This window comes from Emydura macquarii, unplaced genomic scaffold, assembly GCF_026122565.2.
Source record: "Emydura macquarii macquarii isolate MOO-44397 ecotype Brisbane River unplaced genomic scaffold, CSIRO-AGI_Emac_v2 contig_1043, whole genome shotgun sequence".
Lineage (NCBI taxonomy): Eukaryota > Metazoa > Chordata > Testudines > Chelidae > Emydura > Emydura macquarii.
In genome coordinates this window covers 6,912,001-6,976,677 of record NW_027131180.1, presented here as the reverse complement: position 1 = coordinate 6,976,677, position 64,677 = coordinate 6,912,001, and the positions used below count along the sequence as shown (strand labels likewise).

Genomic DNA, 64,677 nt, shown 5'->3' with positions numbered 1-64,677 from the left:
TACATGATCTAGGCACCCAGCACAGTTGCACAGAGAAAGGATGGAGCATTAACTGTCTGATTCAGGTACTCAGTAATGGGATTGGGGAGCTGAGAACTGACAGGCTTGGTGCACATCACAGGAACAGGAAGGTGAGGCCTGGGTAGCTGGGAACTGGGAATGGGCATGTGTTCTTGTATGCTACAAACAAACACAGCTATGACTGGAATTGGGAAGTAAGAAGGGGTTTATTTGGTCCATGCTACAGATGCACAGAGAGGGACAGGCAGGCGCTGTGAACAGGCTGACTTGGTGCATGACATGCTCATCCAGAACTACTATCTGGTGCAGAAGAGGCGAAAGGGTGTACAAATTTTCCTGTACCAGGGGTAGGTCCAGGGCCCACATTCAGAGCAGCGTGACCCTCACATGTGCCACTTACTGCCAGCTGGGCCTGTTTGTAAACGAACAAAAGTCCATGTTAAATCCAGTGCAGCGCATAGAGTTCATTGGTGCAACCCTGGATGCTTCCCAGGCCAGAGCCTTCCTGCCCCAATCACGCTTCGAGGCAATGGTCTCCATTATCACCCATCTGCATCAATGCCCCACGACAATAGCCAGGCATTGCCTGCAGCTGTTAGGTCACATGGTGGCCTGCACCTATGTGGTGAGACTCGCATGCCTGAAGCTCAGACCACTTCAAGCATGACTGGCCTCACTGTTTGTCCCAAGCAAACACCTCCCTGGACTGGGTGGTCACAGTTCCCCCGCCTGTCTTAGCCTCCCTAAACTGGTGGTGGACCCCATCTAGGCAGTGTTAAAGGGTGTTCCTTTTGAGGAATTAATCCCCTCGATTACCCTAATATTGGATGCCTCAGACATGGGGGGGGGGGGGAGGTATCAGTGCCAACCTCAGCACACAAGGGATTTGGTCGAAAGAGGAGAGGCGCCTGCACTTCAATGTGAAGGAGCTGAGGGCCATTTGTCTAGTGTGCAGAGTGTTCTTCCGCTTTCTTGCAGGCAGGTAGCACAGGTGCTGACAGACAACACTGCAGCCATGTACTACATCAACAGGAAGAGAAGCTATCTACCTGTGGGACTTTGCGGTGAGGCACGATTTCCACATGACGGCCTTTCACCTCCCAAGAGTGAGGAACGACACGGCGGCTCGCCTCAGCAGGTCGTTTCTACCCCACCACGACTGGTCGCTACACCCAGAGGTAGCGTCTATGATCTTCCGGAGGTGGGGCTCTCCCCAGGTGGACCTGTTTGTGTCTGCCTGGAACAAGTGCTCACAGTTCTGTTCTCTCTGTGGTCAAGAGACCAGGTCGATTTCCGATGCCTTCCTCCTGGACTGGTCAGGAAGCCTCACGTTCCCACCCAGTCCCCTCCTGCTCAGAGTCCTGCTAAAGATCAAGAGGGACAGAGTGAATGTTATCTTGATCACTCCAGCCTGGCCACGCCAGCACTGGTTCAGCATGCTGCTAGACCTCTCGATTGCCCCCCATCTGGAACTCCCAAGACAGCACAATCCCGGACCTGGACTCCTTGCACCTCACGGCCTGTGGCTGATGGAAGGCGAGCGAACCTTTTCGGTGCAGGTCTAGCAAGTCCTGCTTGGCAGCAGGAAGCCTTCTATGCAGGCCGTGTATCAGGCTAAATGGAGACGGTTTACCTGTTGGGCAGAGTCCCGGGGTAACCCGCCCAGCCTCTTGCCTATACGTGATCCTGGAATACCTGCTCCAGCTAAAGTTCCAGAGTCTGGCGCTGGCCTCGTTGAAGGATCTCCTAGCGGCTATTTCAGCCTTCCATCAGCCGCAGAGGGGAGATCTCAGTTCTCCCATCGCATGCTGGTCAGGTTCCTCAAAGGGGTGGAGAGGCTCTATCCTCAAGCAGTGACCCGGTGCCACCTGGGATCTCAACCTGGTCCTCTTGCAACTCACAGGGCCCCCCTTCAAACCCATGGCTTCATGCCATCTGCTCCTGCTTTCCTGAAAGTTGGCCTTCCTGGTGGCCATTGCCAAAGCTTCAGTTGAGGCTGCACCTGGCCTTTCTGCCCAAGGTGGTTTCCCAATTTCATTGTAACAAGGATATTTTTCTCCCCGTGTTTTTTTCCCAAACCGCATGGCTTGGAGGAGGAGAGGAGATGGCACTCACTGGACATGAGATGGGCCTTGGCCTTCTACATTGAGTGCACAAAGCCGTTCCAGAGATCAATGTAGCTCTTCGTTGCAGTGGCTGACCAGATGAAAGGCTCACCTGTCTCCACCCAACGCATCTCCTCGTGGATAATGTCGTGCATCAAGTTCTGCTACAAGCAGGCGAGGGCGCCGCTGCTGGGAGCCATCACAGCGCACTCAACCAGAGCGCAAGCTTTGTCTACAGCCTTCCTGGCCAGAGTACCCGTGCAAGACATCAGCAGAGCTGCCACCTGGTCGGCGGTGCATACCTTCACATCCCACTACGCCATCACCCAGTAGGCACAGGAGAACGTGGGTTTCAGCAGAGCGGTGCTGCGGGCAGCTCATCGGTAACTCCAACCCACCTCTAAGGTATTGCTTGTTAGTCACCTATAATGGAATGGACATGAGCAAGCACTCGAAGAAGAAAACAGGGTTACTTACCAGCAACTGCTGTTTTGAGATGTGTTGCTCATGTCCATTCCACAACCCATCCCCCATCCCCACTGCCAGAGTTGGCAGAAAGAAGGGACTGAGGGGGCGTAGGGCTGGCAGCGCCGCATATACCGCGGCATGTGCGTGGGGCTCCAGGGGGCGCTGGAGACAGGCCTACGGGATCTGCTAAGGGGAAAGAAGTTCCAGTACCGTGCACGGAGGCGTGCACACACACCTATAGTGGAATGGACATGAGCAACACATCTCGAAGAACAGCAGTTACTGGTACGTAACCCTTTTTTTCCCAATTTTAATATATCCTTTCTGAGCTGCTGCAACTAGAACTATACAGTATTTAAGGTGTGGGCATACCGCAGATTTATGTAGTGGCATGATATTGTCTGTCTTAGCTCTCCCTAACAAACATTCTGTTAGCTTTTTGACTGCTGGTGCACACTGAGCAGCTATTTTTCAAAGAACTATGCACAATGAGAACCTGCTGGGACTGGCCTGTGTAGCTGAGAATGGGCCAGTTCAGTGCATACCACAGCTGCTCAAAGCTGATATACACTGGGGCGCTGAGCAGGTCAAAGCTGAAGGCCTGGTACTGACGACCAGCTCTGGCTGAGGCTGAGATGAGGCAGACTCAGTGTATGCCACAGACCCTCATTGTTGAGACAGGGGAGGGGAACTGTCACTGGCCAGGCTCAGTGAATGTCACAGGCACCCAGCACTGTACCCAGCATGGGAGCAGAGAACAGTCACACACAACATGCAGGCGCAGCGCTCTAAGACTGGGACAGGAAGCTGACAACAAGCAGGCTCAATGCATGGCACAGACACACAGTGATGAGGTCTGAGCATGGGAGTCTCAGAACAGACGGACTTGCTGCATGTCCCAGGCACACAGTTTCAACTGGGGCTGTTAGTTAAGAACAACTCGATTTGTTCCAGGCTATGACCACACTACACGGAGCTTGAACTGTATAGCTGACAATGGGCTGGGTAGGTGCATGAAGTGTTATAAACTGGGGTGTAGAAAACAGACAGGCGTGGTGCATATCACAGGACCAGGGAGCTGGGACCAGAGCCGGCTGCACAGAGCAACCCATGCTACAGACTGTGACTTGGAGGGACTTGGCTCTGCTAGCTGGGTCTGGAGCTGCAAATGGACAAGCTTAGTGCAAGCCCCAGGCACGCAGGGCTGATGCGCAGCAGGGACTGAGGACAGTTCAATGCCTGGTGCAGGCAAACAGTAAGGGCTGACACCCCCCATCTGAGTGCTGAGTTGAGGCAAGCTCAGAATATGCCACCCACACATCACCAGGCACGTCTACACTGCAGAAGTCTATAGCAGCAAGTCTCAGAGCGCAGGGCTGCAGACTTGGGCTCATGTGGTTCGTGCTACAGCACCCAAAATAGCTGTGACCCAATCCCCTCACTGGATTTCAGAGCCTGAGCAGGACTGTTTACACTGCTATGTTTAGCACCGTAGAGCGATACCAAGTCTGCAAACCCAGACTCGAAAAGTGGCGGCCGCAAGTGTTTTTTAGTTGTGTTTTGAAATGTAGATGTAACACCAGAACCCAGGGTCAGGGGCTAAGAACAGGAAGGCTTGGGTGAATGGCAGAAACACATACGCTGTTAGAACCAGGCAGGATGCAGATTGGGAACCAAGAACAGGCATGCTTGCCCCGCACCACAGGCACACAGCACTGGGACCACCATGGGGAGCTGAGGATGGCAGGGACTTGGTGCACAGCATTGGCTCAAAGAGATATGCGCGGGGCATGGAGGCCAAGAATGGGCAGACCCTGCGTAAGAAGCAGGCACCCAGCACTTGGGTTGTACTGTGCACTGAGAGCGCTGAACCTGGGAAATTGTGAGGCTGAGCAAGCTTGGGCCACAAACTCTGTGCCTCCGTTTCCTAAGCGGTAGGTGATGTTAGCTCCTCAGGGGCATGACTGACCTACTCATGTTCCTTGTTTTGGCTAGTTTGGTGCCTTCTAAGGTTCTTAGAGGATCCCCCATCCACACTCCTCCTGTTTTGGGGGGAGGGATTTTTGGAGGATGAGACACGGGCTGGTTGGGGATACTGTAGGCCCGGCAAAAGCCAGTGTTGTGCTTGGTGAAACATATTTTTAGAGTGCCTAACAAGGAGCAATAGGGCCCTGTCAGAATTCCTTTTCTTTCCGTCAGGTCATGCCTGAAGTGCACTAGCACAGCTGTGTGCCTCTTACCATGCACAGCTGGCATACTCCTGAAGGTTCACTAGCACAGCTCCTAAAGTCTGCAACAAAGTTTCTGTTTAAAAGCAGAAGTTGAAACAAAGCTGTAATAAATCCTACTTTTCTAGTTAATAATCACACATGGTAGAATTGCAGCAAACTGATTGTGTGTAATAAATGTGGCTGGAAGAAAAAGAGAGAATTCTGTAGCAACAGCAATGGCCTGAAAGCCAGCAAAAGGTCTGGCTAACGGAAGGGAGTTATCTTGTTGTTAGGAAAGAAATAAGTGGCCATAAACATGGTTGTAGCAAGGCACTGTGGCCTTCCTCCGAGCCAGGGTCGCGATGCCCCTGCTGGGCAGAACAGGGCCCTACAGGCCAAATTGCCCAGCAACAGAGGGGCGGAGCCAAGGCAGGAAGTATAAAAGGCCGGCATAGGTGCTCACTAGGGAGGAAGCAGCTTCTGCTGCTGGAGGCAGATGTGTCTTCCCGGAGACTGTGGCTTAGCCCCAGCAGCTGTTTGGAGCAACCGCCCCACCGAGCGAAGCATCCAAAACCTGTCCGGATTGCTGGGCACAAGTGACTGGATAGGGCCACCAAGCCCTGGTAGCTGGAATGAGCCACCTGAGACTCCTGGGTGGGAAATACCCCTCTGAGACTGGCCCTGATGTGGAGGAGCTGCCTGACAGCAGTGGACCCCGGGAGCTGACTGAACCCTGGGACCTGGAGGAGCTGCCCTCTGCTAATGACGCAGAGGCATTCCCGGACTTGCCGCCAATCAAGAGGTAGGAACTTATGGGCCTGCTGCTAGCAGTGTACCCCAGCAACCCAGAGGGAAACTGATACTCGGGGAATGGGTGGGAGGAAGTGGCTGAGGGACAGCCGACTAGCCAGTGGCTAAGCCCTGTCACCGTGTTGCGGCTGGAGCCCCGCTCAGTGGCAAATAGCTTTGCCACTGACAGGGCCCTGGGCTGGGATGCAGTGGAGTTGGGTGGGCCTGTGTCTCCCTCCCTCCTTCCCTAACCAGAGAGTGCTACCCTCTGTGTTTGACAGAGGATCCCGAGCTGTACCAGCCCCGCCTGCCTGCAAGGCCGGGGGCCCAGACTATTTTACTAGCCCTGCCTGTGGGAAAGCCAGGGGCTATTGCCTGCCCCATTGGCTCTGCCCAGCTTGCGAGCCAGGGGCCGTACTCTGCTTGCTTGCCCTGCCCTGCTTGAGGGCCAGGAGCACCAGACCATTTGTCAGCCCGCCCTTCTGGGGGCCGGGGCTAAAAACGGACACTGCTTATTCCCCTAAAGCAGTGTTTCTCAATTGGTGTTCGGGAACACCGTTAGGATTCTGCGATCAGCTGTCCTCCCGCAGAGAGCAGCTGTTCTCCGCGCCGCTGATCAGCTGTTCTCTGCCGGGATGAGGTCCCGGATTTTTCGGCGGAGAGTATCGAGGGTAAGGAAAATGGAATGCAGACCTAGTTGTTTGAAATTTGTTATATAATTTGCTTATTTCGACTTTTTTTTGGCCCCATATGTAAAAATACTGTTAAGAGTTTGGGGGGGGTTCCGCAATTATTTATGGAGTTCAAAAGGGTTCCGTGGCCAAATTTAATTGAGAAACACTGCCCTAAAGGAAGGGTTGCGATGCCCTGGCTGGACCATGCCACCAGCTTACAATGGTCTATACTATATACTCTACTATATATACACCCCATTCCCTTTACTGATAGGAGCTGTAATGGTCATCAAAGAGCAAAGGATTACAGCTACACACTCAAAAATGGTAACTGTCACATAATCACAGCCAATTGACCTGTCTGTCTGCTTGAGAATCGTATCTTTTTACTGTCCTATCCCCCTTTCTCCACCACAAACAGAACTAGATGAATAATTTATTATAGACTGGACAGGTAGCAGTGCATAATTAGGTTCTTATAATGGAAAGTGTCAGACAACCTTTTTAAATTGCTTATAATTTTACCAAACTTTAACCATTTGAGGTGAAGTTTTCTATGTTGGTTTTCTCCTTCACACCAAATTTGTTTTGGAAATATTCAGCCAAACTGATTCAGCTATTTCTGAGACAAAGGCCAGGGGCAAATATGTTTCCTATTAAAAAAATGCTAGCAATCTTTTATTTCAGGGAGGATAGGTCCATCAATGGCTATTAGCCAGGATGGGCAGGGTTGCAAAACTATGATCTGAAGTATCCCTAGCCTCTGTTTGCTAGAAGCTGGGAATGGGTGACGGGATGGATCACTTGATAATTACCTGTTCTGTTTCCCTCTGAAGCATCTGCCATTGGCCACTGTCAGAACATAGGATACAGGCCATTGGTATGACGCAGTATGGCCATTCTTATGTTGGAGAAACTAGCACCTTCATATTTTGCGGTAGGGACTTTAAACTTGACAGAGGTGATGTTTAGGTCAGGGATGTGCAAGATGGTGGTCTTGTGAAAATGTGCACAAATTTGATAAAGGTATAAGCCTTTTTAAAAAAAAAAAAATCGAGTTGATACATGCTGAGTAGATACTTAGAATCTTCAGAGATCTTAGTGGCTAAACTATTGTCAGTGTGCATACTCAAGCCTCTGATAAGATGCTAGTTCTGGTCGACTATATTTGTGCCATCCCCACAGAGCTACTGAGCATGCTCCCTTCAGCCCAGGATGGGAGCATGGGCTTTCCCTTCCAATTGCTGCTTTCAGGCTAGAGTGGGATTGGGTACTAGAACAGAGTGCAGTGAGCCTCTCCCTGCTCTGTGGTCAATGACCTCCTGCTTGCACTCATGCAGCATGGAAGAGGAATCCACCAGACTCAAATGAAGAGGAGACATGAAGCAGACCAGGGAGAAGAAACACGAAGACTGAGCAGGGTTGGACTAATGAGTAGTAAATCATAGGCCATTCATTGAGCAATGAGTTTAAAACTGAAATATTGAACAGCTGCTCATTAAGTGATCATCATGCATCCTATGCAATGACCAAGGCAGAGATCCTATAGGGGAAAAAAGACAGCATGTGGTTACATAAGTAATGACTATCTGCATACAGCTAAGGGAGTTGAATTCCCCTGAAGTTATAGGAATAAGCTATACCAGTGTAAGGCACCTTTATAACTGTGTCCACATTACAGGGGGTTGTACTAACCTGACTGATTTCAAACATATCTAGTGTGTAGACAAGCCCTTACTTGCATTCAATTTGGCCTGTAAGCATGTGGGGAAAATAAATGAAACTTACTAGAGCAACCTCCAAAACAAAAATCACTCAACACCAACATGGAATCATTTTAATAATGGTTTGTCATCATTAATTAAAGGGGCTTTGTAAAGTGTTTTATTGCTTCTGATGACATGCATTATTAAAAGATTATTTAATACTAGGTCAGTTTTTGGAGACCACAGGTTAAAAAAATACCCCCAGAGAGGGGAATAATATTGAAAACACACCATTATACTCAAGTGATAGTACACCCTAATATAGAATACTGCATGCTGTACTAGCCACCCCATCTCAAAAAGGGTATTGTAGAATTAAAGAGGTGTTCAGAGAAGGGTGACAAAGGGGTATGGAAAAAAATCATAGTAAGAGATTGCAAAAGCTGGGACTGTTTACCTTAGAGAGGAGATGAGAGGGGACATGGTTATAAAAGTATATAATATAATGAATGATACAGAGAAGGTAGGAGAACTTTTGTTCTTCCCATCTCATAACACAAGAACAAAGACAGTCCATGAAAGCTGGCAAATTCCAGAGACTGATGTGGTGTGACAAAGTGCTTCCTTTTAGGTCATCGGACTATGGCACTCATGATCGCAGGCTGTCACTTAGGCCAAGACTTAGCAAGATTCAAAAAGGGATGGGATGTTTGTGTGGATAACTGATGACTCTGGGTAGTCTTGTTAATATAAACTTTTGCTAAGGCTGAAGACTCATGCTTCAGGGCTTAAACCAGTTAGCATTAGGCCTTCATGGGGAGCAGATTAGGCCACATTGCCTACTGCTGGGTTCTTTGAGCCTCTCTCTGAAACGGGTGGTTCTGGTCATTGTAGAAGACAGGATATTGCACTGGATGGATCATGAGTCTGATTGGGTATGGCAATTCCTAACAAACAACTGTCTAGCTATTGACAAGGAATTAACTAAACACTGAAATCCCTTTAAAAAAACATCATAAAATGGTAATAGCTTTCATCCCAGGATCTCAAAATATTTCTGCCATGCAAGTGCCAAGTGCTTTTTACAAAATAATGAACTAATATTTTCTTTTCTGCAGCCTCTAATACTTCCCGGCTCAACCCTGCAGGTCACAGTGCAGGCAAACATCGATTGAAGTCAAGGGGGGCTTTCCCTGTATAGATGACTGCAGCCTAGGCTAGCTAATCAGAAGCAGCTTGGTAAAACTCAGCAGACAGGCCATGTTCCCAAGGGATTTACCTATATTTAGCATTTTAATAGCTGCTTTGATCTCTTCACATCAAAGACGAGATGCCTGCATCATCTTCAAGATCCATTAATTTACTGTGCATAAATTAATCCCTTCCACAGAGCTTTTTGTAAAGTTAGGATCACGAACATTCTGAGCTGTGCAAGAATTGAATATTGACAAAACTCACTGGTGGTTCCCTCAGGATTGTGTGTGGAAGTGTCCTATGCTGTAGCTCTGCTGTCTGTGTTTTGCAATTTGTGTGTTATCAGCAGGGCTGCTAGCAATTTGCCTGCCCTTTGCCCCAGTGTGATTTGCATTTCCATCGAGCTAAATCATATGCTACATATTCCTTTCATACTGAATAAAAAAAAGGAAAATCACCACACTGAATTTATTAAATCTCATAGTGGGTTAGTTTCACATTCACTATTTTCTAGCCAGAAGGACTATGGCCAAAATTTGCAGCATCCCTAAAAATCAGGGTCTCTATTTGGAAACATAACTTGAGTATTTAAAGTTTTACAGCACCTTTCAGAATAAAGCAGTACAGTAGACATTTATTTTTACAGCAAGTTTGATTTCATGCTAGCATCACTATTTTTAATGTTTGATATACTAGCGATTTCTGTATTTCCTAATGAAAGCTCTCTGGGGCCAGCTAGAATCCTGGTAGTTAAGAAAGGGACATTAGGAATGGTTGATACCTGCACAAGAATGGAAAACAGCTTGATATCATGGAGGAAGCACACTGCTGGATGTTTCTGCTAAAATGATCAGCAGTGAAGTGGTCTGTTTTGTTAAGTCTAAAACCTAAAGATAATCCACCCATTTTGATGTAGAGGACAGTTTATACCTGACAGCCATTGTTCTACAGACTCACAGCCATAAGGGCTTTTAAAAAAAAAAACTGACTGGAAGTTGGGATTCTGGGTACAGTTGTGTGTGAAAGATGGATTCTTGCTCCAGCGAGAATTCTGCACCACTGACCATGCACAGAATTCATGGCCCTGCACATTTCTTTGCTTCCTGCAGAAAAATGACACTCTGATGAGGAAGCAAAGGGAAGCCCTAAAAGCAGTCACACGCCACTCCCCAGCAGTGCAGTGCATTGTTTCAGCTGCTCAGAGCAGCTAGTAGAAAGAGAAATTACTGCCTGGGGAAGTGGGAGGGAGGGAGGAAGGTGAGAAAGAGGGTGGCAGGGCTAGGGATGCCCTAACCTATGCCTCTTACATTAGGGCTCAGCTGCTAGTCCCGGTTGGGCTGGGCGAGGACAGGACTTCCTCTTCCACTGCATAGACCCATCCCTAGAAACCACTCCTGGCTTCAGGAAGCTCAGCATTCCCCCATGCTTCCTGGCCCCATCTCTCTTCAGCTGCAGGGGGAGGGGTCGCTGTACAGGTAACATCTCCACCATTCACCCATTCCCTGTGCAACTGGATGCCCCCTCAGAGCATCACCCTCCCACTGGGCCCCCATCCATGTACTTGGAGCCCCCTGCACCCAGACCACCCTCTGCCGAGTCCCCCACACAAATCCCCAGACCATTGAACACCCCCTGGCCCAGGACTGTCACACTGAGCCTTTTGCACCTCTTCAGATTGAGCCTAATGAGCTGCACCCAGACCCCCACCCCCAAGCACCCCCGCACTGAGCCCCCCCCCAACCTCCCACACTGCTGAGCCTCATCTTCTGCACACATACACCCACCACCCTGCCGAGCCCCTCCCCACCCCCTGTACCCAGACCACCCCCGACTGAACTCTCTGCACTTGAACCCCCACCCTGCCAGGTCCCACCCCTTGTACACCCAGACCACCCTGCTGAGCCCTTTTCCCCCCCCCCCAATAAGCCCCAACCATCTTAACTTGGAACCCCCTGCACAATCCCAATGGGGGATTCTGGGTGTAGGGGCAATGAGCCCATCCACCCAACCCCCCCCCCCCCAAGCTGCCTGCACCCAGCTTACCCCACACAGAACCTCTGACCCCACACTTGGATCTGGCTGAACTGAGCCTATCTGCCCACACCTGGCACAGCAAGGCAGGGCCCAGGGCGTTTCTGAGGCAAGCCCAGCCTTCGGGCTGTCAGGGTCAGGTGCAGCCTCACCCCAGAGTCCATGTCCTTGGGGTGGGGAAGGACTGGAGAGTGATCTCCCATCTCCATGAAGCCAGTGGCCTGTGCTCCCCACTACTATGCTGGAGCCCCTACATTTATTTATTGACTGCAGATTTTTAATATATTCTGCTCAGAATTTTTATTTTTGGCATAGAATTCCCTCAGGAGTAGATTTGGCAGCAAGTTCCAGACATGGATTTGTGGAATATAGTGGCAAGGGACTTGCATGCATCCCCCCAGCTACTACTCAAAAAGGTTCCAGGACCAGACAGACAGCAATTTACATTTAAGTAGAGTCTGTAGTAGCCATATACCCAGAGTGTGCGTTTGGAGACAATATACACTCAGAGAACAAGAGTTACCATACACAGGTAACACCCCTTTCTATCTATTTAAGAGAGAGAGATTTCTTCCCCCCCCCCCCCCCAAAATCCATAGTCCCATGCAGCTGCACTCACCTACTCACATACGACTCCCTATTCTGCGACAATAACTCTAAATCATAGTCTTTTACCCCACCACCACCTCCCACTGGCTCCTCAGCACACAATAGTCCTATTTCCTTCAATAACCTAGAAATGAAAAATCAAAGCACTTTCAAATCTGATCTTTATGACTGAAAATGCCACTGATCAGGCCAAGTAAGAGCAAGTGGCAGAACCAATGAAGTGAATTTTGGAAAATAAGATTTTATCCAGAGATGAATAAATGGGGGGTGGACGATTTAGATTGTATTACACCTCTTGGAGTACATATGGTATACTGCATGTAAAGTTCTCATTCATGTTTTCCTCTGCAAACACACATCTGCAAGCAAGAGCGGAGACAAATTTTATGCCAATTTATTCATGGTATTTCAATGTGTTTCTCAAAAAAGAATTTATAAATCTTGCAACATATAGAAAAAAGTCAACTTCTATTCACACAATTTACTTGAACAGGTTTTCAAATTATTTACAGTTTAAGCTATTTTGGTAGAAAATTAACAATGGTGTTGAAGTAATACTTTTAAAAAAATATTTGCAACAGTAATTTGAATCTCACAAAAAATAAGTTACAGTCATTTACTCACTGAAACTGCAATTGGAACAGCATCATCTCACAACAGGTTTGATGTCAGAAAAACAGCAGAATGAATACTGTATGCAAAAAGCACACACACCAGCATAAAAGGCAACAAAATGAAATTAATGATTTCAGATTCATTACTTATTTCAGGTTTCCTGTTTCAGCATTAATTTAGAGAAAATAAATATTTGGAAAGTAAACCCCCACTTTCTAAGGTATTCACTGCCCCTAATCTGTGTCCTCCCGGGGCTATTAGCACTACATTGCACCCTGGTGTTAGGGCTGGTCTACACTGGGGGTTAGGTCAACATAACTACACTACTCAGGGATGTGAAAAATCCCCCCCCCCAGCGATGTAGCTATACCAACCTAACACCCTGTGTAGACACAGCTAGGTCAACAGAAGCATGCTTCCAATCAACCAAGATACTGTCACCTGGCAAAGTGCTGTTCCTATGCCAATGGAAACACTGTCAGTGCAGGCTGCCTCCACAGTACAGAACTAAACTGGCATAACTACGGCACTGTAGCTACGCTGGTATAGTCCTTGTAGTGTAGATGTGACTTGTAGAGAATAAGTCACAAAGTGTATGAAGTTTGAGAACTGTGTAGAAGTTGAGGAGCTTGATCGTTTTACCATTATTTACTGATGACACTCCTCCAATATACTTCTACAGATACACCTCAATACATACTGAAAACCAGAAGCCTTCATTGCTACATGTATCCAAATACTAAGTATTTACAGAAATCATTGTGGACAAAGTACATTCAAGTGACATAAGGACTGAGTGAATAAATTCTGGGTATGAAGGGAGGTTATATATGTCCACCAATGCATAAAATTCCAATTAATATCAACCAGTAATATATACACCAATAGGAAAATATATTCCTCAGTGAACATGTTTAAAAAAGCAGGTGTTTTCAGACTTCATTGCACTTAAGAAAAGGCAGTTTATGTTAATTACACTGTACAGACCTGAACTTCTCCAAGTACAGCTCCAATACTTCATATTCTCTACTAGCTCATCCTTTACAATTTATTAAAGAAACAAAGAATGTCTGCGTTTGCATAAAACAGACCAGGAGAGATCTGTTGAATACAAAAGCACTCCCTTTAGCTCCTAATGCACCTATGAGAACCATTCTTGTCATTTATTTTGAAAGTTCCCACATTGACTCTCCTCCTCAGTGTCACGGTAACATTAGCATCATCTTGCCTTTGCAAGAATAGATTTTCTCTGCTCTAGCAAATAAACTTTTAAACAATTTATGTTACTGTCAGACTGAAAAGAATCTAGTGGCACTTTTCCTATGATCATGTTAGATGACTATCTGTTTAGATATATCAGAGTCTAAATTTCTAAGTGGATTGAAGGCCATTTCTAAGTCTGCAGCCTAGACCTTAAATGCCCAGTTTTGGATATCCAAGTTTGGATATCCCAAACCTTGGATTTGGGCTTGCAAAAATCACGTTTCAGGGCACAAGAAAAGCTTATTGTTAAGGAAAAACATGGTCATTCAAATTCAAAAGCAGCTTTTGGTCCCTAAGATACACTCTGTGATCAAGAGAAGAAAGGGATGAAGGAGAATGACTCATTTAGAGTGGACCCTGTTAAAGATGCAGCTATTGCTGTTTACATAAAGTTTTGTGCAACATGTATTATCCAAATATCCTAACCTGGGATGAGACAAGACCAAATGCAGCACTGGACAACAAGGGTCAATAGGTATCACTTTAACTGTTAAGGACTAGGAGGCTCTCCTGTGGACAGTGTGCCTGTGTAAAATCTGGCTTTCAAAACAATGCAAATGTACAAAACTGACCTATTAAAAAAAAAGTGATTCTCCCTACCCCCTTCCAAGAGAGAAAGTTATAAGATTTAGTGTCTTAAATAGTTCTTATCAATGATCATCCCATGAATGTATGCAATAGACAAATCAAACGTTATTTAATGTTTTGATCAATTTTTTTTTTAAAAAGCATCTGTAGACATTGCCAGCAAATATTAAAGTGTCCGGTTGGTATAGATGAAAAATCTATACAAAGAGAGATGTTTCAGTCCAGGGGACACTGAACAAAAAATGCTTTTAGCAACCATAGAAATGGAACTAAATTCACAGCAGCTGGGAAAAATAATTTAACTATTTTATGACATAGTGCATTATGATCAAGTATCAACAATTAGAAAGGTTACAACTTTTCTTTATGACACTTCTTCAAACTAAGTTAGGGCCTATGGAGCTTGAAAGGATACTTAAATGGGGGGTCAGGGTGGAGAAAAGAAGAGCATCTGTGTGTGGGGGGGTGGGGGGGGGAGGCTTACTTTACTTATTTTAAGTAACAAATCCACCCCTTGGATGTCTCTCAAGGTCCAGACAACAGATGGGTTTATAAATTAACTAGTATACAAACAGTGTCATCATATTGGGAGGTAACTGGATTCTCTTCATTCATAAACCAAAGAGGCCGTATCCTGGTAATCCGTTAGGTAGCCTTATTTGTCAATTCCTTAAATAGAAAAGATTAAGGATCAGAAATACAGAAGGTACCATAAAATATATCTTTAATTCAGTTATGATATAAAAGGAATTATTTGTAATTTTAACTGGCTTTCAGCAATTTACAAAAATGAGGCTGTAACTAGATGTTTCACATGGCCAATGCATACTGTTGTAACTGTCCATGCCCCAGTGCGTGGGCTGTGTCTCTTGGTGTGTGTAGTGGGGAAAGACGACGACATACAAGATAGGTAAGCTTTTAACACCACATGGAGGGGTTAAAATGGGACATCAGCTTCATTTTCTTGAAGTAGGGCTCAGCTTTCAACAGTTTAGGAAATCATATTTTAACCAAATTTGTATAGCTTTTTCTGCCTTTCAGTGGTGGGTGCAATTATGCCTATCTATAACTAGTTTGCAATTTTGCAGCCATTTCTGTGGTTGAATGCAGTGGTCACCAGAACGCAGAACAATTTAAGAGACAAAAGATGAGGAAGAATGTCCCATCCATGTGAGATAGCAGAGGAACTAGGTAGGCAGAATTATATGACTTGTTTTGGAATGTTGCCTTATCAGCAGGGCTGATGCTGCCCTTTGTGGGGATAAAACCAAGTGATCTTAACCAGATGCAGCTAAGTCATCTGTTTATACCATCTTTCAGAGGAGGCAACTTGGACAGCACAATACACCATGCTGAAGCATTGCTTCAGTTCTGACTCGAAGGAAAGAAGGCTAATTTTCACCAAAATAAGAAAATCACTAAAATAATTAGTGCAACTTCAAATGTCACCCAAGATTTGGGTGGTTTTTTGGTTTGTTTTTGGGTTAGAGATCTTATATCAAGTGACAAGTCAAACTGCTAAGCTTAAAAAAATAAAACTAATATGATCACAGCACAAGGACTCAGCATGCTGCATAAGTAAGTTACAATGAAAACATTTTTAGATGTACCATTAGTCCTTTTTCCCCTGGAGCAAGGGTCATATGCTGAGGTCTTTAGGTGTTAATAATTAAGTGATTCCTGTTCGATTTCTGATACAGTGAAATGCAGTGATGAAACTACTACAATAAGGACAATTTACAATTTGGCAGCCTCTGCATAAAATAGCGTTGCTGCACTAGTGCTCCAGATACTGTAGTAGCAAGGAGAGAGATTGCTCTCACAGTTGTAGCTTTAGCATCACAAGGATACCAGGAAGACACATGATTAACAGTAGTGTTGTTGCTTGGTGCTGATTCACTGTATACAGGGCAGGAAATGTAACCCTCAGTTAAATTAAGTAAATCATCTTCTAATTGACACTGCAGCTCCAATGCACTCATCAAGACACACTGAAGGAGTCAATGGGGTTCCACTGCTGTAAATAAAGAATGTGGCCAAATGTGGTTTGGGATTTAAGATTGTTTTAAGATGGAAGTCCCTTCTAATTAAGGGATTGTTTCCTTTTGAGTTTGTTAACCAATTTCAATTTTATATTTTTTCCTTTGGAGCCTACCATGTAAATACTACTTTAAAAGGCCATCTACGCATGATTGCCTTAATTTCACTTCAAAACCTGAGCTATTCTTTAAAGTTTGTCTTTACTTAGTGCTCCCTCACCTCATGACAACTTGAAAATAAAAGGAGGAACATGATCTGAAGGTCAGAGTGATTCAGATTCTGTTTTCCCAGGCCTTTATTCCTGCAGGGGTCACATAAGAGCTGACAAGACTTAGTTTTAGTGGGTAGGAAGGAATTAGATTGACATTGGTTCCAAGTTTGTGAGTTTAGATATGCACTTAGATTACTGGATAAAGCATCTTTAAACAAACAAGCCCAACATTTTGAAAAATAATAATCATAACAAGCAGAACAGGGGAAAGTATTAACCGGCTTTCTAATTTCAAGTTGTATATTGTTGTAGGTGTCCCACGTGTGGCCAGGAACCAGTACTGCAATTAAAACTGAAGCGTTTCCTCATTTGGCTTGTTAAAAAGTGAGTTATTTGTACAAATTTGTTTTATGAAGTACTGACTTGTAACGGGTTTTTCAGCCAAGACCCTCCTAAAGCGGATAGAGCATTCTTAAGTGGTAGCTCATCAACTCATTTTCAGATATGTTCTGGAGTTAGTAAATCAAAGGCAAGCCAGTCAATTTGATTTTTGTCATACAATTTTCACGCACATGCAGGCCACATACAGTCTTTAAAGACCATAAAGTCTTTGAAGACCATGCAAGAAAAAAAATAGCATTGAACAGTAGTATGAGTAACAGACTGAACAGAGACAAATTATTTTCAGATCACTAGAACAGTGTTCCGGAGTCATTAAGGGTTTGGTCAGTGTTTCATAAACACTATTTCAGGAATTTATGGCCACTATGCTGTTCAATATCTGCTTCAGGCTGAAAACGTGCCTTTTTTATTTTTTAGAACCAAACGCTCAAAATAAGCCATATAGGTCTCTATATTGTAAGAGCACAAAATAATGTATATAAAACACTTGTTTCTGCTATTCAAAGACTATTTTTAAACCTTGTTAATCTACAATTGATCTTTTGTTTAAAAGAAAGTTAACTGTGACTGAAAATAAATATTTACTGCATATGCACACTATTCATCCCATTAAAAAAATTAATTGTTATGCATCGGCCTATTAGGCTGTCTTCTCCTCTTTATACACATGGACAAATCTAGTTAGTTATATTGGAGGATCAAGAGAAGACTACAAAACTTGTAGATGAACAAAATAAAGAAGCTGCTTAATTTGCTAAATCTGTACAAACAGACCAATAGCTCCAAGAAGATCAGAACAGAAAACACATTCAAATTTTTTGAACTCCTATACCTCTTTCAAGGAGAGCTGAAAATACATTTGACCGTTTTGGACTTTAAACCAGGCCCTCAATGTAATTTAAATAAAATAAGAATTTTAGCCTGTACTTCTTTTCAACTCTCAGTTATGCTATGCTACTGCAGAGATTAATATCCTCTGTCAGGGTGCTCCAAAAGGTACATTTTGTATACTAGATGTACAAATACCAAAAGCTAAGCACCATGGAATATACTGTCCAAGTTTTTATGCAGAACTCCTGCTTCAGGTGAGAATTCGGCATAAAAACTTACAGCACAATGGGATGAGTTCCAGACAGAATGACAGCATTCACCTAAATTTTCTTAATTATAGGTTTTTTTCTTTTCTTTGTGTGCATAAGCAACATTAAGAACAAATGGAAGATAAGTATATTTAAACTAGCATAGAGACCTTGTAGAATTATCTAGTTCAAATAACTAACCTGAGATGTACTTTGCTCCGATTAACATTATCATGCTACTCACTATATAAAAACCCAAAGGCAGACTAGAGAAGATACTAGAGTCACCTGATGTCATCCAGCAGAAGGAGATTCCAGTCAAGCAAATCAAAAGAGAAATACATATAAATTGCAAAATTTGTGTTAAGAATCATACAAACAGCAAAAAAGTTACAAAAGAGCAGTAACATCTGCAAAAATGCTACCAAAAGTTTTACATGCACACCATATAATGAGAGAGAAGCCCAAGCCACACAAATTTGAATTTAGGTCCAGAATTCTCTAGCTTTCAGTTATTTAGATAGAGCCCATCTGTAACATTATTCAGCATAAAATGCTCACGGACAAGCAGAAAGCAAACAGCAACAATTCCAAAACAAGAGTGAAAGCAAAGACTAAATATTCTCCCAGTGGTAATCTGAGATCACTGTAAACAGATTTTGGTAAATAGTTATATTCTGCTTATCACTTTACATGAAAAGCAATCTAAGCATATTTTTTGAGGGCTGGCAAAATTTTAAATTCCATTAATGGGAAAACACACTGTATACACACTTCATTTTCCAACTGCTAGGGATTTTGATACTAGAATTTGTCCCATGTAAGGAGTCCGAATCACAACGGACAGTTACTGAAAAGGAATTTTAGTCACTTGTACTAAGATTATGTATTTGCTCTTCTAGACATTCCAGATAAATTGGTTTTTGTGCCTGTGACATTAAATGAGGTACATTTACCCAGTCCAATTCTTTTTTAAAAAAATTGGAATGAACTGACTGTTTAAACTTCTATTGAATTAATAAAATGTCCAATTCATTTGCATTTAAACTGTCCTAAGGAGCAAAATCATTCCCTCAAGTTGCTGCAGCTTCCTTCTTTCAAAATGCTTCTCTCAAGCTCTTCATTTTCTCTTGCTTTTGGTTCTTAAATCGATTTTTGTAACATTGCAATATAGTTGTATTTGAGTGCTCTAGAAAAATACATATAGCATTGTGTGCTTTAATTCTCTCTCCCTCCCTGAGTAAAAAATGTAGTCTAGCTCAACTATTGTCAGAAATACTTTCACTGAGCTTTTCATTTACTTTAACAACAGGAGTTGAGAATGAGTTTTGCATGAATCTTAAGTTGCAACTTCTCTCTCTCTAGGACAGTATGCTGCACTGGACCACTTCTATAGTTCATTTAGCTCAAATTAAAAAAAAAAAAAAAAAAAAAAAAGCCTTATTTTATAGGCCTGAATCTAGGCATACAAGACTATTCTTAATCAGTGGATGATTACATCCCAAATCAGGCAGTAGCATTGGAGCAGCCTTTGTTTAAATTGGACTTGTTAATACCACAGTATGAAATGATATGCTACTTTTAAAATGTAGCTACTGCTTAGTCCTTCAGAAATGTTTGTGGTTTTCTCTGCATGAGGCATTATAGTCAGTCACATGTTATTTTTACTTCATAACAACTAGTTCATGGATTCTCAACCTGTGGGTCACAAACAGGTTTCAAGGAGTTGTGACCACCCTCTCTCTCCTCTCCTTCTACCCTCTCCCCATGGACATGGGACAGTGGGGTCCTGAAACATTTTCCTTTTGTAGCATGGGACCATGTTATCAAAGTGTTTGAAAACCACTGTACTAACTCATAGCTGTTCCAGCATTATACTGGATGTGCTCTCTTACTGCAGACTTCTTTACTGATGCAGTTCAGAGGAAGCTACAGTCTGCTCTTGGTTTACATGCCCATGATTTAAATATCTTTACAGCAACTTAAACGTTACTAGTAAATCTCCTTAAAAATTACATAGTAAAATCCATTTACTTCCTGTTGGATTTGTTTTACTTCCATCGTCCTTTTACTGCAAGCAATATATTTTTCAATTAAACTAAAGGATCTGATAATGCCAACAAGGAAATAGGTCATTATCCTTTCAACTGAAAAGGTTTATATTTTAAAAGGAATCACTAATCCCAAAGTTAAATACCTTGTTTTTACTTGTTTTCAGAGCTTCTGAGAAAAAGACTTTTAAATGTTAAAATGCTGTTTGGTTAGAAGCAGAGCTAGGTAGTTCAGTGTTACCAAGTGCTAAAATTTAACAAAAAAGCAATTTTTGAAAGAACCGGAAGCAAGAGGATTTTTTCTGTCTTTTACAGGAGAAAAATACATGTCCGTAATATAGAGGGCTACTGATGTTTTGGAGGACATTCAACTTGTGCTAATCAGTGAATTATAAAATATAAGAGTTTACCATTTCCATGAGGTTCAGATGTCTCCCAGCCCATTGATTTCATTACAGCCTTCTTCCACCTGGCATAGCGATATTCACTTTCTGGAATCATGAAGGAGGAATTAATGTATTTTCACTTCAGTTTCTCCACACATTAAAATTCACCCTTAAAAATCTTTGTCTTGCAAAGATTTCTCAAAGAGTACACAGCAGTTACTTAAGAAATCATTCCCATTACAACTGAATCTCTGGAATAGTAGGTTTTAAAATTAAAACCTCTATTAAAAAAAACTAATGCATGCGCAACTAGCAATTTATCAATTCATCACAATTCCAAACATTTACGGAGTAAGGATTACAGACTATATTCTCTACTGCACTTCACTTAGAAATGCAGGACTGGAAGGCACCTGTCCAGTACCCTTCATTGAGTCAGGACTAAGTATTAGCTAGACCATTCCTAACTGGTGTTTGTCTACCTCCCTCGGTAATTTGTTCCAGTGCTTAACTACCCGACAGTTAGAAAGCTTTTTCCTAATGTCTAACCTAAATCTCCCTTGCTGCAATCGAAGCCCATTACTTCTTGTCCTGTCCTTAGTGGTTAAGAACAATTTATAACAACCTTGTATGTACTTGAAGACTGTTGTCATGCTCCCCCTTGCCTCCCCAATCTTCTCTTCTACAGACTAAACACACCCACTTTTTTCAATCTTTCCTCATAGGTCACATTCTCTAGACCTTTAATCATCTGTTGCTCTCCTCTTGACTTTCTCCAATTTGTCTATATCTTTCCCAAGTGTGGTGCCCAGAACTGAACAGTACTCCAGCTAAGGCCTTATCTGTGCTGGTTAGTGCAGAAGAATTACGTCTCATGTCTTGCTTATAACACTCCTGCTAATACACCCCAGAATGATGTTTGCTTTTTTTTGCGGTATTACAGTGTGCACTTACATTTAGTTTGTGACCCACTATAACCCAGATCCTTTTCTGCTGCACTCCTTCCTAGGCAGTCATTTCCCATTTCTGCAATTGATTATTCCTTCCTAAGTCTAGTAATTTGCATTTGTCCTCATTCTATTTCACCCTATTTATTTCAGACCATTTCTCCAGTTTGTCAAGGTCAATTTAAATTCCATTCCTCTCCTCCAAAGCGCTTACAAGCTTGGTATCATCTGCAAACTTTATAAGGGTACTCTCTGTGTCATTAGGGTTAGTATTTATATCTGTGCAGAATGGATGCAAGATGCTGCCATTCTGACTTAACGTTTTAACACAGGTAAAACAACTATGCTGGGATATGGGCAGTGGAGAATTAGGCCTTAAAACTCATCTTTTCCCTCTACAAATTCACTAGACAGGTTTTTAAGTATAATCCAAATTGAAGCAGTAGTAGTCAGTTTCAAATCCTTTGAAGTTAAGATACCAGAGTGGAGAGGGAATGGATAGAAATGTATTGCTGTTAAAAAACAGGCAGACAGGAAGGTTGTGCAAAGAGCATATGCAACCAAACATTAAGACAAAAACTAACAAGGGAGAAATGCTTGAGTCTTGAATGTGTATTAATTATATTATAATGCTAAGTTTCTGTCTCCAGAAGTATCTAAGAACAGGTGCAAGATGACACATTAGTTAGAACAGTGGCCTAATTTTAAAGATAAAAACCTACTCTACATAGAAGAGGTTTCTCCTAAAATTATAAAAAGTTAGACTCAGACTAAGGTCAGAAGGGACCATTATGATCATCTAGTCTGACCTCCTGCACAGCGTAGATCACAGAACCTCACCACCCACTTCCATAGTAGACCCCTTACCTATGACTGAGTTATTGAAATCCTCCAATCATGGTTTAAATGCTTCAAGATACAGAGAACCCACCAGCAGGTGACCCCATGCTTCATGCTGTAGAGGAAGGCAAAAAAAACCCCACGGCTTCTGCCAATCTACCGTGAGGGGAAAATACCTTCCCAACTCCAAATATGGCCATCAGCTAAACCCTGAGCATCTGGGCAAGACTCACCAGCCCCTTCTGCAGCCCTGAAATCCCAAAACTGTGTGGAATCTTTAGGGGTCACTAGCTTCTTCTGCCAATAATTTTCAGCACTGGGGAATCAGAGGGTGAAATGGGTTTTTATGAATTTTTAATTGGTTAAACCCCAAACCCAGTCACACTAAATGACAAGCTCCTATACAAGAATGATGGCATTAAGTCATTTTTGCCTGCTCCATCATTATTGCTCAACTATTGGCAAAGCAAGCAGTTCAAAATCCACACCTTCCTCCTAAAAAGCCACAAGCATCAAGCACTGCAGACTTGTCACTGCAGTCTGAGGATCTGTACTGCTAATTATCAATAACCATTTTTATACTGGGGTGTTCAACTGCATCAAGAAACGACAGAGTTTGGCCAAACATTCAGTTTACATTTACAAGTATGCTGACAGAAAGGAGTTTGGGGGTTTTTTGGATCATTTTTAAATTCAGACTTCAAATTTCTTTTTTTACCCTCAGGATTGATCTGTGGTTCAAATCGTTCCCATGTCACTGCTGTCAAATCCCCAGGATTCAGACTCCAAACTCCAACTCCTTCTGCAGCTCCAGCTGCCATTGCAGCTCCTAGTGCTGTTGTTTCAGGCATTGATGGCTTTACTAAAGAGAAACAAAAGGAACACAAATCATTTTTATTTGCATAGTATACCTAGCTTCTCAGGTTTAAACTTTGCAAACCTCACTTTAACACAGTTGTCAGAGTTACTAGGCTAACATGTCTGACCTCTTTGGAGCACAGCCCCTTCAAGCTTCTGGCTCTCTCTCACTCTCAGATTGGGCCTTGGTTCCCAGATGCTAACCATGATTACCTCAACAAGCCTGATTTAAGTTCAGTACCTGCAGTTCTGTGCCCTCCTGGGTCAGTGACCAAATACCCTTCTTAAAGCTAAGTATTATTTACTTAAAACAAAAAACATTTAAGAGAAAAATGGTCTTAAATACAATAGACAAACTATGCTCGTATCTAGTTTAAAAGGCATCTATCCATCTACCACTGGGGGACGGGAAGTAGGAGGGAGTGAATCACTGCCCCAGGGAGTGAATCCTTTAGATGCAGCTCAGTCTTTCTAATCACTTCTTCTCAGAGAAAACAGCACTTTAACTGTTTACAATCATTTGATTAACCCCCAGCATTGGCAAAAACAAGGTTTGCAACTTCACTGGAAAAAGCTTTGAGGATCTTATATCCTATCAGCTTTCAAACGTGTGCCAGAGCTTTTTTACCTGGGAGCAATTGCGTTGCCTTCTTGCTTGTTTTTCCAGCAGCCCGTATATTAAGCTAGCTCAATACACTGACATAGAAAATTTTATTAATTCAATATAACAGTATGGAAACTACCTTGGCCAAGTCACATATGATATTAAAAAATTAATATCAGTATTCATAGCAGCTCCACATCTGCCACAACACTATTATAATAAGGGTTTGGAAAGGGTGTTCTGTTCTCACTGCTGCTGAAGTTCTCCAATCCTATAAAGTTTTCTAGCGTAATACCACAAGGCTTGAAATAGCAATTCACTTAGAGCAATGGCACTCAGTCTCAAAAGCTGAAGAGTCTTTTCACCATACAATGGCTTTGCAGGCACCAAATGATGTCCTTTATTAGATCACAGAACTTGCGCTGCTGTTGGATCAATACTTTAGGTTTCAAACTTCATATGCTGAAGAAGTGGCACTTCATTCCTGCTCAGGGAGGCATCTTATCAAGGTTTTTATACTACATTCATCATGTTAATGCGCACCTTACATAGTTTAAGGGTTCCCCATTCGCTTCTCCTCTCTTTCCACCCACCTCTTCATTGCCAACGTGGGAGATGCCCTCTCCTCCCCACATCACTGGGTGCAGAAGACAGTGACATTTCTCCTCTATCTTTCCATATTCTACACTTCAAGATCATGGAAATTCCTTCCTTCCATTTAAGCCACATGGAAGAGTTGGAAGGGTAAAAGGAAAGGAAGTATAACTACTAGCAGCTTTCACCCTGCTGGTGACTTTGTTTAGGGCTCCCCCACATATATGACGCAGCTGGGGTGCAATCTGGTGAACTGGCATCTACATCAGATTCCAATGATCTAAATGTGGATTTAGAGAAAAGGGTAACTGGGTTTAGAGTCTGAACTGGGATGAGAATCCTTGCCTAAGCAGAACCTGCATCAGATTTTAGATCTCTACCATGGTGCTGTAATATTTTAGTAGCAGAAATCAGAAAGAGCCAAGCATCTCTAGAATACCAAAACCCTTACTGGGCTTCAAACACCCCCTTTTCTCAAACTGGACTACACCGTGGCTTTTTTTAAATAGCCACCTCAGCCCAAACAGTGACAGGAGGGGCAGTAGCAAAAAAGCTACTATTTTACATTTGAGGTCTGTTCAGCTTTTTAGACTCTTGTTTTAAGAAGTCAAAAGAGTCAGTTTGCACTTACCTACTGGAATACAGAGAATATCTGCTTGGAGCTGCATGAGAATCTTGTTGTTAGTCATTCCTCCGTCAACCTGTAATTCACTCAGTGGTATCCCACAGTCCTTGTTCATAGCATCCAGAATCTGAAAGAAGAGCACTACTTGTTATACATTTCACCGTGCAGAAAACACAAGAGCCTCTTTCAATAAAAAAAGTCAGTGATTGTTGAAGAGTTCCAGACTGACAACACTACTCTGAAGTCCTATTCATCCACAAAACAGAAAGCAGGCAGTGACAATATTGGTTTGCTCTCTCACTACTCAAACATATTCCAATATGCTCTCCAAATACCAGTACAGGAAAGGGGTTTTGGTCTCATTACTGATACAGACTTTCAGAGAGCGTACCAACCATGCTTAAGAGGCCTATGCAGATTGGACCTGAATAAAAATAGATCTAACTTCTAGAGGCGAGAAGATGGCTTCATCTTCATACAAGTTGACCCCGGAGACTCAGACTACCAAATGGAGACCTTTGACTGCCTAGACAGGTTGTTTAGAGGTCTTCCACAGTTCTTTGGGCAAGGAAGAGGAACTGAGGTGAAAGAGGATCATAAGGATTTACTGACAGCAGTTCATAAAAATAATGAACTGATAATGCTGTGATTTACTGTAGGGATAAAATACCTCCAACTTCAAGCACAGAAAAGCATTCTGTTTCTTTTTGTAAAAAAGCAAAAGAAGGGCTGGGGGAAGGGAGGGGAGAGTATTTTCTTGACAAGTTTACCTGCATTGTGAGAGCTCCAAGCAGAAAGAAAAGAAATTGGGGAGATTCCATTTACTATTTTGGCACAGTCAAAGAGATACACCCAATGAGGTGCTCATATATTGTGATGAGGGCCAAGTTAAGCACCAGAGAGAGAAAACACTACTCCAACTGTCACAAAGTCAATGGGTCAGATTCACTTCTGATAGCAGGAACACTGCCAGGAGCAGAGACACCAAACTATTTGTAACTCCCCTTACTGCCGTCTTATCTCAGAGGGCTCAGTGTCAGCTAGCCCAGCCACAAAAGCAGGTGGAACCAGCCAGTCAGTAGACATGCTGATTCCAATCTCTCTTAGGGGACCTACAACACTGAAACTCTATGGATCGTGAAGTAAAATGCTAGCTGCCTTTCCCCAGCAATACACCTCACCTACCCTTGATTGCAGCCATCCTTAAACTGCAGAACTTGCAAACTGCAGCCCCCTGTACCTCAGGTGCTGTGCACACATGAATTTTATCAGTATAAAGATACACAAGTGGTTCAAAGTCAGTACTTCAATGCAGCGATTGTCTTTTTTTTTTTTTTAAATAGATCCCAGAACAATGGGTCCCACATGATACTATGATAACAAATATTTACTACTACAAGGTAAAACATTTACAGAGGAGAACAATGCTAAGGTAGAATACATACAAGCATATGCACTATGGCCCAGATCTGTAAAAGTAGGTATTAAAACATTACTGTTGCTCATCATTGCAACATCTACCTGATTTAAGAATCTCAATCTCATTGACTATCAATAGGATTTAGATTCTTAAGTGCCTAAATCACTTTTGAAAATGAGATTTAGGCTCTTGTATCAGGTAAGTGTTGCAGCATTGCGCACAGCAACGCCTCAATACTTTTACAAATCTGCAACTACTAAACTTAATTGGATCTTTTCATCACTTTGTAGGAGACATTTTTAAATACTCAAGTCATTGTTTGTGGTCAAAAACAAGAAAACCCCAGAAGTTAGGAGCAAGTTTGCCATTACCTCTCGCGTTTGAAAGCAGACAGCCTCTAATGCAGCGAAGGCAATGTGGTTTTTATTTGTAAACTGAGTAAGGCCACAGATAATACTGTTAAGAGAAAACAGATATTAAGCAACTAGGATCACTAATCTTGATCAGATTATGTTTCAGTCTTACACCTGAGATTTCCAACTACATTTTTATTGCACTATGCATAGATATTGTGGTTTTAAAGTTAAAGCACCTAATTAAAAAAACATGCCAAGGTTAATGTTTTAAAATCCCATTGAATAGTCTCCCCTTGTATTTTAACACTCAAAATTTGTTTTACATAGAGCATATAAGAACGGCCATATGGGTCAGACCAATGGTCTCTCTAGCCCAGTATCCTGGTTTTCTGACAGTGGCCAATGCCAGGTGCTTCAAAGGGAGTGAACAGAACAGGTTCAGGCATTCCCTGTTGCCTGAGGTAGGGACACGTCAGAGCATGATTGTGCATCCCTGCCCAGTACACGAGTGTTTATAACATGGACACCTCATTTCATTGCCTCACAGGGAAAAAACAAACCAACTAATATTTAAAATTAAAAAAAAGATGAAGTATGCGCACATGGCGACCTCCCCATGCAAACCATCTCCTGTTTCAAAAGAACCTCAGATTCCCACATTATGCTATATATCTGTTCTTTCAGTTCTCACATGAAGGGCTTCACTGGGGACAGGACTATGTTCTTGGTATTTAAAACTGTCACCCAGTCTTCTTTGGCTATTACTTGTTTAAGAGTTACACCAAAAGGAATTTTAGGTCTGTATATAATGAAGTATTTGACCTTAGATAAATTGCATTCAGTTAGGATACTTTGAATGATAGCGAGTCAATCTAATTTCTCAACAGTTCTGCATCCGAATGATGCATTAACATATAGTACACAGAAACCCAGTTTGACTCGATAAGGAGTACAAGCCAATTTATATATGATTTTAGATATTCTCTTAGCTGTGACCTGTGCCAAAATTCAGTTCTCACAAATGTTAAACACAGTGGCCTGCAAAACGAATGTCAATGTATTTTATACAGAATTTTGTTTTATTAAAAAAATCCTAAACAGGCAGACAATAATATGTGTAACAGTATTGCATAGGTGTCACACTAAATGGGAAGCCTATTTTAAAATTGTAAAGATGAGGCTACCCTAAGCCATCTTTCTCCTCCCTTATTATTATTATTTTTTAAAAGAAGGAAAGGTAAGTGTCCTATTAAGAGTTTTAAGAAAAAACATTTCACATTATTTAAATGTTTGTGGCGCTCCCACAGGTCCCATGCCAAGGTCTGTTGAGATTGGGGAAGCTCAGAAGCAGCAGAGAACAAACATAAGAGGCGTGTGCTTGAAACAGCAGCTAGCTAAATCATAAAGAAGGACGGGGCATGAGAATACACTCTAGACAGAATCCAATAGCCTCAAAAGAGGGAGAACTGGCCAGGAGCACGTGTCCTCCCCCAAAGGAACGACAGTTACAGGCCCACATGGAGAACCCTTCTCACCATGGGACAGTTAAAAATATCTGGGGGATCTGTGGTGAACACCGAATTCAGACCGTTCTCTGCACTGAACTCCCCACTCCTTACTGCTGTGGCCTGCTGGTTCCTAGTGACACTTCTACAGAAGAGAAAGTACGTCATGTACTGTATGTGCAGAGGGATGTCCAAAGAGGTGAAGACATACAAACCCCACTTTCCTCTCCTCTTCTAGTGGCAGATTAAAAGCGCACCAGGAACCAGCAGGCAAAGTGGGAAGGAAAGAAGCAGACAATGCAACCATAAGGAAGGCTGAGCTCTTCTGCAGCACTCCCCCCAAAACTCACCCCTCAATTAACTTCCTCCCCACCTTCCTACCCACAGACTGCCAGGCTCTTGGGGCAAGGTGGAGACTTGGGCTTTGCCTCTTCTACCCTCATCCACAGCCAACTGCATCTCTCAAGGGTAGGTTTCTTTCCTGCTTTTCATACGGAGTTTTTTGTTTTGCAGAAGGGTGTTGCACACAGAATCTGCTGCTCCCGGATGTATTTTAGGTAGCTGTCTGTTTTAAGCAGCAGCCACCGCCGTCACTTGTTGTGTACCACAAGCAGCCCCTGCTCCAGTCCCCTTTTGATGAGACAGCATGGGGTGGTGCTCTCAGGAGACCCAAAAACAAATTCAAGGGAATTTGTGTTTTGAAGAGGGTCCATGATGATTAGTGGTTCTGGCTGCCCTCTACAGCTACCTATGGACTGTTTACAATATAATTAGCCATTCCTGAAAATATAATAGTTATCCTTACCCTCTTGCACTGGGTTCCCAGTATGGTGCATATAATCCTGAGAATGCTGGGACAAAGTAGCAGCCGTAAGAAGTTCCCACTTCTGCAGCAAGTTTTTCTAGCACAGATACAAAAAGCCTTTAGTTATGCACAAATACAATAACGAAGACTAAAGAAATGTTTGATTTTGGCATCTCTCTCTGCTCCAGAGATTATTTAAAGGATAAAATACTCAAACACAAAACACATCTATGAAAACAATTAATAAAGTCAGCTGCTGTTAGAAGATACACATGGCATCTCATCCAGATGGTTGTATTATTATTGTTATTCAGCCAGTTACAATGTAATTCAATGGAATTGGGCCGCTAACTCCACTTTGGTCTCTTTGGAAAAAAAAAGCCAGATGAAATTCATTACCAGGAACCAGGATATCTATCACAGGACTCGGATCTATTTGCTTCTGAAGAGCAAGATGTCTCGTGTCTGAGCAATGCCTGGTTAAGGTAAGCCTACACTGGAGTCATTTCCAGATTAGGTAGTTTCACTAGTTTCATAATGGCTAGCACACTACAGATAGCGGTGCAGTGGCAGGACAGGCTAGTCACCGCGAGTACAATCCCATGAAATCTTAAGTATGTTCTCAAGATGGCTAGCACCGTCCGGCTGTCGGAGTAGGTATGGCTACCTTGCTATTTTTAGCACACAAGCTCAAATCAGAGCTGGCACTGTTATGTCTATCCAAGCTGGACTTTACATTTCCAACTCCTGTGTAGACAGACATGCTCATAGCTATCAGTTATGATGAGACATTTTATTTCTCCCTTTGTGATTCTGGATATATTTCATTTTCATTCTTTCATTCATTCAGTGTATTTAAGAGTTGCACTTCTGAAAGTTTTACTTACTCTGGTTAAAAGGTAGCGCCTGTGCTAATCTTAACTGAAAAATGATGGAAAAAAGAGTATTGTTTTCTATTCTCCCCACAACTTACTTACTTTCTGCATCTGACAACACTGTATAGTTCGTTTCAGGTTTCCCCTGTACAGTGAAGTAAACTTCCCCCGTTTGTATGGATCAAAACATAGAAACAAAGAGGAATAGGTATATGCAATTATAAACTACAAAAATTGGTGGAGAGAATTTAGGGTCATGCATAATAGGATCCGCAACGACTTTCAACTCTTTTGAAACAGAATAGATTTCATGCTGACAATGTCCCTTTTTAAAAAGCATTCATGTGTAGACAATACATTTTCCCTCTAAAGAAGTGCTCTAATCTGTGGGTAGTCCAAAGTAATAAAGATATGTTCCTAAGGGTTTTGAGTAATGCTGACAAAGATTGAAGATTAAACATTAAAGTTTTCAGAGGTTCAGTTGCATTTGGGCAGGAATTATGCAACCCCAGCTCCCACTGAGGTCATTGGGAACTGTGAATTCTCAGCACCTCAGGACATTTCTATTTAGATGTCCAAGTATGGATTTGGAGCCTAACTTTAATAAACAGGCTCAATATTTGACCCTTGCCATTTTTTTTAATTGTAATACAAAACATGAAATCTATTCAGATCTGGTGTAAAACTTACAAGACCATCCAAGCGATTTCAGAGCCTCAGTCTCATTGACCAATTACTTTTCAAAGTATTATCCCTTGGGCCTTCATAATTTTTCAGAAGTCAATTTTGTTCCAAATTTTCAAAGCATTACACATACCTGCATTTTTAGTTGTTTAATGTATGTGTTAGCTACCCAGGTTTCTATCGGTTATTCCATTCTCAGGCAAGATGGATTATCCTCAGATATTGCAGTCATATTCCAAGTTAAATGCCACTTGATACAGTCCTGCCAACTGAGGTATTAATCCTTCAATAAATTTATGCATACAAGATCCTCAGCACACAGAGCACATTGCAGGTCTGGAGCCCCAGTGTCCCATTTCTTAGCTTAGGAACATGTTTGTAGGTGTGGTGACCCAGTTGTCAGTGGACTACACAGTGAGACCTGTATACTATTTATCCTGAGCGTCTCAATTATTAAATTAAACCAATAAATCTGCTATGTCAGCATAGCGCAGCTCTTAGCAAATTCTACACATTTCAGCACCAGCAAGGGATTTTTGGGAGACTAGTAACAATGCTATATGTAAAAAATGTAACTTTACATAATTTTTTTGGCAATTGCAAAAAGAACTGGTTATACACTTATGCATGTTTTACTATATAGTACCTCTCTTCTATTTTACATGCATCTTTTGACCTTTTATTTAACACCAGAGACTTCAAGACAGTGTTGGCCCTCTCTATAATTTGAAAAAAAACTTACAAGTTATGAATACTCACCAACTTCACCTGAAGACTTTACAATGCCAAGATTGTCCCTTAACCAACGAACAACAGCACCAGCTATGGCAACAGAGCCCTAGGGAAACAAAACAGTAACACACTGAGTTTACTAATCTCTAGCATAAAAAAATTCAAGAGTCCAGAAAGGTGGGACAAAAATGGCTTTACATCATCTTTGCAGATCTATGACCCTGGGGATAGCCAGGTCATAGCTTAGAGCAGTCTCAGGGCTGCGCCAAACTGCACTTGAACAACCCTTTGGAGCCACAGGCAGTCCAGCAGCTGGGGGACTGTCAGAGCATAGCAGTGCAGAGGAGTCAGCACTACTCCAGCTCTTTACCACATGGAGATTTTTCCCCACTGAAGAATTGTCAGGATGTTGGTCAAGCTGGCTTTACAGCCCAGGCCCCTGTGTTGTCATATCTGGACTTCAGCATACACGGTTGTGAGGTCTGAATGCCTCATGTATCCCAACCTAAGGCCTCCAAATCATGATGACACAAACATTTGCTAACCTTTATTTCGATGAATAGTTCCACTGACTTCAGAGCAACTACTCAGGTGGCCTAGTGTTTGGAGGATCAAAATTTAAGAACACAGAGCCTATCAACTGGTTTGGTAGAGGCTCCTTCTCTTTAAGAACATAAAACCACAGCATTAGAATGAGATTTGACAAAGCAATACCTAGTTACCCTTGCCCTGCCCTTAGGAAAATAAGTGAAGATAACTGGTTTAAAGAATGGAATGGAATCTTAGGACTTCCTCTTATTTTTTCCTTTTAGTTTACTGTATGAATATGTGGTCTGTCATAAGGCTGGAAACATTTTGACATCATTATGGTTTTTGTGCACAGAGAATGGGGTCAAAAAGAGGGGAGGAGGGGGGCAACTGTCACATATACTTACTTCTAGCGCATAACATACAGGTTTGTCTCTGCCCAGTTTGTAAGCCACTGTGGTCAGAAGGCCATGTTCAGACAATACAGGCTAAAAAATAAAATATGGAAAACCCATGAACTGCTTGAACTGGAAGAGTCAGGAGTCACATTTCGAAGAGGAATTACTGCATAAAGCACTAAGATATTCAAATTAGAAGGGGAGTTCCTTAATGAGAAAGGAGAAAAAACAAAACCTTCAGTAAAACAAGTTCAAGAAATTAAATTAGCAAATGTTTTAACACAGTTCCCAAACTGCAGCCCATGGAAAACTGGTGCTCCTGCTCATTTCTACAAGCTTCAGCAGGCCTCCAGGGTCTTCACTGCAAAGAAGAACCTGGAGGCCTGCAGAAGCAGCTGGTAACAAGGAGCAGACTCAAGTTTAGCTGCCTCTGAGCTGCCAGGCACTAAGAAGAAAGGAATTTCCAAGAAAACAGAGGGAAGTAGTCAAAAAGTACAGTTAAGGGAGCAGAAGAGGAGCAGATGGCAAGGGGAACAGGCAACCAGCAGGCAGAGAAATATGTAGATGGAGGCAGAAAAGCATATGTGAAAGAACAGGGTGAGATTATGAAAGTTTGACATATCCCTTTTTAGCAAGTTAGGAGCCAGTAACCAAGGAAATGGAGCCTCGCCAAGCCACATGTTGAATTAAGTGTTGCTTTCTAGTCTTGTAGATTAGAAGACGCCCTTTTTTCCTCAGAAGTGTGTAGGAACTACATTAGCAACTTTTAAGGAAGTTAGAATAGGAAAAACTGGTTTTAAAGCGGTACTTTGCAGAAGTTATTTTAAATGACTGATGTTTGTACTCATGCGCTGTCTTGTTAAGCAAGTGAACTATTTTCCTTTTAGATCCTTCACATATTCAATTATCTGCTCTCTACCACCATTTGTTCTACATTATAAAATTTAAGCTAAACTCACTTAATTTCATGCACCTTATAAACTTTATGACCTTGCACGAAAGAAAAATATATTCCAAAAAAATCAAAGGGGATGAGAAGGAAATCAAGTGAACCGAGAGATACCCGATAGGAAAACGTCTGAAGGGCTTATGGAACAAAATTTGCTTATTTAGCAAGAGAATCAATTTGATTGAGAAATACATACTCCTAAGAACGCTATTTCCATTTCAAGCAACCAACCTTTTGACCTGTATTGCAAAGCAAGAAACATCCTGTTCCATACCTGTAGTGGAAAAAGACATAAGATGGTAATTTAGAAAAAGAAAATAATGAACCAGGAACAGAAGATAGACATCTGACGCCCATTTATCAGAGTTGTTAAGGGCATGTCATAATAAGGCAACTTAGCATAGCAAAACACCTCCACCATCTTACAATTAATCTAGGAGTAACTTGTAAAATGAGCTTTATAAAAATCTTAGTTGAAGTCTATCTCCAACTTTTAAGTGAGCAATTAAGGAAGAAGGACAGTTTTCAGAACTTGTAATAGGAAGAGTAATTTTAAGACTATAGCTGGTTGTCAAGAAGGCTAATAGCATACTGGGCTGCATTAGGAGGAGCATTGCCAGCAGGTCACGGGAAGTGATTATTCCCCTCTATTCGGCATTGGTAAGGCCGCATTTAGAGTATTGTGTCCGGTTTTGGGCCCCCCACTACAAAAAGGATGTAGACAAGTTGGAGAGAGTACAGCGGAGGGCAACAAAAATGATTAGGGGGCTGGAGCACAGGACTTATGAGGAGAGGCTAAGGAAACTGGGCCTGTTTAGTCTGCAAAAGCAAAGAATGAGGGGGGATTTGATAGCAGCCTTTAACTACTTGAAAGGGGGTTCCAGGGAGGATGGAGCTAAGCTGTTCTCAATGGTAGTAGATGACAGAACAAGGAGCAACGGTCTCAAGTTGCAGTTGGGGAGGTCTAGGTTGGACATTAGGAAAAAGTTTTTCACTAGGAGGGTGGTGAAGCACTGGAACGGGTTACCTAGGGAGGTGGTGGAATCTTCATCTTTAGAGGTTTTTAAGCTGAGGCTTGACAAAGCCCTGGCTGGGATGATATAGCTGAGGTTAGTCCTGCTTTGAGAGCAGGGGGTTGGACTAGATGACCTCCTGAGGTCCCTTCCAACTCTAATATTCTATGATTCTAAGAGACTTTCACTAGAGAGAACATTTCCAGAAACACCACACAATAGGAGGGGAACATTTTCAAACTCTAAGAAAATATGAAGCTGCCAAACATGTTTACAAAAACTCAGAATAAAGTACAGTAGGTTATCATGTGTAATTAAAAACCACAGTGAGAAATTCCTTTCTAACAAACATGCAGGCAAGAGGCTAGCTTAAAATAGTGAGGCATGAAGTATTTCAGAGGTATATTTTGACAAAAAAATTGATATGTGCATATGAGACAAGTAAAATGCATCTGGAAAAGAAAATATTACTTTTAGTCTCTGCATCTGTAAAAAAAGCTCTTGCAGGTTAAAAAATTATTTTGTCAGTTATGCAGATCATTTTGTGTTCCATTAAAGTAGAAGACAGTTAAATGTTAATTTAGGATATAAACAGGTGGTAAAATGGAGGTTACTAAGCAAAGTACATTGATTAATAGGCAACTAACTGTGAGCACAATTTCTTATACTTTGTCAAAAACCTATTTGGTATGACAGGACCCGGACCCAAGCCCACACAACCCTAGCAGGTCAAGTCATTTTTCCAACTAGGGATGTAAAATACTAAACGGTTAAATGGTTAACCAATAAGTATTCATCTTACCATTAAGACTAAATACTTATCAGTTAACCCCCTCTCAGGATCCATGGTGACAGAGGCGGCTGCGCTGCTGCCAGGGAGGCCAAGGCCCTGGTGCAGGCGTGGCTGAACGCTGCGCTGCGGAACACTGGGGACCACAGATCTGAGATAGGGGTCCCCCGTGGAGCCGGGCTTGGGGCCCTAACCAGAAGCTGAGGGGAGGAATGTGGGGAACGCAAAACTATAATCGGTTAAATGGTTAACAGATACAATTTTAATAGTTTAAACAGTTACCTTTTCTAACCAATATTTACATCCCTATTTCCAACCTGACCCCAACCCATCCCCCTGAACCTGAGGCAGCATCACTGCCACCTCCTGCCTAAGGATCAGCTCTCCTCCTCCTGCCTGTGGTGTCAATGCAGTGGCAGCTGCATGCACCATGCCCGTTGCCATTCACCACCCACTTCCGGTGTGTACGTACGTACTGCGCATACTTCCTCTGCAGTGCACATGACCGCAGCAAGGTGACGGCAGCCAGCAGGAGCTGGGCATGAAGCTGCCCCTGCGCTGACCTGACCGGGTGCAGTCGTTTCCCACCCAACCCAGTTCTGACGCTTCTAGTCAGATCCCATCAGGTTTCAGGTTTATTTTGCATGTACCCATTTGTTCAGTGAAGCACCCAAGCATGTGTGCGTGCGAGATAGGATGCTTAACTGAGCAATGACAACTGAGCACTGAATTATTCATCTGCTGAATGTTTAATTACACTTCCATGTATACTTAAGATATGTTTTAAAAAATGTACTTCTCCAATTTAACTGACCAGCTACTCTACCACAGAACAAGGTTGAGAGCTAAAAATGTCCTAATATTTCTGGCCTTCAGATAAATGCTCCATCCAAAAAGGAATCCTTCCTTCCAGTCTAGCATGCTGGCTGAGCATTGAAATGCTTCTTGCCGTTCATGCTTACACTGTAATCCTACCACACTCCAGCACCTGTGTTTGTTGTGCTCCGGCCACTCAATTTAAGAAGGGAGATTTTATAAACTTTCAGATTTTGCCAGACACACCACTATATCCCAGGGATACTTCCAATTTGATTTATTTCCTTGTAGTAAAAATTTGGAGCTATCAAGTTTCAGTGTGTTCAGTATTTTAAACTGAGCCCAAACCAGCATGATCTACCTACCTACCAACCACAAGCCAGTATAATAGACCACGTCCACCATAGTAAGGACTACCAGCTTTTTGTTTAAAGCTTGACTCTAAGGGTATGTCTACATTTAGGCTGGGAGATGATACCCCCAGCTCAGAGAGATGTACCCATGCTAGCTGTCCTCAAGCTAAAACAGCAGTGTGAGCATGGCAGCACAGGCGGTGGGTGGGGCAAGCCACCCAATCACGTTCCCAGGAGCGCCAAGTGGGACTGTACTCAGGGCAGCTAGCCCAAGTGGCTGCCTACGCTGCCTGACCCCCTTTGTGAGCTGGGATATGTGGGGGCCTCTGCCCATCTCCTGGAATCTGACCCTTTCCCACATCTCTCTCATGGGAGCTGAGTTCTAATGGGCTTGTCCCCCTCTGCCTTCTCTCTCTAACACTAGGAAAAACAAAACACTAGGAAAACAAATAGCAAAAAGCTTCATTAACCTACAGTTAAGATTGTTCAGAGACACTCTGGAAGAGCACCAGCTGAAGTCAGCAAAACTCAAACTTGAGGAAACCAAGAAATACTGAGTTAAGGTAAATGTCCACGCAACCTGAACTCTGCCCCCCTGGAGCTGACAACAGTCACTGGGAAGTATCTGCATTCACTCTGTGTTAGATGTAGCTGACTGAAAGGTGATGACCAATTGGAGTAGCTTTGAAGAGATTTTTTTTATTGTGATAGGAGGTGATCAAGGTGATTTGCCCTCGGGGTGTGTCTGTGTGACAGCCCCCTCTCTGATCTTGGTGTGTGTGATCTCAAAGGAAAGAGGGAAATATATATGATACTAAGAGTTCCTGGTCAACTAGAAGAGGGAGTGCAAATTTTTAAGGGATCCCATACGGTAGATATATGCACAATTACATTTACCAGAAGGTGGTATATGAGATATCTACCAACTGCCAGTAGCCAACTGGTTGTCATAAGCATTGCAAAATTTATGTATGTATATTTAAGGAAGTATGTATCTGTATTGAAAATTATGTTCAGAAGGTATGAGAATTATGGCAGGTCACCAGAAGGTGATAAATATGCTCCTGTCAGATAAATATCTCTTCCCTCCTATCCCCACCTCTGGCTGGTCACGTGCCTATTGTGCGCTGTCTGTTTCACAATGGAGGTCTATTTACAATTTGAGCTGAATTCACAATCTCTTGACAAACAATTGACAAGAAAGGGGCACACAGTAAAACACAACCAACAGGAGAGGCATCCTGTTTATGAGTAAGAACAATAGGGTTTTTTTTTTTTGGGGGGGGGGGGGGGGGGGGGGGAGGAGCGGTGGATAATAACTGGAGGTACAGGGAAACACCCTGGATGTTTTACACTGAGGAGACAAGCTAGGAGGCTTGTCTCATGAATGACTATCACAGCCAAGCTTGGCTGTATATGCTGGAAGGATTTTGGGTGCACTTTTCCCTATAAGTCATGACAGTAGCTAGTTAAATCAGTCTAGGTACTAGAATGCCTCCTATTTTATACGTAACTGTTTGTTTCCAATATTTACATTTGCTACCACTTGAATCTCTAACTCTGTTAAATAAACTTTTACTTGTTTTCACTTTAGACTTACATTAAGTGTTGTGTGTTCAGCAGAGCAGTGATCTGAGGTGTACCTGGTAAGCTGCGAATCTGGGAATATGAGCATCCAGTGGATGCTCCAGGGAGACACTCCGAGGTTGGCACATGCCTATCGCTAGCCTACAGAAGGACAGTGGAGCCTGTGTAGGCTGAGAGGAAAGCACTTGTGTTGCCCATGGCCGGCGGAGGCAGGGACAGACAGGATTTGCTCATGTTAAGAGCAGGTAGTATCGAGGCGCTTCAGAACCCTGGGAAGCATCACAACATGTAACCTTGGGAGATCCAGTATGCCTCCTTTCAGTGCTGCATTGTGCAGACAGTGTCACTAGCAGAGTATGGAATGGTCTGGGGACTGTCGGCAGTTAGGTCGTAGATGAGTAGTCGGAGAGTCTAATGATGGGCAGTACTTGATGGTATTGTGTTCATAAGAATGAAGAGGCTGAAATGGTACATTAGGTTCTGTGGTCTTTCTGTGGAATAGGTTAAGTGTAGGACAGGCATAGGTAGCTACTATTCAGTGCAAGGCAAAAGCAGAGTACACACACATGAGCTTATTGAGGCACTGCTCAGAGAGGGCGGAGTTGACGTTGCATGGGCATGTACTTTAACTCAGTGTTTCCTGGTTTTCACAAGTATGAGTTTTGCTGAACTAGACATTCTGGAAGGGCATGAGCTATTGCTGGGCAGCCTTAACAGAGAGTTTAATTTTTTTGCCATTTAATATCTTTTTAAAAAGGAAAAAGAGCAAGAAAGGACAGCAGAATTGCAGACGTGTTCACAAACTGCTAATGTTTAGCAGTATAAGCTTATCCAGCTTTTTTTCCCCCTACCTTCAGCACTGGACAAAGATGACCTAGTAATAGCTTTCAATATTGTTGTGCTAACTTACGTATTTTTTGCTTGTCCATCCTTGAAACACATTTGTCCAACTAGAGCAGCAGACTGGTCACCCAAGCACTGTAAGGACAAAGAAGTGCATATGAATCACTGTGTAACAATAAATTTAAATCAATTTCTTCTAGGCCTAAAATCCCAATTGATTTGGGTCAAGTGTATACAATGTAAGTGAAAAGGTAGTGAACACAGGTGCAGTATTCGTGTATATTCGTTCCTTCTCCCCTCTACTGAAACTGCCAACAAAAAGTGACAATTAGTGCCACTAGCTATGGTAGCAATTAATTTGCTAAGTGTGATGAAGTGCAACATTCGCATGAGTTTGACATTACTGGTTAAATTCTCAGCTCACTTCAACATTTGTGCATGCAGATATGGTAGTTATATAGGTAGCTTTCATTTTCTGATTAGTTATCCTTTTATGATGTTTGCTTATTGTGAAAGGTCCAAAATTTCCCTGGGACTATTTGTGAGACTTAAATTGCTAACACACTTGTTTTCATGACTGGGTCTTAATTCAGTAATTTACAATGGTCTTCGTTATTAGTGTAAGTTAGCAAGTATATTGTACTTGTTTAAAATGAATGAATTTTGTTGCAAATATAAATCAATTTTCTAAAATAATCAGTTTATTTTAAGTTGTATTTTGAGGCCTCTCCATGCAGAATCAAGTCCTCATGCCAGAATTCAAACTGGAGAAGAACTCACCCCAGAAATTGGCACACCTGTCAGGGCTCCGGATTTCTGGCAAAATACAGAAAGACAAACTTCAGTTTGCTTGCTTTATCAATTATTGCAACATTTAAGCAATAAAGGAAAGACATTTTCCAGTTTTTTGTTTTTTTTTAAAACAGAGCTATGCATGCTTCAGCTGTGGACAGAAACAGTTGCAGCAAAGAGCCCTTATATACGTAACTTAAAAGCGAGGCATGTCACTGCCATTTCAAAAGACTGCCTTTAAAAATAAAAAAAGTTAATATTTAAAAGAAAAAAAACTGTACTTTGACTAAACAGTTTCAACAATACTGAAAATGTGTCTCTTGGCACACGCTACGTATTATGCTGAAGAAGCCAGCTTGCAACAATGCTTTTCCTTTCGCTCAGAGGCGCTGCACAAAAACATTGTAACCCTCTTCTGCTTGCTTGTGTTTTTACACTTTTTCATTTTACTATCAATGCCATATGGGGTGATAATTATCATGGATAAAAATGGCATTTACAGATCAACCCAGTCAGCCCACCAATTTTGAGATAAAGATCTTTCCGCTCTCAGGAACCCAAAAAGTGTCCTTGAGATCCACATTACTTGATCCAGCTCCCACAGACTTCAATAAATGCTAGATCACATTTTTAAATATGGCCAACAGATATGTAGCAGTCAGACAGCTCTCCACTGGCTGTGCAACTAAAATTCAAGAGTAGAATTTCTCAAGATAAAAGGTTAATTTTCTTAAACTTTTGTAAACTGTCTCTAGAACAGCCTCCAGCTAAAAAAAAAGACTTGTTTTTTAGAAGACCAAAAGACCCTGATAGAATGGAAGATGCTGAGAATACTGGCAGATTAAGAGTTAAATACAAAGGCTGCCTCAATTTAGTAAAAACAAAGGAGAAAAATGTATGCAGGCAAGAACATTACCATGCCATAATGCCACCAGCTATAAAGGGTGGCAGTTATGCAGTAAATATCCTTCCTTCTCCCACACAACCATAAGGTGCCAGATTCAGTGCACAGTTTGTCCAAAGGCTGGCCCTGGAAAACAGTGTGCTTCAGAGAACCGCAGTGTACCCATGAAGGAGAAACTGACTCCTTTCTACCACTTTTTCTGAGCCCTTCAATGGTGATAAAATTGTTTGATGATGATGATGATGAATTGGAGGATGAAGGGAGAGGATGCACTGGCACAGAGACAATGTCACAATATGGTTTCCTATGCTTTTAGCACACCGTTGCCTTTCAGAGACGTAATGGAGTTTATAACAGTTTGTGGCACCTGGCTGTTTGTCATACGGAGCACATAAACAAGGCCATGAGACAACCAGAGAGCCCAGATACACCACAAAGCCTCCCTGAGGCTTTGATCACCCATTCCACAGGCAGATAATACTACCCTTCCTCAACACCCAGGAATCTTCATTACCTAGATTGGTTCACTTTCTCCTTAATTCCCTTTTGCTCTTATGTCACCAGAAAATAACCTGCTCAGAGCATGTCTACAGTATAGACATTAGAGTAGCAACTGTGCCACTGTTGCATCAATGCTTTCTACAGCGACAGAAGGCATTTTGCCACCCAAGTAGGTAATTCACCTCCCTGAGTGGATTCTTCTGCTGACCCAGGCACATCTACATCAGGAGTCAGGTCAGCTTAACTATGGAACTCATCCATGTGAATGTCTCATATTCTTGATTGACATAGCTAGGTTTTAAATGTAAACCAAGGCTCAAATCTGATCTTGAGAGGGACTGGATTCTTGAAAAGGAAAATGCACTCTACTGTCAATGGCTGGTTGCTACTGGGACTTAAGGGGAAGTTGAAGGAATAACTAGAGAGACAATCACAGTAATAAAGCTAGAAATTCAGAACCAGAAGAGCAACATTCCCCATGGCTTCCTCCCCTCTGTACAACACAAGGGGAGAGCATGGAGGTGAAGTGATGCCTTTAATTTAAGGGATCCAGCAGGTCCTAGTGCTTACAAATGAAATTTGGAACCCTACAGCAACATGGTTTGAATTTGTGTGCACAGGATCTCTGCTTAATCCATCAAATCTAAAACCAAAACAATAAATAGCAAGATTCATGCATTTACTCCATATCCAAAGATAGAGGAATCCAGAACCCAGTTTTAGTAGTTAGTTTTCCATATACAGTTAAAATAAAAAGCAATCTTATACAAATAAGAAACAGAACATGATTTGTGGTATGCTAGCATGTAGCCTATAACAATAAGGTTCAATTATATACTACAAATGCAAGACAGGCATTTTCCTATAACAAGTGATTATGATAGGTGATTTAACAAATAAGCAACAACAGAAGTCTCATTTTAAGAGCACACAGTGTTTTCAATCTAAGCAACATCCCCCCGTGTGCTAGAAAGATTTTTCAGCTGTATTCCTGTAAATGACCACAGGAACCAGTACCTGTCCTACTAAAATATAATCTTTGCTTTTATTAACTAGTAGGTTCTTTCTAGAGCTGTGATGATGCATTTTCAGTGAAGCCATGCATAAGACATGACAGTGCATTTCCAATTAGGAAATATCAGTAATTTCCTTAACTCCCAGTTTAACTGATTGGGGTTTTTGGTTGTTTAAATAAATTTAATATTAAACTAACATTACAAACCTTCATTCTATTACATTGAAATATCACGTGTTGTTCTCGTCACAAAGCCAGACATATCTGTTTCTCTTTATAGATGTGAAATTTTCATAAAATTTTCAAATTTTATGCAAAAATACTAATAAAGCTGGTCACTTAACTGCAATGTCTGAAACTGGAGATGCTAGCTGGAATTGTTAAGTTTTACAAATGTTATTTTGCATACCTCTAAGTAAATGGAAATGCACTGTATCTGAACAGAATGGATGAGACATAACTTGTGGACAGCCTAATGAAAGCCTCTACTCACCAGACTAGGGCACATTTTCTACAGTCAGCAAGAAAAAAAAAAGTAGGTAGGAAGGGGAAAGACAAAAAAGTTCATAATCAGCTATCCTGTCATATCCCATGAACTACTTCATCTCTTCTTCCGGCTGTTGCATTGGTTCAAGACAGAGTACAATTCATGCTGATCTGACCCCTTCAAATTAGAAGAAGCCAATTAAGATTCCTAGCTGCATACACATTTAGAGCCTGGCTTTTTTAAAAAAATAAATAAAATAAAAAAAAAATCAAAAAAAAAAAAATCTACATTTGGCTTGTTATATCTGAAAGTGTTTTAAGAGCAATCCAGAATCTTTTTCTGGAGCACAGATAAAAGGACACATTTCAAACAAAATAAGCTCCCAGTAGGTAAAGAGATCAACATACAGGATCCTGTTCTGCAGCCTTTATCCAGTGATGAAGGTATCACAATGTTACTAAATTCTGCAATACAGCACTGCCTCTTTTCAACCGCATGACCACCTTCAGGAGTCACTCCTGGTGGAAAGTCTCTGCAGGTGCTCTAAAACCAGTTTGATCACAAACATCAGCAATACTCCAACATGTTTTTGTAACTGAAACTTTGCAGACACATTAGCAGTTACAATTCACTTCTCAAAAGGAAGCAAACCAAGATGGCACCTGCATTTCTTCCAACTCCCACAGAACCTTACCAAATCCTTATTCGATCCCACAGGGATGCAACATTGAATAGGATTTATTCAGCATTTCTTCTGCCAGTAAAACTCACATGGACGCCTCCCATTCAAGGAGCACGAGATGGTGACCCCAGGAAAGGTACTGTTTGAAGCTGGTTTATTACTTTTAATCTGCTGTTTATAGATTAATTCACCAGTTACTTACCAAAATTTCGTAAGTAGTTCACAGTAAGAATCAGATTTTTTACTAGTCTTAAAAAAACCCTTCCAACTCAATTTGACACTCATCAAGGAAGATTCTGCTGTTATCGGCCATTATCTTAATTTGACATGCTATTAAAAAGGTTATCAGATGCTGACATCTGATTCATGCTGCTTGATAAAACAACCCACGTTGTTCTAGAAAGATAAAGCAAGCTAATGGCTCTCTTAAATCATCATAAAGTCCTTCAATCCATCCCCCAATAGCTATATCTGAGAGTAAATTTAAGAAAACATACCATCAACCCATAAATTTCAGAGGAACTCCGCACTTTTGGCAGTATTTCCATAGGAACATCAAAAAAACTGAAAATAAAAATAAATATTTTGCACTTAGTTGAGCTGGATTAACATGGAAATATTTTTTCACTTTCTACTTTGAGACAAATTGAAACATAATGCTAAGGGAACTTTGATGACCATATCTCAGACCATGAACTCATGTCTTTCCAAATAAGATGTGGGAAGGCATTGGATAAAGGACTGAGAAATTTTGAGTTATGAAGCAATATCTGCCTTTCTGGGCATTTTATAGACAGATCCAAATCAATTTTTACATTTGGAAAAATCATTCCTATTTTGAAATAAAAGAAAGTGAATACATGCTGGAGTAGAATTTAAGTTTAAGTTTAAAGCAATGAGAGTACTTTGCACTATTCTTGTGTAATATGCCGAAGCACTAGCCTGGTAACTTAGAAATGAAAGGCATACTATTCATATTGAATTATTTCTGTGCACCAAGTTTTCAATATAGAAGGGCACTAGGATCTGGTCTCTCTTCATTAATACATAACTACTGAATAAACCTTAGAACTAATCGTTCTTATTAGTCACAGATGTGACCAGACAAGCATTGACAGAAGATTCTTACTTTGAACAGCACAATTAGTGTTTATCTTTACACATTGTTGACTAATACAGCTATTTCAATAGATCTAAATGAAAAATTAGGCTTACTGGCAGAGTTCAGAATCCCACGTCAAGGAATGAATGTTGAACAACATTGTTCTACTGGCATTGGTTACATCTGTACAATGAACACCTCCATTCTTCCCACCTGTCAAACTCTAGAAAAAGCAACCAACAATATTAGTAAAAACAAAATATTAGTCAACAGATCAAACAAAATAATCCAGTTACAGCCCAATCAGTAACAGGGGAAGGCTTAAAAAGCCACAGTTTAATAGTCAGCTTTATAGTTAGCAAAATTGAAAACATGGAAGTATTCTGAGAAATATAGTTTTTCTGTACGCTTGAGATATGTTGGGAACTTTGATATCTTAGCAATAAGTGAATGAAGAGCTAGACAATGATGTCCATAATGACAGAATATATAAAAACGGATTATAAAGGTTACCAGTCTAAATTTTTATGTAAGTTTTAATTTCTCCTCCACCCATTTGTTCTAAGGCAGCTGATTTTTTTTTCAACTTAACTTTTGCTTGTAGCCACACAAGTGCTGAGGAAATTCAACAACAGGTATATTTTTCTTATGTAACTTCCAGAGAATGCCTTTATCAACACTTGGTACAAAGATGGACAATGAAAATCTGTTCTACAAAGAAGTTTTTAAAAAAGAAATCATATATACATACCCATATAAGCCATGAATCAATGGTACCAAACATTGCTCGCCCATCATGAACAGCTTGCCTGATCTCTTCCACGTTATCTAGGAGCCACCGAAGTTTTACCGCACTGAAATACGTGCTAAGTGGAAGGCCAGTCCTAGTCTGCAAAATTAAGAATCATTTAGGACATGCCAATGAGTTAATCCTCTCCAGTGACTATTGTACTTGTCTATGAAGTTAGGGGAAGAGAAAGGAAAGTGAAGATTCTTGATTTAAACCTTATTGTTTTTATTTCTTTTATAAAGATTAAGCATTCCCAATACTGTAAAACCCACACACAGGAAAACCAAAGACAAACATGTCTATGAATAAAGATCACAACAACTAATCAGTTTACAGTTCAAAGATCTTCCACGTGGCAATGAGATACAGGCATATACAGATGTCATATCTTGTTTACGATAGCTGCCTATGATCGGACAGCAAATACGGATGTTGAAATGAGCAAGGTGACACAGAAAGGATGAACTTTCAGCTACATTTGTATCTTTATAGACAAGCAAGCTCATATGCTGGTTCACTGACCTGCTCCTACCAGGTGTGCCTATAGTACAAAGGAACAGAACATCATTTGGCAAGCACACAGCCACCAGGTTAAAAATTGAATGTGAAAGGAAGAGGACTCTTGTGAAACAGCTTCTCAGCTCTCAAATTAGCCATATTAAATTAATGCTAAAAATTAAAGGTTATTCTAATAATGTAGATTTAATATGATAAACATAGGATGGGAAAGTGGATTAAAGACAGGATCCTATTCTAGTAGAAGCCTAACTCTGAGTTTAGTGGTTTTTGTGCATTTCAGGCAGGTGTCTGGTACATAATACCCAAGACTCAGAGAATCACTAAATACACAGAGAATTTTTGGAAGTCTTAATTTAAAGCATTACTAACTGGATATTCTAGAAAAACTCCTTACCTTAAAAAAGGACTTATTTTTCCCTGGAATTCTTTTAAGAAGCCTCTCAACTGTTGGCTGGGTTCTCAGGTCAAGCCACACTACAAGCCAAAATAGAGCACGTACACAAAACATTTATAATAATGCAACCACCGTTTGCTATTTGTAATAGCCAAAGAACAGTGCAACTGTATAGCTTCTGCTAAAATTGATGAAGTCCTTAATGTCAGGAAACTGACACTAACTTTTTTTTTAGTAAAGAAAAAGTTGACAGGAAAGAAATACTCTCGTGTATTTCTGTATCATTGTAAAAGCCCTAGAATAGAAAGGTAACCTCATAGTATTTGCAAGGCTAACTGGTCCGTAATATCACAACATGACTTTCTACAAAGAGAGGCTACCAAGAATATATTTTGGGTTTTCTCAGTCTATTCGTAAACAATACAGAGGTCAAACAAGTCAGTAACAATACTTAAAAGTTTACCAGAAAACCGATGCCATTCAACTAGAAAGCTTACAGTAAATAATAGGTTGATTATTTACTATTTCTGTGTGAAAGCTGAACTACAGCAGTAAATAGCGTTAAAGAATTACTGATGCAAAACTTTATTTAACAAAGTTTTAAACTTTAAACTTAAAAGTTTTAAATGCTTGAACATTAAACACAAAAAGCTATTTGGAAGGAAGAACTTAAATCCCCACTCTCAAAGCAATGCCAAGTTCAGGTTTCTGAAAGTTCTTAGGATCCTTTAAATCTACAACAAAAGACAAAAACTGTGAACTTTCTATTTTGCTGAAACCCCATTAAAAGATTTAAATTAAGTTGTGAAGTGATAGCTCATCTGATAGAACATTTAACTAGGATATTTTTCTGTATAATCACAGCATCAGTGGTTGCAAGCACGCACTTTTGGGAAAGGACACCAAAAACTGTCATTATTATTAGTAAGGTCTAACAAGATTTATATGGGATTTCTAAAAATCTGTCAGCACAACTGCAGCAAGTCTATACTGAAAGGAAGAGTATTAAGCTTTAAGAAGATATATGTACCAGTTAGGCACAGTCATACATACCAATAGCATCGTAGAGAGGTTCTCCAGTTGTCTTATCCCAAACCACAGTTGTCTCTCTCTGATTGCTGACTCCAACAGCTGGAGGACAAACAAAGGAAAAAAGTACATTTTAAGGGTTTGGGGTTAAGGGGAGGGAGGAAAGAAAAGGAAGCAAATGGGAGATAAAAACTTTTTGGCTTATGCCTTTTACATTCCTGGTATACTACTTTTCTATCATTTCAAAAATTTAACCCTGCTCTACATCCCTTATTCTTCTATTTGATGTTCACAAACTGACACAAAGAAACTAAAGTTTTGTAATAGCAGGCACTACAATAGAATGTGATCAGTATTTCATCCATTAGCTGCCTAACCTCTTTGCAATCCCTGGAGAGAGAATTTGGCAAATCCCTGTCTATTTGGCAAAACAGTGCACTGATAATAAGTGGCAGCAATAACTTATTTCCCCAACATGCAGAGCTTTTTTTGACATGGGGCTAGATCCTGCTTCCTTTCTAATCACTAACTTCATTACTAGAGGACCTGACTTTTCCCAATCCCCAAAGTTTGTTCTGAAAAAGCAGCTAGTTACACTTAAGAAACTGCAACAATACCTTTTATGTTGGTGATGTCTATGTTCAGCTGGTTCAATTTCTCACACGTTTTCTCCACACATTCATAAACTGATTGCAAGATTTCCTTTGGATCTTGCTCCACCCATCTTTAACAAATACCAGACAGCAATCAAAACAGAAGCAAAAACTTGAGGCAGATGTTACATTTATGGAGAGCTGAATAAGAATTCTAAGATCATTCTACGGAATCACATGCTCACACTATTGAAGAAGAGTATCAAAAAAATTAACTCAACAAGTTTTTCCCTCTAATCAACTTGATTCCAAGTCAGAATGACCAAGCTTATTCTGCATCATATAGGAAGTTTTTGATTAATCAAGCAGCCTGATAGATTGAATAGTCAGTTTACCTTTATAGAGCAAAAGTCAATGTCGATATTTCAAAATCTAAAGAGGCTTTTTCCTATCTTCTACAGATATATGTACAATGCCTCAATACAGAGGGGGGAAGAGACTAGGAATAAACACCAGGTGAACAATGTACAGCAAATTTAGCGCTAGAGAGTAAGTTGTGTGGACTTTATAGGTGAAATTGAAGAATGTAAATGCAGGTAAGTCGGTCAAGAGAATGAGTAGTTTTAGCATTTTAAGTGAGACTGGACAGTGAAAGAGAGAATGGGTAAGTGATTTAGGAAGCAAATAAGATTTCCACTGGTTCATACAAAGGAGGGTGGAGTTTATTTGTGAGTTTTTTGGGTTTTTTTTAAAAAGGATCTGTTACATTATTCTTTCCTACCACATTTAAGCATTTGCATATTCTTAACAGATTACTTACTGACCTCAGTTGTAATTATGCATACATAGATCATATTAAATAGGCTTTTGCCATGTTGAAAGTATTGAATAGAAGACATATAGAGCTCATACCCTTCTTTAGGGAATTTCTGTTTTATTTCTACTTGATGGTGACTCAAGAGCTCTGCTGTTTTCGCATTAAAAACCTGCAAATAAAAGGATACAGAATAAATAAACGTATGCCCCCGGGACTAGAAAACCGTATATGAGGAGACAAAAAATGACAGCACATTACATTTCCATTGGGCAATTACAGGCCTGTGTGTAAAGTTACAACCACTAAGTCATGTTAGATGTTATAGATGCTTTCCTTGTCCCCCACCTATGCCAAAAAAAAATAAAAATAAAAAAATTCCCAAACCTGGTTTGGATACTTATTTTTAATTTATGTGGAAGAGAATTTTTTTTTTTTTTTTGGGGGGGGGGGGAGGGGGGAAGACACGGATGACGCCTGACCTCTACCTTCATTTTTAACTCCTCTCCACCAAAATAAACAAATGGACACCACAACTTTAAAAGTAGCTTTGCTGCTAGATATTGTGGACTGTGACCTTTTAAGAGGTTTAAGAAACAAGTTTTGCAGCAGCTAAGACATCCAGATCCCCAGCTCCTGGAGGATCTCTGTAGGTTTTAACTACAAGACTCCCAACTTCATGATTAATATTCAGACAACAGGAGATAAAGACCTTCCTTGGATTTTCTCAGTTTCAATGGATTCCCTTTTGAGAAGGACCAACATGTCCTACCTCGTCAGAAATAGGATAATTTAGATCTTTTCTTCAAGTATCCCTGTCTCCTGAATTTACTAAGTGACTTATGTTAGAGTCAGATTCGGAGGATGAAATGATTGATGAGAAGAGCTTTGAGGCTCTGATGCACCTCTAGCTTTATTGTGAGACACCGCCCCTGATCTTTAAAAAAAAAAAAAAAAAAAAAATTACCTTGGCCTTATATCTCCTCTAGGAATTTGGAAGAGGGAGAGAAAGAACAGAGAAGGAATCTGGACTAGAGACTGCAGAAGTGGCCATATCTTGAAGTGTGAAGGGGAAAGAGCAACCTGTTCCTGAACATGTGAGGGCGGAGCTCATGAAAAGCCTGGCCAGAAAAAATTCACTGGAGCAACATGGTGTAATTTATGAGGAGGAGAATTGCTATGGCCTGTAAAAACCTGACTCTGGATGCTCTGTTTAATTGGAGTGGAGGAAGCAGAACGAAAAACTTTAACAGCTACTAATGAACAGATGCAGAAAGGTCAGAACAAACCAGAGGCTATGCCTCGTATCAGAGGCTCTGTGCAGCAGGGAGAGGGAGATGATAGAAAAAAAGATGAAGGCCCACAGGTTAAGTCCTCTGTGGAATGAGTGCAAAAGAAGCTGCAGTCAGTCCACAGATCTCCTGCAGGGAGCCTGCAAGGGAGAGCTCTCCAATATGAACAGGAGTAGATGGGTACAGGGAAGGTATGCCAATGTCACCGACCATTAGTCCTGAGGACCTTTTGCAACATCTCTATCGCTACACAAAAATAAGGAGAAGAGGAAGCAGCAACATGTAAGTCCAGAGTTTCAAGCTGGATCAGTGGAATGGGTCTATTGCTATGATTTAAGTTGTTATATGCTCCCCAGTACACTAACATTTTAACTGAGAACAGAAGATTGCTTCCAAGGCAAATAGCTAGTCAAGAAAGTGATAAAGTGATTTCATTTCTGCACTATCCAGAGTGATAAATTTAAGCTCAGACTCATTTCTGCTGTGATGCTACAGAACACAGCTAGTTGTTAGCTTATCTGGTAGTTATGTGGCATGCACATCTAGGTTATACAAAAGAGTACTATGTTTATGTCATCCTTCCTCTCTGCTCCATCTACCCATCTGTGTTTCATCCAGCCATTCAGTCTTGGCATTTAGTTAGACTAAATTCTTCAGGACAGTGCCTGTCTATACTATATGTTTTTACAGCGCCTACCATCAGGACTTCTTGCTGCCATGACAATGTAAATAATCAGTTCCTCAGTGCACATATCCAACTTAAATTAATGACCACAAGGGCTTGCATCTGTACATCAAGAGGAAAGAGATACTGAGACTTTTTTCTTTTCTTAATGTCAGAAGCTTAGTAACAAAACCATGTGCTAAGACGTTCTTTCACCAAGATCGTACTTCTTACAACACACACACGTTTTGGCACATAAGCAACATTCATAGTCACATATGCACTCCCAGATGGAGGACGGAATATTTCTGACTGTCTTTCAGCTCAGAAAGACGTTGGCACAAATGGGTGAAGTCACTCAGACAGCCTAATGGCAGCACATTTTAAACTAGGCCAAGCTTTCACTCCCAAGCCAACAAGGGCCGAAGCACTGGGGAGGCAAGTGCAATCATCCCCATTTCTCCAGCCTTGGTGTTGGTTCTTACATAACTATTTACCCCCAACAGGTCGCTATAATCAAGTGGGACAAATTCTCAATATAAACCCTCCACCATTGCAATCAAATATATATATATACATATATATATATATATATATATATATATATATATATATATATATATATATATATTATATCGTATATATATATATATATATATATATATATATATATATATATATATATCTATATATATATATATATATATATATATATACACACATATATATACACACACACACACACACACACACACACACACAGTACAACTGTCGTAACGCTGACAGAGCAGAACTGGGTAAGTGTTCCCTCTATTCTCTTTAGGTGCATTCAATTTACTTCTAGCACCATCTCAACCAAAGCAGCAGACATTGCCTTTACCACAAATCAAGAGAGATCAAAAACTAAATGAAAAGAATCCACTCCTATATAGCAATGCTAACCTCCTAACACGTGGACCAAAAACAAAACATGAGTTAGACACTAAACCAATACCTAAAAAACAAGTAACTAAGTAGAAAAAAACAATCTAGACTTTGACAAAATTTGTTCTGATATCACTGATGCAGGCAAGCAAGATTTGGGAAAGGGAAGCCAAAAATAAGACCAGGTTTTTGAGATTGTTTTCTCCTCACACCCCAATTCATTTCCCCTCCCTCGCTGATTCCATCTCAAGATACAGATACTCTCTCAGTCTCAGGCAAGAGCAATCAAAGTCCATTTTGGCCTGACTGTGCTCCTAGCAGCCATACAAAACTTGTTACCACTTGACTTCCTCAGTTATTTTGCAATACATAGACTTATGCTGGGAAATGAATGAGCAAATATGTGATGACGCCTACATTGAACTCCATTACAGCATTTTGGCACCAAAGGTATGAATAAGAATACAGAAGCAGCAAAAACTCTTGCACAAAGAGTAAATCAAAATCTTTGCATTCAGAAGTGAAAGGTAACAAGTGAGTGAGAGAACAAACTGGTCAGCTATAATTTTATTACTGTATTTGTCATTTTGCTTACAGAGACTATTGGTTTAGCACCTGCCAACCTGGTTTGCTACTCTTGATGCAATACATGGCATTAAATGAAGGCAGAGAAAAAGATGAATGAAACCATGCACTAACACGATATAAGGAAAATAGCTTCAGAGCCATTGCAATGTAATAGGTTTACAGTACAACATGACATTAACATACACATCTTGCATGGTATATTGCAAAAAAAAAAAAAAACCCCAAACATTGGCACATTACATCCCAGAGGCCAAGAGAGTTGCCAGCAACACTTGCGCAGTCCGGGGGGGCTACCTTGTAGTTATGGCAGTCAGCCCAAAGTTGCCAGCGACCATTGTGGCATGCATCACAGCTCTGCCTTCCCAGCAGATGCCCGGCACTGAGATTCACGTGGGACCAGCTATTGTAACAGCCCAACAGAAAGTCTGTGGTGAGGAAATTCTCCCCAGCCCTTTGTAGGATTACTTACAGCCTCTACATGCCGTAAAAAAGCTTGGCTCAATCTAACTGCTTCAGCCAGGAATAAATGACATGCGGACAAAGATTCAAGTCACCTTGAACTTGTGGCTTGACTATGTTATAGACAATATCAAACAGATATTTAAAATGCTAGGTCTTGAGATAAAGTTGAACCCCAGATTTTGGGAAGGTTGGGGTTAGATTGTATAGGGGACAGTAACCACCATATGGAGGAAAGACTATTGAACTCCTCCTATCCACCTATGTGGAACATCTGATAAAACATTACACTATTGAAATGCCAATGTAACATCTGCCTGATGAATTCTGTAAGATCTTTCAAACCAGGATTACAGAAAAACTGAGGAAAGATTACGAGACAAGGGGAGGGATGTGACATAGGCTGAGTAGCTGGAAGGATAAGAGGCAAATATTCCTTACAGTGAATAAAGTTTACCATTTTTAGACTGTCTCTAACGATGACCTCTAAGTAGTGTCAAACAAAGCTAGCTGTTTGGTATGTCATTTTTTTTTTTTTTAATTTGATTCTCCTTGCTACTCTGAAAAGTTTTGGTTTTACATTAAACCAGTTTTGTTGGGTTTAAGTTGTGCCTCAGGTTGTTTGGGAACTGCACAAAGGCCATCCCAAAGGAGAAAACAAAACCCTCATAAAAACTTAATCATCAGCCTCTCAGAAAAGGATGTTTGGAGCCTAAAATGCACAGGATTATTTGTAAGAAGAGGATGGACTAAAAAGCTCTCTCCCATGAACTATTGCTTCCAGGGCTGCCACTCAACAGACACAAAAGAAGTTCCTACTGAAAGGATGAAAACGGAGTTTAAGGGACGAAAGGTGACAGTCTGCAATTGTGAAGTATTTTACTTACAAGGAAAAATAAAGTAATTGTCAAGACATATCACAACATACCAGTTAGAATATCTGCCACATTTTAATTTTCTTAAGTCTTTTCTGGTTTGCTAGACTCATATAAATTCTGCCTTGCTCTAAGAAGTTAAATGACCCTACTTACTCTTGTCAGATAATTAACAATGAGGTCACTTTAGTTACTGGAAGTCAAGTTTCTCTTAACTAGATGCAATTTTTGGTCGCTCAAAGGAAGACCGTTTACAGTTTGACGCAATGTTACCTTAAGTGTGCATTATATAAATATTAACACAGAACAAAAGTTCTATTGTTAACACCAGCTCTCTTTTAAAGTGAGTAAGTGGCAGTATGATAGACTTAGAACCTGCAGTAACTGATTTAGTCACAACACAAGCAAAAGCAGCCTAGTTTCTCTGCTCTACCCAGCCAAAGTGCCTCAACACTTACACAACAGGACCCTCTCTGTAACGGAGATGGAAGTTCAGTCTTGATGGCCATCAATCCTTGGCCTCTCTAAAACTGCCAAAAATTGTGCCAATTAGTGATGATTAATGTTGGTAGCTTTGTGCTGTTGACACCAGTACAATGCGAAGACAATGAAACTCAGTATAGTTCTCTGTCAAATGCCAGATTCTTCGGGTGATTAGTTATATACCGGAGCCAGATTTTAATCCATCTAGGAGCATTTGTTTTGTCTATCTAATTTTTCGTCCATGCTTTGAGATGCCATTTAGTAGTATTCAGGGGGTTTAAATGCAATGTAGGATTCACATACATTTTTCTCACTCATCCAAGAAAGAGAATTGCCCAGAACTTTAATTCCATGACCATGTCTTTACTCCTGACCGAGAGCAAATATCGCTTGAAAGTTACCCAGAATCACATGGCCACAGTAATATTCACACTGCTGCTACAAGAGGTTCTGTATGAATAATAGGCATGAGCAAGGTAAAGTAACTGTTACCTTCTACTGAGATGGATAAAACAGACACAAAGAGAAAATGGAAAACATAAGTGTTAGAGAAAAACATACATACATGAAAAGGAAAACATGCCTAGAAGCCAAGACAATAAGGTGGACAGACAGGTAAGAAGAGGCTAGATATAATGAAAAACAGAAGAAGGGAACACTAGATTTGTAATTTTAGACAGGTACTTGAAACATTTCCCTGCTAAAGTGGTATGTTCCCTCAGCACAGTCTCCTCCCATTAGTGTTATTTCTGTTCTGTGTGTACTCATTTATTGTGAGTGAATGGTGTGGTAGGGGGCAGATCCTGTTATACTCTTTCCACCTTGCTGGTGTTTGAGTTAACTCTTTATCACTGAGATAAAATGAGACCTCTTGGCATTCAAGTTCAGAGCACTTTTTATTTTTGTAATATGTCAATTACACTGGGTATTTTAAGAGAAAAGTAACTTTTTGCAATTTATTAAGTTATAAAAAGAATTAACAGTGGTTGTAGGTACTATGCCCAGTAGATACTGTATCTTCCTGGAAATTTACAAATCACATTTTTTGTTTAAAAAAAAAATATTATCCTCTTCCTTATTTGTGTTTATAATACAACCTTACAAGGGAGAAAGCTGGTCTGACTATATACAAAATGCTGTCAAAGGCACAAATTTAAAAACAAACTAGACCTATTCTCTAATCCCTATAGTTAAAGTAACCTTATATGTTACTTATAACTACTGTAGATTAAAAAAGGTAATTTTGAAGTTGGAAGCGTCTCTTAGTTTACTCAAAAGGGACTCATGCCAAATAAATTCACCAGTACAAATAAAGCAGACAATCTAATTTCAAGTGTTAACATTTTTCCATCCTTTTCATTTTCCTAGTTGGCACATGCAAGGTAGCTATGTGTATTGCCACTACAAGTGCCATTCCTCAGCTGCCAGTCTGAAATTCCTCTCCACCCCCAGATCTTATTTTGTCATTTGACAATTCTATAAGGGAAAGTGTAAGGGGAAATAACTTTCACCTAGGTCAAGAAGACGCTCAATTCCAGACCAGCGTCTTTCTCCTGCAACTCAGCTACACGGAATACCACTCAGCTACCACCATATAGGTGGTTTTCTTTTTTGGCAACCTGCAAGAACAATATTTTTTCCCCCAGTATGTTATTGTGTGCATTTTTGGCAGCACTTGGCATATAGTAAGTTTCTTTAACTCCCTGTGTGGTTAGTTTCCATTGTCTGTTTAGTCTATTATGGTATTTGATTGTCCAACACTCTTCTGCTCTGTTGATCAGAAACAAAACATTTATAGGCAATTTACATAATTCAAGTCTCATTCCTACTCACAAAATTATGCTGAGTCCTCAATTTTTGCATAAGATCACCAGTGAGAGTCAATGGAAGCTGTGCATGCAGTATGGGAAGGTTGAATGAAGGCCACACTGAAAGGTCTGGAACTTCCATTGAGATTAAACTAGTTTATTTAATTATTAAATAATCCACTAACTCATTTTTACAGTTCCCTTCTCTACCATTCAGTTTCACTCACTGCTCTGGGAAACAAGCTGACAACCAATTCTGGGGAAATAAGATGACAATCAATTCCAGTAATCACCCTCCCAGATAACTCTCCAAACACAAAAACAGGAACATCCACTTTTCAATGCTACAAAAACCTCTTCCACAAGTGTAATGGTAGGGGTATGACCCACAAAAAAACCGTAATTTTATGTTAAGGCTTTAAATAAATATCACAGCACATACGCTATGTAAAGAAACATTGTTCATAAACCCCTGGGCCTAGGATAACAGGACAAGTTATAGATATATGGGATTTGTTAATATTTTGTTTCTTTGTTTATAATAAAAAAATCATACACTGATGGTATTAGTGAACCTCAATTATACCTTCCAATTTAATATGAGCAGACTTAAGTTTTAGATACAAAACTATGCATTTCTTCAAATAAATACTGGAAATAAAATATTTTTAGGGAATGCTGAGGGAAGGGAATATTTCTCCAAGTATAAAGATGAAATATGTATTATATTATTTTAAATATTTCTGTAACTGCAAAATGGCATTTCAAAAAAATGTAGGGCACCCCTTCCCCAGCTCCTGGCTGCTAAAGCACCTCTACCTCTTCCCTTTGCAAGACTCCCTAATTCCCCAAAAGGCTACTCTATTCTTCCCATCCACTCCAGCTCAGCCTTTCCATATCTACAGGGGTGGTTATAGAGCACACACCCAGCAATGAAGAAACAAGAATGACCCATTCGCTTATTTTGCTTCTAATGTCCTATGTTTAAGAGTACTTTAGTTGTGGAGGTAGCCTGTTTTGGAAGTAGCATAAAAAGCTCAATGAATATACAAAACCAGTTATAAAAGTCAACATTTCTCTATGTTATGAGTATACCCCCTCCAGACACCCTTCATGTGGTGCTTCTCAATGGGGGAGATGATTAAAAAAAACAAACTCACATAGAACGAGACATGCTTATCATCATCCCACCACACTGATTAATGTTTTAGCACTTTCACTTTTTTGGAAGTAGAGTGAGAAGGGGGCTTATTTGTCTTCTTAAGACCTCAGTTCTGCAATTTGATTTACAAGTATGAACCCCCACATCCTTGCTACACCTCATTTATCGCAATACAGCTCAAACTAGTTTATTCAATGTAGGACTAAGGTATTTAAATTTTTGAGGGCAGGAACCATTTCTTCTTCTGTGTTTGCGTACTTAGCACACTTCTGTAACCAGAAGCAAAAACAGAACAGGCTTTTTAAACAAATAAAATAAAATGACCATTCTGGCCATAAGCTTTGTGCACTAGGTTTCAGAACAAAAATACAGTCAATTAAGCTGTGCTGCATATCGGGGCTTTTAAATGGTGATCTTTATAACTTGAGTACCTATCAAAGACCCATAGTCTGTAAAAACTTACACGTGCTTAAACTTTATGCACTGTCAAGTCCATTTAAGTCACTAGAACTTCTTACAGTGTGTAAAGTTAAGTGTATGCTAAGTTTTTGAGGAATTGTGACCTACCTTGACATTAGCAGGAGTCATTCATACAGACAGAAACAGGCTTCAGGGAGGCAGTGCAGCTGAGTCACTATACTATTTTACACTATCCATCATCACTAACTTTAAGGCAAGCAATGGGACCATATTCTCCACTGCTTAGGCACCTGGTTTACTTATTTCACATCCACACATGCTGACTGGGTGCACAGTGGATGTAAACTACCCCAGATCAGAAAAGTAACGTTTTGTACATGTGTAAGAACCAACTCAAGGTGCAATACAGCAGCAGAGAATCAGAGCCATGGAGAGAAATCCTGGATCTACTGAACTCAGTAGTAAAACTCCTAGTGGATTCAATGGTGCACTTTACACTTAGACTGAATCCATAGGACCTAGAGCTCACATGGTCTCACAGGGCTAAAAACTGCAATGTAGCCTTCAGGCTCAGGCTGGACTCCAGACTCCGAAACACCTCAAAAGAGGAGGGTTTCAGAGCCCAGGCTCCAGCCAAGCCCGAATGTCTACACTACAATTTTTAGCACTGGAGCCTGACCCCCATGAACCAAGTCAACTGACCCAGGCTCCGAGACTCACTTATTGCAGTGCTGATGAGTGTTTCCAAACCCACACTTGATCACCTCCACTGCACTAGGAACCTGGGTTTACAATTGCTGGACCCAGATCTCACAGCCCTGCTGCACTATGCAGAGTAACTCAGGCCTGTGGAGTGACAGGGTTTGGACCCAAGTCCCAGAGGAACCCAGGCTCTGACCCACCCCTAAGCAGGCACCCGAGACCATAGGTCCCCGAGTCAGACTGATTTGTGTGTAGACGGAAGAGAGAATTTAGCTTCAAACCGGAGTCGGAGCCAGGGCACAGTGTGGACACACCCAAGCCAGGCCAGGCTACCACGCTGCGCATCAGAGGCGCTGCTCACCAGCTCCCCACGCCCACGGGCCGGACAGTGGGTCTCAGCACAGATCCCTTACCGGGGGCAGCCCCTGCGACGGGTCTAGAGGCGCAGGGGACACAGCAGCAGAGGGCAGAGCCAGGGGACACCGCACCGGCCCGTCCCGGCTCCGCTGGCCGGCGCCTTGCGCCCACCCCAAGGGCAACGCGCCGCCCCAGCAGCACCCAGGAGCCGGCGCCGCGGCTGACTCACCAGGAAGCGCGTGGAGCTGGTGCCCTGGTCGATGGAACCCACCAGCGGCCCCAGCACCACCCGGTCCGACGCAGCCATGAGAGCCGGTCGCGAGCCGCGTCTCCTAGGCGACCCTGGCCGGGGACTGCAAGGCAGAGCCCTCTCTCCCCACTTCAGCTCGCGCGCGCTCCGTGCGCCTGCCGGCAGTGCCTGCGTAACGTAACCGGCGCGTGGTGGAGGCTCCCTTAGCTAAGGGGGCGGAGCCAGGGAGCGGGAAGGGGGCGCTGGCCGACGCGCTACACCGCCGCGGCCAATCAGCGCGCGGGGCGCGGAGGTAGCGAGACGCCGGGTACTGCCCAAAGTTCGAGGTGGGATTGAGCTTCCGCCTGCGCCAGCACTAGTACTGGAGGTCACGCGCTGCAGCCCAGACAGCTGCGTCTGGGTGTGGGTCTTGTGCAAGTTCCAGCTGGTGGCAGAGCCCAGAGGGGAGGGGGCGGGGCCAAACTGGGTCGGGGAGGGAAAATGCAGGAGGTGTGATATCTCTCTCTAATGTGATATACTCCCTGCCTATTTCTCTTTCTGCAAAGCACCTCCCAGCCACCCTTTCTTTTCCAATAGCTGTGCGACCCTCATTGGGATTCAAGCCAAGAAGGCTTTCAAAGAAAGTTGGATCCTTTACAACAGTATTTCGTTTCCTATAGGACAAAAAACAAGTCTCATTTTCATATGTTGCTTAGGAGCTGGAAACACCCCATGATGGTGGTCTGAGTGGAGGCCAAAAGACCCACCCTCTCTAAGTAATCCCCATCTTATCCCATTGTAGGTGTACCCAGCCAGCCATATTGCACAGCTGCATAAAGCTTAACACACATGGCTCTGTGACTATAAAAGAATTACAAAGCAAGATGTCCTACTTTTCTGGCTCCAGTGGGTTAAATGAAGCCTCATGGAACCTGGTGGGCATAACTGCTGCCCTTCATTTAATATAGTTGTAAGAAGCCATTAAGCACATTATGGAAACAGGTAGCTGAAACAGTAGGGTCTGAAACTACTTGGTCCTGAATTTTGGCTTACTGCTCAGGTCAGAAAGGAGTAAAATTTTACTTGATTTGTAACATTACCACCCTCACCAACCAAGCAGTCAAAAATCCTTACTCAGGCTTCCCAAAATCATGAAATTGTCTTAGAAATCATTAGATTTAAAAATAATAAAAATTGAGTTCTTTTTATCTGGTTTCTGAGCCCTTTAGGTTTTATGTTTTTGAGTCTTTCTCAGCAGGGCTAGAAACCGTTTTAAATGAAAACTGGAATTCTCTTACAATCTCTTGCTTCCAACAGCTTGGACTTTAAGAAAAACATAGAATATTGCAAAACTCATGGTAAAAGAAGAAGATTTACCAACAAGAAAGCAGGAGATAGGTTAAGTATGGAAATGTCATTTTAAAATTGTCTGGACTGTCCTCTGGCACCATCAGACTACAGTCCACGTATTTTGTCTCCTCCATCTCCATATTAAAGATGAAGGTGTCTGCAAACAAACTAGGCGTGTCTGTGGATTCCTAGCAATTTGTCTCAGCATCCACCATTCTTCTTGTCTTTTGGTGTAGATTTAAGAGGGAATGGCCTGTTTCTTGGAGCTGGGGATGTGAAGAGTTACTCCCAGTATCTCAGATGGTTTCAGGACATGGTTGGTGCTGTCTGTGAACATAATGCTACTGAGTTGTCCAGAATGGATGTCTACATCTCCATCATTCCCAACAGCTGTTGTCGCATGTCCTTTTCTTTGTGCTTCCTTGATAGCATCTGAGATTGTTCCCTGTACATCTCTCTCTCTCTTTTGCATCATGGAGAAGGAAACCTTTGCTCCACTCCTCTGTTGTATTCTCTCTCCACTGGAATGAAGCCATGAGGTCACTACACGTCAGTCTTTGTCCTCTTTCTCTTCCCTTGGAGATCTGTTAGGCATTTACACAGTGATAATGCTCCTGTCCATGGAGGTCATGATGTGTGTCAGGTGCGAAGGAGGGACAGAAAAAGCACAAATAGTTATTGTCTCAATTCTAATTTCCATGCCAATAATGAAAAAATGTTGCTTCTTCAATTTTGGAATTCCATTTCTATGAGCTGTTCCCAGTCTGGGCTGAGCTTGGAGATGATAAGATGTTTTCCAAATTTCTTCACCCTTTATTTAGGACCCCTGAGTTGGTGGTAGGATAGATCTTACTGGGGGCACAGGATTGGAGGGGCAGCTGGGGGCAACTGCTTGTTCATCTCTGCAGACTGTCAATGGGGGGTGAGTGAAGGGGCAATCAGGGGGCAAGTTAGTAATTGCATGTATACTTCTGCAGTTTGTCTCTATATTTGAATATGTTACCCTGAAGCAGAGAAGGATCTTGTTCTAAAAGGCAATGGACAAACTGGGAAGATATGCTGCACTGTTAATTGCTAGGATGGTGCTCATAGCGCTGGTGCAGGAGTGGAAGGGAACCACAACCTACATGGGCAGTCCCAAGAGAGCTGGATTGGCTTGCAGTGTATGTGCCAACACAGAGCAAACTATCTTGATGTAACTGACTTCTGTAAGGCATTTGTCTGGCACTGCATGACATTTGGATTAAGAAACTAGAATACAACATTAATATGGCACACATTAAATGGATTAAAAACTGGCTAACTGATAGGTCTCAAAATGTAATTGTAAATGGGGAATTGTTACCAAATGGGTGTGTTTCTAGCGGAGTCCACAGGGATGTGTTCTTGACTGTATGCTATTTAAAGTTTGCAGATGACAGAAAAATTGGGGCAGTGGTAACTAGTGAAGAGGACAGGTCACTGATACAGAGTGATCTGGATAGCATGGTAAGTTGGGCATAGGCAAACACTGCATTTTAAGATAGTCAAATATTAAGTCCTACATCTAGAATGCAGGCCATACATTCAGGATGGGGGACTCTATCTTGGGAAGCAGTGATTAAGACTTTGGGGTCATGGTGTATAATTAACTGAATGCTCCCAGTGAGACGCTTTGGCCAAAAGGGCTAATGTGATTGTTGGATGTATAAACAAAGGAATATTAAGTAAGAGTAGGGAGGTATATTTTTAGAGATGTTAGCATTTGGCATTGTTGTTACTGCTAGTGGAATACTATGTCCAGTTCCTGTGCCCACAATTCAAGAAGGATGTTGAAAAATTGGATGGGGTTCAGAGAAGAGCCGTGAGAATGATTAAAGGGTTAAAAAAACATACCTTATAGTGCTAGATTCAAAGCCCTGAATCTATTTAGTTTATCAAAGAGAAGGCAAAGGGTGAGCTGCCATTTGAGCCTGCCCAGGGAGTAGCTAATGTTAAGTTCTCAGCCCACACACAGAGAAGTTACAATATTTTATGTTTTTCTGTTTTTTAAAGTTTACGGCATATTACTTTATTTCTGAGAACCAGAACCCTAACAAACAAGAACCAAAACCAAAGAGAGACAAAGCAGGCAGCACAATCTACTTTGATCTAAGCTGGTTTTTTTCAGGCTGATTCAGATCACATGCTTCTCTACAGAGTCCCCTAGCCTGCAGTCAGGACCAGGAAATCCATTACAAATTAAATCCATTACAAATAGCTTGTAATTTGAACATGGTTTTCAATGCACCACAGCTAAAATCTGAGGAGGTGGAGAAAGTCTAGCCAAATATGGTGGAGCCCTGACAGTACTCGGAACAAAGTTATTTAAATAGCCCTGCACATTTGTATTGTAATATAACACATCATATTTATTGGAAGAGGTGCCCACTTCAGCACAGTCAGGTTGGCTCTCCATCTGTGATCTCCTGGGTCTGTGGTACTGTCTCTGCTTTGCTTTTTTTTGGATCGAAGAAATCATGGGTGTCTGTGTCAATCTCCTTCTGTTAGCTGTCCTGGTTGGTGCCCACTGGGGCATCCTCAGTGGAGTCCACAACATACCGGAGTTTGATGGTGGCCTTCCTTACAAAAATATAGCACAACTCCTCATAGTGGGTGCAGACCATACAAACTCTACCAGAGGTCCTGTTAATGTCCCTGATGTTTTTGTACCCTAGCAAAGTTCCTTTCCTTAATTTGTTTTGATGTTCTCTGGTATATCCTGGCATTCCAGAAACTGCTAAAATAGAACATCTCCTCCCCCCAGAGGGCAATGTAGTCCAAGACTTCAGCACAGGACCACACAAAGCACATGGGATGGCTGTTATAATCAGTATGTTATGTGACTGGGGTGTGAACTTGCCACAAGCTAGAACAGCAAAGGGACCCACTTGGTTGCACACCAGCACTTAAATGAAGAGGTGACATCTGGTCAAGATGACCCTGGCATGGTAGTGGGCACATGGGTAAATAGATAGTCTGACCTAATTAGGCAGCAAAGCTGCATGGGATAGCAGTAGGAGGCAAACACCAAAGACAGAGCAGTTGAATAGTAATGGGCATGTATCCATACCTATCTTGTTGTGGGAAAACTTACGCCGAATATTGGTAAACTTGCTTCCAAAGTGGATTATTTAAAGAAGACTGAGATGTCAGTTAATTTGAAACAGAAAGTTTTGTATGTGGAAGCAAAACAATTTATCCCTCCAAAAATCAAGTTGATCTGAAACAACTGTCAAGAGTAGACAAACCCTGAGTGACAGTCCAGATACTGGTATTGTCCACAATAATTGAGAAAGGAGATAGTGAGAAGGGTTTTGTGGAGGGAGATTAAAGGCTTTTCTGCATGGCTCTGAAGCTCGGACTACAGTATTGTGAATTTCAGTGTGCACCAAAGTTCTGCACTATAACTGCCCCATGGGTAACATGACCTAAAGGTACCTAGTTTCTGTTAACATAGTTCCTGTTTGTAGAGGACTATGTTAATGCGAACTAAGTGCCTTTTTGTTTGGGCCAGAAGCATCTACATGGGGGAATTACACCACAACACTTTGGTGCACTCTGCAATTCGCATCCCTGAAGTCTGCACTGCGGCACAGTTTAAACATAGGTTCAGTTCCCTACATCAGAGCTCTCTTTTAGCCATGTTGAGTGTGAGCTGATGGCTAGACATCCATGAGATGTCAGGGAGACAGGCCATGTTTTTAGTTTGGACAAAAAGGGACAATAGTTTATCATGACCAATGAGACAGGACAGTTTGTTTTTGTGTGAGATGGAAGTAAATTTGAGGCTAAAATGAAGAATGTCCCTTATAGTGATCCTTACATAGGAGAGTTGAGATACAACTTTGTTAAAGAGGCAATATCAGTCTTTGTATAACATTTAGGTTTTGTAAATGTGTATATTTTCTTTGGAAAAGAAAAAATATGTACAAATCCAATTACAATATTAATCTAATTATTTTAAATAATTTTGCTTTGAATTTCAGTGAAACCTTTTATTTTTTCCTAAGTATACTAGAGATACATTAGTGAAATACAACTTCCCCAACAAAGCAAAAACAAAGCAAAACAAAAAACCCAACCAAACAATCCAAAAAACCCCACCATTGAATTGAAAATCACTAGGTAACTAAATGGTGAAAAGTGAATTAGATTTTTAAAATGGTGAAGTTAAAGTTGGGAGGTAGAGAGGAGAGTATGGGGGTGGAGTTGAACTGTCCTAGAGGTCTTCAGAGACCTCGAGTAGGATGGCTGGTGGTGATATGTGTACTCATCCTTTAAATCTATATCAGGAAGCCAAGCGGAAATGACACCGTAGAATGTTCTAGACAGAAGCTCTCCTATGAAGCAGAGTTATAGCTTTGTATTTCTTATCCTATTAAAGTTCCTTATTCAGTGTTAAAGAAGAACAACTCCTTAGGAGATTCTTTACCTTTGGCATATGACAATTACTGTACCTGCAAAATAGGTAACATGAATTACTCCTAGGCCAGCTGCTTGCAGGTGTGCAAGAGGATCCAAAATACATTACAGTACACCTCCAGGCCTACTGCTAAAAGCTGGTTGTGTAAAGATGCCAGTAGTTGACCCGATTCCCTTCTCCCACATGAGGAGTGAGGGCTTCTGTCAGTTATTACTGTTCTTTCAGCTATTTGGCATCTCCTCCCCAAAACAGGCCATGCCAGAACTTTGTTACATGTGGTGAGAGTTTCCAGTTTGGTATATCCTTGGAAGCACGTGAACATAAGAAGGTACACCTGACCACTCTCATGTGGAGCTGTGGGTATATTACAGATTGTCTAGCTGTTTTATGGAGAAAAGAAGGCCTGGGACGACAGAGATGAGGGGAGGAACGGGGAGGGATAAGAACCGCAACACAATAGGGAAAGGGAAAATCAAAGAAGAGAGAGGTGTGGAGACGAGAGACAAAAGGAGAAAACTAGAGGGGGAAAAACAGGAAGAAAACATGACAAGAAGTAGATAAAGGAGAGAAAATCCATCCTTACAGAAAGAGTTTCTTACAGAATAAGGTACACAGAAGGGATGCTGCCTCAAAACTAATTGATTCAGGCATTTGGAAGTGCAGAACAGAGTGAATCATATGACTCAAATGTGGAAGAAGAAGGGTGTCATGTTTACTATGACATTAAGGTGCTC

General features: G+C 41.5%; 1 protein-coding gene across 2 annotated transcripts; it reads right to left on the bottom strand.

Annotated features, from left to right (window-relative positions):
• Positions 1 to 12,185: 12,185 nt before the first annotated feature.
• On the bottom strand, positions 12,186 to 58,334 carry GK (glycerol kinase). Of its 2 annotated transcripts, XM_067545066.1 has the most exons (20): positions 58,150 to 58,334; positions 48,285 to 48,358; positions 47,397 to 47,503; positions 46,804 to 46,881; positions 45,751 to 45,830; positions 44,799 to 44,936; positions 44,161 to 44,270; positions 43,443 to 43,509; positions 39,345 to 39,380; positions 38,632 to 38,699; positions 33,394 to 33,436; positions 32,223 to 32,303; positions 31,315 to 31,393; positions 28,997 to 29,093; positions 26,702 to 26,786; positions 24,917 to 25,037; positions 22,948 to 23,091; positions 20,467 to 20,547; positions 18,207 to 18,293; positions 12,186 to 14,942 (listed from the first exon to the last, which is right to left on the bottom strand). In XM_067545066.1, the coding sequence occupies exons 1-20, from the start codon at positions 58,225 to 58,227 to the stop codon at positions 14,929 to 14,931; spliced, it is 1,668 nt and encodes a 555-aa protein (XP_067401167.1). In that variant the 5' UTR covers positions 58,228 to 58,334; the 3' UTR covers positions 12,186 to 14,928. The 2 variants fall into 2 exon arrangements, with proteins under 2 accessions (XP_067401167.1, XP_067401168.1); XM_067545067.1 differs by lacking the exon at positions 18,207 to 18,293 and having other exon boundaries at positions 58,150 to 58,330.
• Between the last annotated feature and the right edge of the window lie 6,343 nt (positions 58,335 to 64,677).

Bases quoted from the DNA above. Each gene is read 5' to 3' on its own strand.
- GK (XM_067545066.1), bottom strand. From the start codon at position 58,227: ATGGCTGCGTCGGACCGGGTGGTGCTGGGGCCGCTGGTGGGTTCCATC. The intron at 45,831-46,803 runs GTATGTATGACT...TTTGGCTTGTAG, and splicing joins ACCTCTCTACGATGCTATTG to TGTGGCTTGACCTGAGAACC. The intron at 39,381-43,442 runs GTATGTTTTCTT...GTATTTTGCCAG, and splicing joins CTGAAATTTATGGGTTGATG to AAATCCGGAGCCCTGACAGG.